This window comes from Culex pipiens, chromosome 2, assembly GCF_016801865.2.
Source record: "Culex pipiens pallens isolate TS chromosome 2, TS_CPP_V2, whole genome shotgun sequence".
NCBI lineage: Eukaryota > Metazoa > Arthropoda > Insecta > Diptera > Culicidae > Culex > Culex pipiens.
The window spans coordinates 205,561,439-205,632,948 of NC_068938.1; the positions used below are offsets into that span (position 1 = coordinate 205,561,439).

A 71,510-nucleotide genomic window follows, 5' to 3' on the forward strand; every position below is an offset into this window, starting at 1 on the left:
GCATTCTGATTAAACTTTTGCATAAAAATAGAACACATTTTTGTACGGACGACTTGATAAACAAACAGTATTTTAGAATAAATATAAAAAATTTCAAGAATTCCAAGATATTTTGAAAAAACTAATTGTTTTCACATGAAACGCAACAAGTTGCCACAGAACAAAACTAAGTAAATGACCATGCGTCTCCACAAAAAAAGTAAGTTGAAATTTAGTTTTGATGGAGACGTGTGGTTATTTTAGTGTTGTGTTGTGTTGTTGAAAAGACCAACATTTCGATGCCCATGTGCTCTTTTGTTCTATCTATATAGGAATTTCAGCAAGTTTAGTACAAAAGATCACACCGGCAACGATTTTTTGAATGTTGTGTTTTGGAAACGTTTGGTATTTTTAAATTTAATTATTTTAGCCAACTTAACACAAAATTAAACAATAAATCGAAAAACACTATCATCCTCAAAAAACCATTCCAAACATTGTGTCCCTGCATCGCGTATCTCTTTCTCCCCGAAGGTTCATCCATTCCACTCACGAGTCGTTCTGAACGTCGCGACCCAACCTCGCACCGTTCTGCGGGCCAGTCAGTCGCGTTTAAGCACCGATTGTGGTGGTGCAAGTTGGTGCTCCTCCTCCTCGCAGTCCCTTTCGGTTGAGTTCAGTGATAGTGCCTACTGAGATTCACAAAGGTTACTCAGACTGCGTTAGTGATTGTGGTGGCCGGTTCTGGAGTGTCGTCGGGACACAATGTACACCGTATCGAAAGGTCCCAGCAAGCTGGTCGCGAAAACAAGGAGAGGTACGTCCAGGGACTGTACTGAACTGCACTGCTCTACGGTCAAATCATATGACGAGCACGGGCCAAATGTTGTGCAATCGATTTTTATTTTGGATGATTTTTGGTCCTGATTGTGAAGCTGCTACTGCTGCTGTTTTTTGGCAACTCAGTGATTGATTCTTCGAACTTTGTGTTTCGTCCTTAGGTATTCCGCAAAACTATGAAAAGTTTGAACTGATGCGGGACTTGGGCAAGAAGAACGGTGGCGGTGACTGTGATATTAGCAATGAGTTTAGGTGAGTAGTACTAGCTGCGTAGCGGTAGAGCAGTTTACATAACATAAGTGAACCTAACCTCAACACGTGCAGTGTTTAGGGTGAAAGGAGGGGGGAGACAAGTGGGGTGGAATGCAGGTCAAACACAGTGCGCTCTAAAGGATTTCCCAAGGAGTCGAGTCTCGTGTGTAAGGACGTTGAATGGCAAAGGTCCTGTCCGTCAGATACGCACTAACCAGTAGGCGGTGACACTTTGTTTGGGGTTCGGCTTGTGTTAGTGTTATGTAACATGACTTGCTTTGGTTTTATGGGAGAACGAGTCGGAGATGAACCGCTGCCAATCGAGACTCTTGCTGGCGGCTGGGTTCAACAGTCTGACAGTCGCCGGTATGTTTCGTAATCGGCGCGCGGAGGAGAAGAAGGTGTTCATTCGAGCATGCTTCCCGGTTCCTCGGTCGGGCGACATTGAACTGACAAACTGAGAGGAAAGCGAGGGAAGTGGAATTGGTGTAAGAAATAGAACATAGATCAACTTCAACAGATGGATGGGTTTTAACGTGGAGGTGCTAACTTAATTAACGGATGCAGGTTACTTTTCTGGATTCGGTAAGGGATAGGATCTCGTGTTTGATTTTACATCTTTGGATGTTTGCTTAGAAAGCTACCTTACTGGTCCAGATAATTTGAGAAGTGAAAATTTTGTATAGAAAATAATCATAGAATTTCCTTATAAATGTAAAATTATTTAAGCGAGTTTTTTCAGGATTCAAATTTATTAATTATTTAGTTCTAACAATGTTGTAACGGAATTTTATAGAGTTTCGATTCTTCAATTTTGGGATATTTTTCAGGCCCTTTCAAAAAAGTATGTTAGAGATAATATCTCGTTTTTAATCAGCTTAATTTAAGCACAACTTACTTTAAAAAATAAATTAGGCCGTTGCAAATATTTTTTAAAGTTTATGTCCTCCATCAAAATCGGCTCGAAAATTAAAGGAAAAAATTCGAAAAACTTTGATCTGATTAAAAAAAAAACTTCAAAATATGAATGAAATAGAAGTCTAATCAACTGAAAACAATATAAATTGCATTTTCCTGCGTGAATATTTAGCATGTTTGGGCTGGTTTAAACAATATTTTGAACATTTGTGAAATTTCGATGTACAGTACAATACAGTTTTTTTTCGTAAAAAAAAGTTTCGTCATTACTGAGATATTCTCAAAACTAATTATTGCAAAAAAACAGGACTGTTGTATAATGCATTTTACAACCCATTTTTCATTGAAATGTTGAATTGCTTGTAATTATAATTCAACTTTTTGCGATCTTTTATAATTTTTTTGTAAAAAATGTCTGAAATAGCTGAGGAAGAAAAGATCAAAACAAACAAAAAAAAGTCTTAGCTAAAATCTACTTCCTATGATATTTTACTGATAAAATTAAAACTTTTATTATTACTTTTTAAGTCTAGAATCCCAATCATTGCAATTTTTATATAGTTTTTAATGTTTTGACAGCAATCGTAGGTTTGACATTTTGTTTTGCAAAATGAAAAATACGAATTCAATACTAACGTGCGTCGGGAAGTGGTTTTCAACAAATCAAAAGATTGTTAACTATAATTCAGAAAAAATTCTAAAATCAAATAAGAACTTATAATTCAGAAAAAGGGTTAAAAGGATAAGAACAGTTTACATTAATTTCTAAGTTACAATTTTTATGTGATATTGAAACAGAATTCATAAATATGTTCAGATTTATAGCATTTTCAGTAGAACACATTTCTAAGTAAACTAGAAATTTTGTATGCTTCTAGCTTCAACATTTTTTGGCGACAACTTGGGTGACAAAATTTTTGTATATAATTGAGGAAATCAATTTCTGATGAATTTGATCATACTTGGAACTTTATTAAAACAAAATTATTAAACTCAGTGAAACAAACATTTAATTGGAAATTTTCTAAATGATACATGAAAAAGTATCCTTACGAATGGTCAACATAAAGAAATCAATTAAATTTGCACACTTTTAGGCTATAAAAATAACTGTTTTTAATTATACTTTGAGGACAAATAAAAAAAATTAGGCAAAAATTATGCTACTACCGAAAATTTGCAAAATATTAATGAACTTATGGAAATACTTTTTTTCCTTAGTTTTTGTTAACAGATTCAAATTTAGAATTTAGTTTTAATTGAAATACAAAAAAAACAGAAAAATAAACCTAATACATTGAAATTAAATAGTTTACAATTGATTGCACATGTTTTTTCAATGAAAAATTCAATTTTCAACAGTTTTTTTAACCTCTGATTTTTGAGGAATTTTTGAAGGTTTTTTTTTTTATTTTTGACAAAAACTTGTAATCTAATTTTCAATATGAATAAAAAAGGATTAGAAATAAAAAAGTAGTTTATGCAACAAGTTGCGAAAAGAGGATTTTTTCAGCACGAGTCGTACATTTATCCAACGAGGTTCACCGAGTTGGATAAATACGACGAGTGATGAAAAAATCAAGTTTTGCAACGAGTTCCATACAACATTTTTTGCAATTCCGAAAACACCCTTTGAACAGAATTATAGGACAATTGTCCATGCATTGAGTCAATGAATCGTCTTATTCAAAAAAAATGTTGAAAAGTATAACTTTTCGAAACAAGTGCTGAAAAGGTCAACTTTTCAGCATCCAAAAGGGTTACTATTCGATTCTGTTATTTTTGGTACAGAAAAGTAGACTGTTTCGTCGTTCAAGAATTACAGGAAAAGTAATAAGTTTCACGACGGCATTGCAAAAAAAAATATTTTCGGCCTGCTCTTTTTTGATAACCAAATTTTTTTAACCTCTGTTTGTGATACTACTTACTTTTCTTGTAAGGTGAAACGTGTCGCTAGTTTTTGGACAACTTCTGATCAACTTAAATCAATTTCTGAACTCGACAAGTTGTTTGCAAACTATTTAGCATCTGCAAAATCAGAATTTCGTAAGTTACTTCATTTTCCGTAAAGGTGCTTCTAAATACTCGAGTTGTAGGAAGACAGTTTGTTCGGAAGACAGTTTGTATAAAACTCCTGTTCAACTTGAATCAGTATCTGAACTCGACAGATTGCTTGCTATCTTTTTATTTATCTTCCGCAACAAATAGAACTTACTTTTTACTTTATGGCGCCTCTTTCCCGATTCTCCTTAAAAAAAACAAATAAGGTTTTAAGGATTGCTTCCAGAAGTCCCTGCTACCATTTAACACAGGGGTGACCATACGTGGCCCGCGAGGTGTTTTTTTGTGGCCCGCGGACCCATTTTGAATGATCATGTAAAATGACCCGTTTGACACTTGTAAACTGCCCCTGATCGCATAAATGTCCCATATGCATTTTCATCACTTTTAAGGTAATGATGCAGTTTCGTTTAAAATCGTGTGCTCTTTCCGAAAAGCCTATAACATCCAGTACTTTGATCTATAAATCAGGAGGAAATCCAGTTTTTCCGTGAAAACTTAACACGTAGCCTTATGTGTGGGACAAACTTCAAATGCGTTTTTCACAGCTTGCTGTTTTTGCATATGGGACATTTATGCGAACATGGGCAGTAAAGCGATTTTATACTTTTTCAAAATTAGAATTATTACATTTTTATGCTGATCTTTTTTTGTTTATAATAATAAGATTAATATTTTGATCCCCATTTTACGACACAAATATTTTGTCCAAACATAATAATTAAAAACAATTTCACACGTTTCAATTTGAGCAAACTAGCAAACTTTCATCAAACTTTTTTGGAAATATTTATAACACGTTCGAATTTGACTTTGGTAGAAATCTGTGCTAATTGCAAAAGTATTTATTTCATTATTAAAACCTAAACTCACAAGCTCGAGAAAAAGGGGGAATTTGTATGGAAATTCCCCCTTCTTCTCGAGCTAGGGAGTTTAGGTGTTAATGAGCAGTCATAATGACCCTTTTCATGAAATGACCATCAAATTTGCTTTGCACTTAGAAACCTTCCCTCGGGATTCAAACTCTCGACAGGTGGATAACGAATCTAATTGACTACCATTTGGTTCAGTCAGACAAAATGTTGAAATCGGACTGATAGTAAAATATTTACAAAGCTTTTAATAAGCTTTTAATAATTGGATTTTTTTTTCAAAAACTTCAAAATATCCAGGAAATTTACGTACAACTTGCTGAAATCCATTAAAAATGCATTCCTCTGCGTTCAGAGTCATTTTGATCACTAGTCGGGTTTATTCAAAAATAATTTGAATATTAGTTTGTTTTCGATGAATGCGTGTTATTCGCCAAAATGATTTTTTTCATCGAGAATACCATTTTTTGAAAATAATGATTAAAATTAAAATGAAATTACATGTCACAATTTTCGAAATAAAAAAAATGAAATTTTAATGAAAATACAAGTTGAATTTTGTTTAAACCTAAAACAATTAAATCAACATTACTGATAAAAAAGTGACATTTTGTCTTTTTCTTTGTTTTAAAAATAATAGAAAATTTCAGAAAACTTCAACGTATTTTTTTTAAATGGCCTATTTTGTTAATTTGGCCCGCAAGCTCATTTGAGCTTCAAATTTGGTCCGGCCTTCAAAAACTTTGAGCACCCCTGTTCTACTTAAAGCAGTGCAGGTCAGATCAGGTTGAAAAAATGTCTTCGAGACATTTTTTTTAATGGGGGTGCTCTGGAGTAACTATGGACTCAACAGGGTCAAAAGTAGTTTTTCATTTCATTTACATACTGTCCAGATTTAATTATCCCTTCTCAAAATTTCTCCACACTTGGGGTGCCTCACATGTGTGATAAGATAACAAAAAGTTAATGTTTGTCCTTCAAGATTTTTCTTCTTTTGACCTGTCTTTCTTTGCAAGAGGTCCCACGGACTATTTGGTAACTTGAGCCCACTTTTTCCAGATAATTTCTCCATGGACTCATCCAAACACGTGTTTCTGTGCCGTTTGCTTCTTTATTTTGGATCACTTCTTCCTTTTCCGCGCCGAGAATTGTTTGACTGTTTCGCTCTGTCAAACAGGAAATTATGTGTGTTGTTTTCCCCTCTCTCGAAACACGCTGCCTTCAATCACGTGTAAACCAGAGAGGTTTGTCTAATCGCGAGTGTTTGTGTTTGTAAGTTAGTATGAGATAAGAGATAATCTAGACCTTTTTTTAAGTATAGGTATTATTTTTTCCTTTCTGTTTGTCATGTTGTGGCGAAGGCTTGACCGTGGGTTACCAGGCCAAAACGCCGCACCTCGGGAGAGAGCGGAACCTGTCGAACTTGACACTGTGCTCCGCGTTGGCCAGCGAATGTCGAGGAGCTGAAGATTTTGATTGATGGGTTTATTTTAGAACAAGCTACCGTTGTTTTGTGCTGTTACAAGTACTGATTACGAGATGAGATTTACTGAGACTACACTCAGTTACGAAAAAACAGTCCTTTTTTACATATTCATAGAAAGTACACACAGATTTTTTTTTTAAATTAATTTGAGGAAAGACCAGGGTTTGAAGAGAGTTTAGTATTGTTTTAGCTTTAACAATAAAATGTTTTCCCCGGTTGCAATTTTACAAGTAACAGAGTGTAACTACTTTCTTTGCAGCGTACCCCGGCCGGTGTTTCAGACAGCAAAGAAATCGGCATCACATCACCTGCGGGCACAGCAACAGCAATCGGAATCAGAACATCTGAGTCCCCAGCATGAGGAGCTGATAAAGTACATCAACGACTGTAAGTGTTTCACCTTCAGATGTACTATACATACTCTACTAGCTGCATGTAATGGATGCGTTGATCTCTTTTTTCTTTTGTGATTATTTTTATTTGCCGGTTAGTTTGTTGCCAGCTTTGGACTTGCAGTCTTGTGTGATTTGAAACAAAAAGAAGAGACATTTTCCAATTATTGGAAAAATGCATCATTATTTAAATTTTCTTAAGAAAAATTAGACTTTCACAAAAATATTAGCTTAAATATTGAAAAATAAAATACGTTGTACAATTAATGCAAATTAACCCCATTTCATCATCTCTCAACCAACGTTTATTGCTTCTGATTGAATGTCTGAGGTTCTGTTTTGCTTCTTTTGCGTCGTACAAAATTGAAACATTTCGCTTGTTTAATTTATTATTTCAGAACTCATATCAAAACTGCTGCCTTCGTCGCTTTTTATTTCCATTTTACTGTTTTGCCACCTTATTTTGTCTTTCGTCGCAATATCAAAACAAATAAATTCAAGTTTCATTTTTATTCGTGACGCAATTGCTCGCGAAACGATCTTCTTCTTGGTCCCATCACGTGAAAAAGATCGTCGCTTTGCGTGCGTCACGAAATTCACTCTCTCTCGCTCACTGTTATGCTCTCCACTCGATGGTGTTCATTCTCAAGCTAGTGCGTTGAGTTGTGAAATGGTTTGTTTGGTGACAATTTTTTATTTACTCTTCTTCTTGTTTTTGTTTTTCAGCGTGGAACATGGTTGTCGCGTCAAACCCCTACGACGTCCCCGGCTCGCCGGATAGTAGTGCAAGTAAGTGAAAACTATTAAATTATGATATTTTTTCCTAGTTGAACTTATCATATTGGAATGGGAATGCATTTTAAATTGATTTCAGCTGATTGCACTTAAATTTCCATTGATTTTTTTAAGTTTTTTGAAAAAGTATTGTTTTCCCCCCCTGATTTTTCGGGCCTACTTTGAAGGGTGGGAGACATAAACTTTAAATAAAATTTGTACCAGTCTAATATTATTTTATAGAAAAAATATATGAAAAATAGATAAAAATTTAAAATTTTACATCAAGTTTTTTAGGAAAAAAAACTTCATTATTTCTTTAAAAATTTCAGTATACTTTTATGTTATACTTGATTACATTTTTAATTGCGAATATGTAAATGGAATAAGGGTTGTAAATATAAATAAAATAATTTTTAAAGTTCAAATCAAATCCTTGAAAACTGTTGCGTTCTATCTGGATTGCATCCAATCAGAACAATATTGAAAATAGAAGCTTTATACATCTAAGATATTTTTTGAACTAGTAATTTCTAGAGTTTTTCCAAACGCCGGAACTTTTTTAATGAAGTATTAAATCAATGTTTCCTTTGAAACTTTCCCTAATTCAAATTTATTATTTAAATTTATTAACCTATAAAAAAATCATGGAATATTGATAGAAATTTGAAATTTTGGGAAAAAGAACTTCATTTATCCTTAAATTATTTTAGTATACTTCTTGTTACACTTGATTACATTTTAATTGCAAATATGGAGTGACTTAAGGTTTGTAAATATAAAAATAGTTTTTCAAGTTGAAATCTAATCCTTGGAAAATGCTGCGTTTATTTTGGATTGCGTCCAATCAAAACAATAGTAATAAATGCATGATATTTACATCCATTATATTTTTCTAGGGTTTTTTTAAGGTTGGAACTTTTTTTAATAAATTTTATTTCATTTTTTCCTTTGAAAATTTCCCTAAAAATCATCGGGTAAAAATCAAAATTATTGCTGAAAATTGAAATTTAATAAAATACTTGTACAAGTAATTGTAAAAAAATTAAAATATATTGTATAGCGTTTAGTTCCCGATTTTTAATCAAATAGGGCACTTTTAGACCATTTTTTCTCAAATTTTGAAATTTGGAACTACAGATCGGTAAATACATTAAACTTAAGGAAAAATGTTATGGACTTTAAACTTTAAATAAAAACTTTAAATAAATTGGTTCAAGTCTAAACTATTTTTTTTGCTTGTTGAGTGATTTTGAAATTGCTGTCGAAAAAACATATAAGATAAAAATGGTTTTTCTTACCCTTAAAACTCTAAAAATATGAAAAACATGTTTTGGTAAAAAAATAATACAAAACTAAAAACAAATGAACTTGTATTGATTTGAAAAAAAAAATTGCATTCGGAAAGTAATCTTTGAGATAGAACAACCATTCTGACGATCTTCAACGGTTATTTTTCAAATACAATAAAATTATAAATTTTTAATTTTTTAAATAATTCTATCTTTTTTATGTTAATTGGGTACTAAAGCCCTATGTAAATTTTTATGTACAACGGTAAAAAACACGATCAAAAATCATTTCTGATCACTTTTTTTCATTTTAATGCAAAATTTTTTTTTGACAATACAACATTTTTTCGATGGATCAACTATGGTCCCCTTGAAACGAGCTGTCAAGTAGGAGCTTTTCTGTCAAGAAGGTCCACGAGGTTAATTTTTCAAAATTGATTTAAAAATCCATTTTAAACGCTTTGTGGTCGTACAAAGGGTCATTGTACTCAGAAAAATAAGCTTTATCGCTGTAAACAATAATATCAGCAATCTAAGCTTCATTTTAGGACCCAATTGTGCTTTTATATTAAAATGAATTAGCATAAAATTTTGAAACAGTTTTTTTCTCCTCCAAGACCAGCCTGTTAGCCTATTTTAAAAGTCAAAGAAAGTTTGAGCATTGATATTTTCCCCCCTTACCCTATCCCCTGAAATGTTCACGTGGGTTATGTATGGCCCCATATCGGAACTTCACAAAAAATCACATATTTTTAGATTGGTTCAATCATACTTTAAATGGAATCTGGTACATTTCGCCGAATGGGACGTTCTACCGATCGGCGACATCAACATTTTTTGATTTTTGAACTGCACATTGACTCGACAGATATAAGTTTTGAAAAACAAATTTATTTCATAACATAGATTTCATGTGATAACATAGATTTCTTATTTAACAATTGGTTTTATAAACCTGGCTCATGTTTGATAAAGTTTAAAGCTCATGGAAATATTTTTTCAAAGCCAATTTATGTTTTAAGAACTGCTCATGGATTCAGAAACCAACAGACTTTTTTGATCGATTAATTTTCAAAGAACTGTTTTTTTTAAATAATAAAAAAAACCCCCGAATTTATAAAATCATTTTTCAAATTGTCCAAAGAACTGGTAATGTTTTAAAGAATGCAAAAACTACAGAAATTATTTTGTTTTGTTGAGAAACCAATTCATTTTCAAAGAATCGGTCATGTTGAAAAGAATGCAAGAACTAGCACAAATTGATAAAATCGTCTTTTTTAAAATCCAAAGAACTTTCCATGATTGAAAGAATACAAAAAGGATAGAAATTAGTTTTGTAAACCCAATTTATTTTCAAAACACTGAGCATGTTGAAAAGAACGCGAAAACTCATAATTTGTTTTAACAATTGCATTTTTTAACCTGGCTCATGTTTGAAAGGATATTAAAGATAAAGAAATATTTTTTCACAATTATTTTTTTAAAGAACTGGAAAACCAAGAGATTTTTTAAAACGAAATATTTCCAAAGAATATTTATTATAAAAAAAAACAGAAACTAACAATCTCATCTGTTCAAAGAACTGGTAATGTTTGAAAGAATTGAAAAATTACAGAAATATTTTTTTTTGTTTAGATACCATTTTTTTATTCAAATTCATTTTGAAAGATATGGTCCTGTTAAAATTAATGCATAAACATTTGAATGAAAAAACTGTTTTAAAATGCATTTTACACTTGCCCAATTGTTTCGCAATAATAAGTTTTCAAAATTTCTAAGTATCGAAGAAAATTTGTTTTTCGCAAGAAAAAATCTTTTTGCAGTACTGTACATCGGAATTTCACAAAAAGTCAAATTATTTTAATCGATCCCAAACACGCTGAATATGATTTTAAACACAAGAAAATGCATTCCAAATTGTTTTTTAGTTAATTTGACTTCATTTTCCATTAAAATTTTGAAGTTGATGTTTTTTGCCCCTCGATTTTTCGGGCTGATCTTGAAGGGCGACATAAACTATGAAAAATATTTGCAACGGACTATATTGTTTTCAGTTATTTGCAGTTGCAGTTATTTCCATAACTACCTACTGAGGAATAAAAGGTGTATCAATGGAAGGAGTTTTGTATTGCCCTAATTAGATTCTATTGTAGTTTTAAACAAGGAGAAAACATCCCTTGAATAGTTTTTTACTAAATTATTTTTGTTCTGTTAATTTAAAAAATTATTTAACCATTTCTATCGATCCATTAAAAAATTGTCATTTGTATTTATATGAAATCAAATGTTTTATTTGGATAATTGTGAATTATTTTAATCTGTAACTTTCATTGATTTCTTCCAGGTTACGACGTCTCCCTCTCGTCGTCCTGCAGCACCAGCTCGATGTCCTCCACCTGCTCCAACAGTAGTACCGGCACGCTGTACTACAACGACCCGCCCAGCCCGGTGCTGGTGGACTTTAAGCCGTTCGACCTGGAGTCCTGGTGGGGGAGGAGAATATTCAACAATATTACCAAAAACCTGTGAAAGTCTGAGAATATCAACTGAGTGAAAAAAAAACAAACAAATCACACAAAAAAAACACAGAAAACACAAGACACAACTGCAAATACTTACCCAGTGCAGGCTTAGGGCAGCTAGGACGAATAAAACAAACAAAAAAAATCTGTGAATTATTCGAAGACGAAGCGCAAAATTGTAAAAAGTAGTAGTACCTATTTCGAAAGTTTGGTTGGAACGACAAATATGCAATTATCACACACACACACCCACACACAGTTCGATATCAGTATGGCCAGGGCGCGCAAACGAGGATGTTTGAGGTTCTGTGATGCGATTTAGAGCATTTAGGAATGATTGGCTTGAGGGGAAAAAAATGCAGGAATCATTTTTGTTTGTTAGCTTGTGTAGTAGATGACTTAGGAATTATCATTTTTGTTATACTAGTAAGTTTTGTTCCTAAAAAGAAGGCGGTTCTTGCCACTGAAAATTGTGTTGAACGCGTAGCTTTGATCCAAATTGTGTCCTTATGTGGATTGTACGCGGTTCAGAAAGGTCATATGAAACTAGAAGAAAAAGAAGGGGAAAATTATCAGTTTATCCTTGTTTTCAGTAGTGCCCACAAACACGAAATTCATTTTTCCTGTGATAACGTCAACTGTTTCTTAAATTGATGCGGAGAATGAATCCTAGACTGTGCGAACTCGGTGTTTTACGGAGGCTGCTTCCGCGGGGATGATTTTGCTAAGCTAAGGATTTGCCGGAAAAGTTGAAAGACATGAGCTCGTTCTAACTGTGTGCGCGTGAGTGCAAGGTATGTACGAGTGTGTATTGAGATGAGTCAGAGCTGATTGTGTGCGAAAGTAATATTACTGAGATAGTTTTACCAATTAGATATGTTATGGAACTGAGATAAGCAAACTAAAATAAAAAAAAATGCTAGTGAGAAAAATCATACAACATTGTTTTTCACATTTTCCCCAAATGAAAGAAATCCCTTTCTCCCTTGCCTTCAACAATGTTCGCATAAATGTCCCTTAAAAGAAGTTTTTTTTTACAATACAATTAGACAGCCACCGGTAAGGTCGATAAATGTCGGCAACGGGCAAAATTGGCATACCCGAGCAGACGGAAATAACTTGGGAATAACATTTTTTGATATTTGAAAATACTAGGCCAATAACATTTTCTGTTATTCATAACAAGATTTGTTATTCTTCATTATGATTTTTTTGTTATTGGATTTTTATTGTGATAACAGACTTATTACATTTTTAGTTACTCTTCGAACAAATCATTGTTTTTATTTTTTGTTATTTTAACAACTAATCCGATCATCCCAATAACAATTGGAGGTATTCTCCCATTACAAAAAATGTTATTCCAAAGTTGTTTTGGATTTCAACCAATATCAGACCAATAACAAATTTTGTAATGATAACATAAACTGTTATTTAACCCTTATGCAAACATTGATTTTTCAAGAAGATTCCATAACACTTTCTGTTATTTTAACAGTATTTGTTATGAGAGAGATCGATCGTAGCAACAGGTGCTGACGGTTGGAAAACTTTTTCACTCCGCGTCATTTTTACCAAATTTTGTTTTTTTCCTTTATATACATTCTTTTATAAGGATTTTTTGTGCTAAAAGGGAATATTGTTTCTAATTGTCGCTGTCGAAGTGCATTTCGTTGAAAATTCAATAAATCGTTCGGAACTGCCAAGGATTAGGAACATGAAAAGTAAGTGGAAGGGCTTAACCAAGCTGGAGGAGGCCGTCACCTGAGCGGAACTGATCGCCATCTAATCCATTTACGGAGGACATGGCGGAAGCCTTTTCAAGAGACTGTGGTAGAGTCTATTCAACCATCCTGGATGTGCAATTTAAACCAGTGAAACATCCGAAAATATTTGTTGGGAGTTGACATATTCGGTACTAAAGGAACGCTTCCACTTCATCCGACCGGCCCGTGTCCTGTCCCCTGTGTCCCCTGGAGTCAGACTATGGGGACACCACCACCAGCTGGCTGTGTTTTTGAAGATTTGCTGTTTCTTGGTGAGAGCTTTCCATCATTATTTGATATTTGATTATATTCCCCTATATTATAATATTATAAATTAAATAAACCCTGCTCCCCTATTCCCACTTTTCCATTCCCCAATCCCGATTTTCCAAAACCAATTTTCTCATTTCCCCTTCCCCCTGAAATAAAATAATTTGCCAATTTACACTTACACACCACACCACAACTGATTCGGAGCGTTTGGTACGGTATGTCCACGCATCCTTCCTACCCTGATGATTCTGTGAAATGTGATCCGTTCACAGAATCTGTCTCTGCGGTTAATGCAATGCAGTAGGCCTGGCCGCTTTAATTTTTGCTATACATTTTCGGGGTAACTCGGATGTACTGCAATTATTAATATTGACAAGAAAGGACTTGGGGCGTAATCTAACCGCAAGTTCTTCCAGGATGCTTTCTTCGGACTGGCTGCGCTTGTGTTCGATTAGATTAGATTAGATTAGATTTGTTATTGAAATGGCATGAATTTTGTCATTACCGTCTGCCCGGGTACTCCTTTATCACAAAATTTACGTGAAAACTAGGGTGTCCCGAAAAAAAATGACCGCCTGCTTCTCAGACGGAAAACTGTTTTTTTTTGGTTATTTGAGGCATTTGTGCCAATTTTCAGCGATATTGGTTAAGATTAAGCTATTGATACCTGAGCCTAAATATGGTGAATACATTTTTTTTGAACAAAACTTTAGAGCAAGTCCTCGAGCAAAGCATACCCATCTTGCATCGACCTCACCAATCTGCCTGAAATTTTCAGGGGTTGTTTGTACATATGAAACTAGCATCTGGCCAAAATATGAGCATTCTAGGTCAAAGGGAAGTGGGGCAAATCGGGACACAATGTTTAAAGGTTCAAAAACGTCAGAAATCTTAAAAAGGCTATAACTTGGGCAAAATTCAATTTAATTTCAAAATTCAAAATGCATCTGAAAGGGCTTTAAAAATGCAACAAAATGCAGGATAGAACATCCCAATTGGTTAAATCTAAAGGTAGTTATTGGCATTTTAGTGAAAAAATAGCATAATTTTCAAACTCAAATAAAAAAGTGTTCCATCCAGATATCAACTCGGTTCGACCTGCAGCTTGTAGGGGACATCTGGGACTACCATCTGAGACTGAGAACGCTTTGGGTAAGGCAGTTTAACATATTAAATAGACACTTTTACTTTTAGTGAATTTTTTGGTTGTAAATTTTTGCTCGGGGGACCCCTTAGATCAAATTTTCCGGTGATAATTTTATCATATTCGTGTTCCTGAGACAATTTCACAATAGAAACATGCACACAAATGTTTATTTTCATCCATTTTAACCCTTTAAAAAATAAAAGTTAAAAAAATCTTCGGTTCACATTTATTGAAAATCAAGTTCGTTTCCAAGGATACTAGTTAGATGACTCCAGAAAAAAAAGCAGCTTCTTAATTTTTTTTCGACTTTCATTTTTTAAAGGGTTAAAATGGATGAAAATAAACATTTTTGCGCATGTTTCTATTGTGAAATTGTCTCAGAAACACGAATATGATAAAATCATCACCGGAAAATTTGATCTAAGGGGTCCCCCGAGCAAAAATTTACAACCAAAAATTCACTAAAAGTAAAAGTGTCTATTTTATGTGTTAAAATGCCTTACCCAAAGCGTTATCAGTCTCAGATGGTAGTCCCAGATGTCCCCGACAAGCTGCAGGTCGAACCGAGTTGATATCTGGATGGAACACTTTTTTATTTGAGTTTGAAAATCATGCTATTTTTTCACTAAAATGCCAATAACTCCCTTTAGAATTAACCAATTGGGATGCTTCTCCCTGCATTTTGTTGCATTTTTAAAGCCCTTTCAGATGCATTTTGAATTTTGAAATTAAATTGAATTTTGCCCAAGTTATAGCCTTTTTAAGATTTCTGACGTTTTTGAACCTTTAAACATTGTGTCCCGATTTGCCCCACTTCCCGTTGACCTAGAATGCTCATATTTTGGCCAGATGCTAGTTTTATATGTACAAACAACCCCTGAAAGTTTCAGGCAGATTGGTGAGGTCCAAACGACGTCCCATACAAAGGGGTATGCCCTGTTCGTGGACTCGCTCTTAAATTTTTAAATCACTAATAACTTTTCGGGATCAAATTTTACAGATGAGTAATTTTCTACTAAATCTACTAAAAAACTTGGTGATTTTTAATATCACTTTTTGTCACTAAAACTTGATTTGCAAAAAAACACTATTTTTATTTTTTTTATTTCTGCTATGTTTAAGGAGACATCAAATGCCATCTTTTCAGAAATTTCCAGAATGGGCAAAAAATCTTTGACCGGGTTATGATTTTTTGAATCAATACAATTTTTTTCAAAAAATCGAAATATTGGTCCCAAAAAATTTTCAACTTCATTTTGTGATGTAAAATCCAATTTGCAATCAAAAAGAAATTTGGATAAAGTTTACCGTTTTCAAGTTAATGCCATTTTAAGGTAACTTTTTTGAAAATAGTCGCAGTTTTTCATATTTTTAAATTAGTGCCCATGTTTGTTCACTTTTGAAAAAAATATTTTTCAAAAGCTGAGAAAATTCTCTATATTTTGCATTTTTGAACTTTGTTGATACGACTCTTAGTTGCTGAGATATTGCCATGCAAAGGTTTTAAAACAGGAAAATTGATGTTTTCTAAGTCTCACCCAAACAACCCACCATTTTCTAATGTCGATATGTCAGCAACTAATGGTCCGATTTACAATGTTAAAATATGAAACATTCGTGAAATGTTCTGATCTTTTCGAAAACAATACTCTCAAAAATGTTAAATCAAGACTAACATTTCAAATGAACGTAATATTGAATGTTTAGTCCTTTTGAAATGTTTGTCCTGATTTTAGATTTTTGAAAATATTGTTTTCGAAAAGATCGGAAAATTTCACAAATATTTCATATTTTAACATTGTAAATCGGACTGTTATTTTAACAGTATTCATTTAATCGATTATCCCAAATATTTTTTTAAACCTTCGAATAATCGAGTGTTAGAAAAAAAAATAAAATAAAAATAACATATAAAATAATACATTTTATTAAAAAACATTGTAATTACTAAACAAAACCAATATCTTATCCTACTTAGCAATCTAATCAGGTCCACAGCTCCAGTCCTACTCGTTCTCGAACGATATCGAGGTCATCTTCTGCTCTTCGTCCAGCACCTTTCCCATGCGCTGAATTTCGGCCACCACTTCCTCGACGATCAGGTGAGCTTCCTCCTCGGACGAAACGATCGTCCGATCGGCGAGGATTCCCACGTGCACCTTGTTGCCGAAGGTCAGCACCGCGAGGCATATCGAAATGTTTCCGGTGTTGGGGAGTAGAAGCACTGGATCGACCATCCGGAGACCCTGGAAGGAGACTTGCTCGATTTCCGGCAGGATGGAGAAGACTACGTTCACCCGGAAGCTGTGCACGACTAGTCGAAGCATGGGCACCGGGAGCATTCCGGTCAGGGTTGAGATGAACCAGGATGTGACCTAGAGAGGGAGGGAAGGTTGGTTTGAGATTATTTTTGAGATATTGAAGGTCACTCACAGTGTGTGATGCGTTCGATCGGGTACAGGTTGAACCTTGCGCAATGATCGATAGCTGCTGTCGAAGCTTTGACAGCTTGTCCGGACTGTCCAGTTGAACTCCTCTGCCAATCTTCAGTTGCTGGTGGCGAGTCGTGAAGCGATTCTTGATTTTCAGAGATTTTGCTAAAACGAAATGCATAGTTCAAACTTTTCTTGAAGAATTTCACCTACCATCAACTTACCTTCACTTCCGGCGCGTCCCGGAACGATCACGGAGATACCCTGCTCCGGCGCCGGTTCCCCCTTGGCATCGAAGAACTTCTGGAAGCTACTGGCCAACGCGAGCAGAAACACGTCGGAAAAGCGACCTCCCTCGACCAACTGCTTGGTGCGTTTCACGATCGAAATCACGGCCTGTTCCGGAACATCCACCGGGGGTTCATGGTGCCAGTTGGCAACTTTGTAGTCGGTGACCTTGGTCGTACTGAGGTAGCTCTTTTCCGTTTTTCGGAAGATCATCCGCAGCACAATAGCTGGCCCGTTGAGGGCCAGCTTGAGCAGTTGGGTTAGTTTAAGACCGCCACATTTTTTAGGCTCCTCTGCTGGTTTCGCTGGGGTGCATATACGAGCGGCCAACGCAGCGTGGTTACCGGTGATGGTGTCCAAAATCAACTTTACGATGGCCATTCCGTCGCCGGCGGTGTGGTGCAAGCGGAGCATCATCTGCGGGAAAAGAAAAAAAATAGATAGCGTTTTTAAATTTGTCTGAATTGCAAAATTAGCACTAGTGAAAAAAGTTGGCAGAGTGCAAAATTTGGCTGGGTATTTAGTACCTATTGTAGTTCAAGTGGTTTTCAAGGTTGTCTGGCAAGTAATTAAATGCAGTCTTACGTTGGGCTTTAAGAAATTGAAGCCATTAGTTGTGGAGCTTATTTTTTCCAGATGTTATTCAAATCTTGACTTGGGTGAAGATTTCTTGGAGTAGCTTTGTGGAGTAGCTTTGTTGTTTTTGCAGTAACCAAATCAAATCTATGATCAAACCGAGCATAGTGAGTTATATAAATTAACAGTTTTCTTCAAATGGAATATTGTATTAAAAAATGATTAAAGTTTATTATCTTGATTTATTACTCCTGTTTGAACTACTCATTATAGAATTTATCATTCAATTTTAATCTATTGTTTGGCACATTGCTTCATAGCCATGTCATCGGGGATTAATTTAGGTGTCGATAAATTTAGGTGTTAAATAAAGCTCTACGCGCCACATTGCATTTTTAGGTAATCATCGGGTTATTGGAGAAACACGTGCCGTCTAAAATGTGCCATTTGTGCAAGTGCAATGCTCGAGTGAAAATTAGGAGGACGTTAATGCCATCGAGTAACAAACAATGGGATCGGTGCAACAAGCAGATAAACTACTTTGAATTTTTTTATTTGTTTAAAATTTTTATTAAGACATTTTAAATGTTGTAAAAATTACATCTTCTTTTCGAACAGGATTGAAGTGTGTAATTTTTTTTTAAATTTTTGTTTTATACAACTTACAATAAATGATACAAAAATTGCAAAAGTCTCATTCTACCATGTATAACCACTATTCTTTAACAAAAATCACGACTAAAATTTGAAAAAGGGTTATTTTATCTAAAAAATATTATGTCCATGTGAAAAAACAGCATAGATTTTGTTTTAAGTAAAAATCAAACGAATTTGTTATTATTGATGATCGTCGATCTAAGGCTAACAGTAGAAGACTTTTAAAAACTGTTTTTGATTTGTAACTAGTCGTATAAAATGATCCCTTGAACTATTTCAAAAATGAGTTTCTTGAACTCTTTTTGACCTATGCACACTGCACAGTGGTCCAGATCGCAAAATTAAGTGGAAAACGGATTTTCCGACAAATGGTGAAGTTTTGGAGCTTCAGAAGAGTTGTTGCAAATGGAAAGGGGCAACCTTTGGTTTTGTTGAAGATCAGAGTGGTTTTGAAAATCTTACTTTTCAGGAATATTTTTGGGAATATTTTTGTCTTCTAAAAAGTTGTTGGGCTTGCCAATCCAAGCAACTTTGTCCAAGACACCAAAGTGTTATCTCGTAATCTACGCCTTCTACGACCAAATTTATAGAAAGCATCTGAGCACCTTCAAAAATCAGTTTTTTTAACGTGGCAATTCAGGGTTAAGTTTTAGAGAAAAGTGATATACGAGGCTTTAAAAAACAAACAATTTTATTTTTTGACAGGTCAATTTGCACTTAAGGGTCAAAAGTTACAGCCATTTTAAGGTAAAAAAGATGCAAATTTAACTCAAATATCTCGAAAAGGCGCAAGCCAAATTTTAAGCACTAGGTTGCATTTGAAAGAGGAGATACAGCACTACAAACGCTGAAATAATCTCAGGGGGTTCTTTTTTAAACTCGAGATATCTTCATTTGAAAAAGTCTTATTTTCAAGGGAAAACCATATGGGACCACCCTAACGAAATTCGAAAATTTTCCAACTATTTGTTTTTCCAAATAATTTTGCCCGCTGAGTCTGAATCTGCCCTCAGAATTGAGCCAATGGGTCGAAAAATCGATTTTGGGTCATATTTTGGGTTTCCATGTAAAATTATCATTTAAACCCAAAATATGACCAAAAATCGTTTTTTTTTGTCAATTTGGGTCAATTCTGAGGGCAGATTCAGATTCAGCGGGCAAAATTACATGGAAAAACATATATTTGGAAAATTTTCCAATTTCGATAGGGTGTTCCCACATGGTTTTCCCTTGAAAATTAAAACTTTTTCAAATGAAGATATCTCGAGTTTAAAGAAAAACACCCCTGAGATTTTTGGATCTCCTCTTTCAAATGCAACCTAGTGCTAAAAAGTTGGCTTGCGCCTTTCCGAGATATTTAAGTTTTAAATTTGCATCTTTTTAACCTTAAAATGGCTGTAACTTTTGACCCTTAAGTCCAAATTGACCTATCAAAAAATAAAATGGTTTGTTTTTTAGAGCTCTAAAAGTGCCCACTTTTCTCTAAAACTTAACCCTGAATTGCCACGTTCAAAAAACATAATTTTTAGGGTGCTCAGATGCTTTCTATAAATTTGGTCGTAGAAGGCGTAGATTACGAGATAAAAATTTGGTGTCTTTAACAAAGTTGCTTGGATTGGCCAGCCCAACATTTTTTTAGAAGACAACAAAATTCCCAACAATATTCCTGAAAAGTTAGATTTTCAAAATCACCCTAATAGTGAACCACCCTAATTTTCAACCAAAGCAAAAGTTGCACCTTTCCATTTGCAACAACTCTTCTGAAGACACCAAAGCTCCAAAACTTCACAATTTTTCGGAAAATCCGTTTTCCACTTAATTTTGCGATTTTGCGGACCACTGCGGACCAGTGCACTGTGCAATGTTGCAACATCAAACTTTTATTAGCTAAGAATAATTTATTAATAAATAAATGTTACAAGCCTTACCCGACAAACTTCGTTCAGCCATTTTTTTCGTTTGCTGACGTTTTTAACTTTTTTGCTTATTCAGCCTCCTGTGATCAAAATTTGATTTTATGTAACTTTCTCCATACATTTTGCCGATGCTCCGGAATCGGTTTCAGGGTGGCCAAAGTGTCAAATAGTTAGCGTATAAACCTTCCTTGGACTAATACTTATAAACCTTCCTTGGACCTTGAAAAATCAGGAGGAAATTTGTTGGAAATAAACCTGCAATCAACTGAAAACAATTTCAAATTCATTTTCTTACCCTGAAATTTAGATATTTTAGCATGTTTGAACCAGTTAAAATATACCAATTTTGTTTTGTAAAATTTTGATGTTCAATATTTGGTTTTTTTGCGAAAAAAAATGTTTTCGTCAAAATTCAGCTTTATTTAAATAAAGGTTGCACAACAACTTTACTGGTGTATAATGCAGTCAACAACACTTTTTTAAACCGAAATGGTAAAGTCTCGGCTTGTATTTTTTTGCTCTCTACCTGGACTTAGGCTAGAGTTAAGAAACATAAACTTTATAACATTTTATAGGGATGGAAAGATTAAACAGTCATATTTACATTGTAAAAGTATTGCACTTTTTTTTACGGTGCCTTCATATTGTAAAGTATGTTTTTATCCTGATTTTAATGTAACAAACATTTCGAGCAAAACTATGTAAATCGGACAATGTGGACTTATACACAAATAGTGCATCTGTTGCACTCCAGTGAATGTTTCCATTAGGAATAAGCAGGATGGACTTTTTTATTTACAGATCCACCTTGGCTATTTTACAATGTTTTGCTTTATTTTAGTAAAATATATTCATACAGTCAGAGCTCGATAAAAAATAATAAAAAAGTCTATTTTCGTGAACAATTGATTGATTTTTGAAGGAAAACAATGTTTCAAATCAGTTTATAATTTGTTTTTGCTTTTTTATTTATAATCATGGGAAAGAGACATAACTTGATTCTCATCGATTTATCGTTAGTTTATTATTTAATAGGATTACAAAAACTCAGTAGATATTGTTGAACGTATTAAAAAGTTAAAAAAAAATCTTTATGCAAGCTGATTTACCTAAAGATTGTATCCATTAGTTTCCATAAAGTCCTAATTGTAAATCAACACTTTAGCAAAACCAACATTTGGCACAGGTTTTTTTGCCCAGATATCAAAGAAGATTGTTGATTAAAGAATAAAAAAGTGTACCTTGAAAGTTCAATTCAAATCGAATTTAGCTTCGATTTGAATTTATTTTCATTGATTGTTATTTAAATTCACACAACTGGCATTCGCCTAATTGAACTAGATTTTCACTCATATCAACGGTTGAACAAAGAATGTTGCAAAATTGCATTTCGCACCGCAAAAACCAATCAGAACAAAACCACGCGTGTTGAACTCTATGCTCAAAGAACCGCAACATTTCAACATCCCCCCTCGAACTCACCGGGTACTTGACGGTCGCAGCCGTGTCTGATTTTCCCTGCCGGACCGGCTCGGTACCGATCAGCAACTCCCAGCACGCCGCATGACCGTTGGGAAGGTGCCGATTGCTGACCTTGCCAGCGAACTCGTGCAGCTGGGCCTCGTCGAGGAACTTTCGCTCCGACCCGCCGTCCTTTCCGATGGGTTCCATGAACCTCACGTAGTCCTCGATGGTCAGCTTGGAGTCGTCCGTCCAGAAGCAATAGCCGAAGCGTTGCCTCCGGGTCCAGAAGATTCGTGGGTACGGCTGGCGGGGGGTGTCTTTGAGCTTTTCGAGGATCGTTTTCCGGATGTCCCGGAGGAACCGCTCCGGGATGTCGGAGTGACCTTCGAGGGGGGACTCGACGAAGAACAGCAGGTTGAGCATCGAACGCGAGCTTCCCGTCTCAACGTTCCAGATGGCGTCCAGGCCTTCGAGGAATCCTTTGAAGGTGGCGCCATAGTACAACCGGATGAGGCGTTTCGCGAGGGCACCGTAACTTAGCAGGGTCAGGAAGAACAGCCCCACAAAGGGGTAGATTGGGATGAACAGTATAAAGGCACATAGGTTGAACAATTTTAGCAGCATTTTTGAAATTTAGCAATGAATCACTTTTTTATGATGCTTGGTTTAAATAATTTCTTTAAATCCACATTTCACAAAGTTCACCCAACAAAGTCCAGTCGATCTTGTCCGCGCGATGGTTCAACACTGACTGGCGCGGAAAAATATTCAAAGTTCTCTTGAGAGGTTGCATGATATCGCCCCAACTAAGGGTGGTAAGTGATGGGTGCATTTACTACCACCACCCAGTAGTGAGGTGGTGGCGTTTGGGGTGAATACAAGTTCGAAGCGGTTTGCCATTTTTCACACGTACCGGATTGTTTTTTTTGTTGTTGTTTACAATGGAAATTGAGGTGATAGTGCCCCTGCCCGCGTGTTGGGTCTGTTTTCACAATCAACAGGTGGGATGATCTCGTATTTTGAGGATGACAAAGCAGATTTTGGAGCGAAAAATATTCGTTATTTGTGTGTTTTGATATGTTGAAATTTAATTATATTTTTTAGAGTAAGTAAAAAAACCATCCCAAAAGACATAAAAAAATCAAAATAATGTATAATTTTAATGGAAATAGATCATTAATCAACAGAAGACATTTTAAAATGCATTAATCATAATTATATTTAAAATGTTTAGAATCGTTTAAAAATATTAAGATTTTTTTTAGAAGTTTTGACGTACAGTGCTGCAAAAAGGCAGTCATTAACAAGAAAAAAAATTCGTCAATATTTAAATATGTTGGAAACAAATGATTGAAAAAGAATGGGACTGAAGTAAAATACATTTTAAAACACTGTTTTCATCCAAATTTTAAAACCATGATGTTTTTGCCGAACAGAAACAAAAAAAATGTACTGTCATCACTGTTTTTATTTTTTTGGCCTTTGCAATTTTTTTTATCAAGTATTTACCTTCCCTTTAAAGTTTACCCAAAACATGACTGGGAAAAAATACATTATGGACTAATATTATAGTTTTTTAAATATTCAACAAATATTCAATTTTGAGTCTATAGATTTTTAAAAGAAGTAAAAGCTCAGGAAAAACTATTTTTATTTATATTTTTTTTTTTTATTCTGAATTCTCGATTAAATTTTCAAAAGGTTCTATCTGCATAGGAAACCCATGAGGGATAGGTTGTTTTGAAAATTTAATCTAGATTTTATTAAATAGGAGCATAACTGTTATGAGATTTGCTTTGGATGAGTTTTTTTTTAAATTCCAATAACCAGGTATAAAATTCGGATCAAGTTTTTTTTTGCCCTAACTCCCCCCCCCCTCCCTCAAGCCTGACCAGAGCCGAGGAACAAAAACTTAAAACACAATTTGTTCTAGCCTTTATTGTGGTTTCAAATAATAGGAAATGAGCTGCTAGGAAAAAAATGAGCTCATTTCCAAAATTTAAGTAGATTTTTTTTTTATTTAAGACCAGATATTTTACACAGCAGCTCCCTTTTTCGATATATCGTGACGGAGGGGTGGTGCGACCCTTTTTTAACATTAGAAAAAAGAGGTGTTTTTCAATAATTTGCAGCCTGAAAAAGTGATGGTTTGAAAATTTGTTGTCAAAGATACTTTTAGGTAAAAATGGATGCCTGATTTGATGTCGTACTCTGAATTTAGAATAACGTTATTCGTTACTCAACTTTAAAAGTTTCGAGACATTTCATTTTATGGGAAACTCAGATTGATAATTTTTTCATACAGAAAAAAAATCAATTTATACTTTTTATAAAAACGTCGTAGACCTTCATGTATACATATCGACTCAGAATCGAAAACTGAACAAATGTCTGTGTGTGTATGTGTGTGTGTGTGTATGTATGTATGTGACCAACAAACTAGCTCATGTTGCTCGGCACTGGCTGAACTGATTTGACCCGAACCTGTTGCTTTCGACTTGGTTTAGGGTCCCATAGATCGAGTTTTATACAGATTGAAGTTTCGATAAGTAGTTCAAAAGTTATATATAAAAATGTGTTTTCACATATATACGGATCTCACTTAAATGTATGTAAACTATGTCCGGATCCACCATCCGACCCATCGTTGGTTATGTTATCAAAAGACCTTTCCAACGAGTCTAAAACATTGAAGATCTGACTCGAGATATGGCCGCTTAAGGGATATTTATTTACTTTTTTATTCCAGATCTAAAAAAATATATAAAATTTGTGTACAGCCATTGTTGGTAATGAGTGAGGAATGTTCCAACCACATAGGTGGATTAAGTTAGTTTTTTTTTTGAAGAGTTGGTCGTCGTTGAACATGGCCGTTGAAGATAACTCGCGACAGACACGAACGACGAAACAAAGAGAAACAAAAAAAGTAGCTTTTTCAAAACTTCGTGGAAATCGCAATTACCTACTTGTGGTTATAACCGATTTAACGAGTCTTTTTTATCTTAAATTTAATTGTTTGAAATAAAAAAAAGTCAGATTTCAGATCTTAAAAAAATACAAAAAATGGGGGATTGGAGGTATGAGGCAAAAAACTTCATAAAACAAAATGTTTGACCAGAACACGAAATACTTAAAAAAAATTGAAATTATTTTATAATTCTTTTGGTTAGAATTTCATCAAGCATCTTACATTTAAAATTGTTTGTAAACCAAAAAGTTTATTCCAAAAATATAATACGTCGTTGCAATACTTTATATTAAATTTTGTGTCCCAATTTGAAACGCATAAAAAAGTATTTAATTGAATTAACAAAGTCATGGTTTAATTGTCTGATTAAAAAAAATGCATTACTTTCCAGTCTAATTATTCAACAATCATTAGTTTCTGAATTTCAAATATTCAAAAAAAAAAATATTTTGCGGCGTACGTCGGATTATTACAAAGATTCAAAATCTTTACAAACGAGCTCAAACATGTCTATATAATTATCAACGCAGAAATTAAACATTACAGTTAATTAAACATATTTCCATGCAAATGTTAAGGTTTTTGGAAAATAAATTCCCCCCTTTTGATTTTCAAAATCGTTTTTAAGCGGGAGCGGTAAAGAGTTGATAATATTTGTAACGACCTTAAATAACGAAAAAACGAAAAAAATGTACTGCACTCAAGTGCGGAAATCACTGGCAACTGCATTTTCAGAATTCTATACTTTGAGAAAAACCTTTAAATCTGTTATCGATTGTACAAAAACTCTCTTCCTTTCTTGAACGTGACGTATTTCATGTATACTTCCTATAATAGGGGAACCGCATCTAATTCCAGCGTGCCTCTAATGTTGCCATATCAGCACTTTGACGTTCAATTACAGCTCATTAAACGCGTCTTCAATTCAAATCGGGTGATAAATAGTTTAATAGGAAGTGAGCAAGCAAGTTTCTTTAAACAGTTAACCAAAATATGTTGTATAAATAGTGAAAATCAGCTATTTGGATGAAGTTAGGAGCGAGTGCTTAACCTGCCAAACATACGAGAATTTCCCCTAGTTCTTGTAACGACATGCTAAAAAGCCTATTTGACCAAGAAAATCACACACGTGAACGTGTTCAACTTCAATTTCAAGTATGAATTACTTTCATGGCTTACACCACGGTCAAGCTCAAGAGAAAGGTTCTTCGGCTTCAGCAGTTCCTGTTCTTGTAGTACAGAGATGATTGACTGGTGCAGTTCGAGTCCCACAACGAAAAGCCGGTTTGGGTGCGTTTAATGAGACCCGGAACATAAAAAGTTGTTTTGAATGTCATTTTTTGAGTCATTGCTGTTATGATTGAAGAATATGTTAAGAATAATGAAATCATTTGTTTGTTTGTTAAAACTTTTATATGCAGTGTTTGTTATTACAATGGAATTTGAATGTGGAACAAACATTTAGTACACATAATGAGCAGTTTTTAGCTGGCAGATGTAGGCTAAATCATCTCTCGTGTATGTTAACACAGGTCATTGCATATGAAAACATCAATTTAATGTTGAGCCCAACCTCAGTTTACCGGTACTAATGATCATGCATGCAACACCGGTCAAATAAGTGAGGTTATGAGATGAATTCACACGATCGCATCCAACCTGCCGTAAACGGTAAACTCTAACATAAGTTCATTGTTAGTTTGCAGTTCTTCAAGTTAGCATCGTTCAATTGATCGCGATGACTTCAATAAATTTAAAGCTTTCCGAGAAACTAGTCCGGTTCTTAACCTTTATTGCCACAATACCGTTGACCCCGGTTCTGTTCCTGATTGTGGCCAGTTTGGGACTTTATCGATTGGTGGTTTTGTGCATACTAAAGTGCCGATTTGGAAGTCGATTCGCCGGAATGGTAACCGGTACCGATGCCATGTGGGGTCTGGATGGGGAAGGACGGTGCAGTGGAGTGGTCAACGTACTGACGTTCGTTCATGAAGCTAAACTGAATCAAGCTGGGTCAACTCCCGAGGAAATCATTGAGATATTTAGGCAACGATTGAAGAAAATGTTTGAGTTGAAACGACATCAAATTCGTAAAGCGTTTTACAAAAGAAATCAAATGTTGGGATACTTCTGTTGGACCAAGGAGAAGGAAATTGATTTGGATTCGTTTATTCAACCATTGAATTTTGAATATGTTGGAAATATTAGTGATAAGGAGTTTCACAACTTGTTTTCAGAAATATGTAATAAAAAACTATCTAATGATATGACGTGGGAATTACTCGTTGGAATGCAGTCTGTAACAAGTATTGGAAAGAATTTGGCAAGATATCCGGTAGGTAACTGTTATGAGTTAAAAAGTGAGTGAATTAAATGTGGTTTATACTTTTAGATTATATTCCGGTTTCATCATTCAATTGGAGATGGGATCTCATTACTTAGATTTTTCTTGGAGGAGATCGAGGATTTAAAACTGGAACCGGAAAGATTAAAAAACATAGCAACTAAAGCAGCAGTCCTCAAAAAATCAAGTTTTGTTACAACTCTAAAAGCAATTTACAGTGTTCCTTATTTCATATTTCAAGAATTTTTCTCTAGAAACGAATCCAACTCTCTTCAGAGAAGCTCTAGACAATCTGAAAAGGTTATTTGTTGGCAGAACGAGAAAAACGTTCTGCCAGAAAATTGTTGGACTCAACTAACGAGAAAAGCAAATGATAACTGCCCCAAAATGCAGTATTCAACAGTTCTACTAGCAGCACTGTCCAGAACTCTTGGTCGTTTCTTCGAAGCTAAAGGAGAGCGTCCCACGTCGGTAACGATTTCAATGCCAACTCGAATTAAACGTGAAGGTAGGCGAGTTTTTTGTAAGTTTATGCAGAAAGTTGCTACGAGATTTTTTAATTTCAGGAAGCACAGCAAAGCTAGCAAATAAGTACACGGCTCATGTTCAAAAGCTTCCGATAACTTACATAAATGAAACTAAAAAGATGAATCAGCTTGTGGAAAAGCTCAATACTTTAAATCAAGCTTCAAAAGCCGTTAGATCTTCGTCGGATCTTCTTGTGAGTTACAATTTAAAATAGCCACATTTATCCTTCTAACCTCAAATTTCAGATCAACTATTGGGCCCTCACCATTTTACCCTCGATTTGTCCAATTCCAATTCTGCGAATCCTCTCCGATCAATTCCGGATTACAACGGACGTTTCGATAATGCCAGAGCTGAAGCACCGATTCCGAGTGGGACGTCACGAGTTTGGGGAGCTATACTTTTGGTCACCACTGTTTGGCAACACTGGCGTGAACATCTCAGCCCTTTGCTACGACGGAGAATTAAGGTTGGCACTGCTAGCTGATCGAAGTGTAATTAGATCTGCTGAGGAAGGACAGAATCTGTTAGATGATCTATTTCAAGAAATTCAGAAGATGAACAATTTTCTAAATTAATACAGTAAACTAAAAGTATCACATTGCAGAGTCACGGATGCATTTGATGTCGATTGACCCAACTAATTTACACTTTTGGCTGGTGAGGTGAGAACCGTGTCAGTAATTTTAAGCCTTGCGCGCCGGGCAAATAATTTTGTTTGACCATTAACCGTCTGAAAAAATGTCACATAAACACGCGCGCGCTCATTCAGGTGTGGTCCAGTGGAGTATGGTAACATGTAACAAAGCGTACACCATCGTGCAAATATGTTTGAACTTTTGAGCATCGCAATTGCTTGTGTCAACGGCGAAATTTCGGGCAGGTCGGCTGGTTGCATAAGATTTAATGTAGAAATGGCTTCGTGAAAAGGTCAAGGTTATCATATAAACAGATTCAACAATTATTTCGTCTATCCATGTAAATAAAATTAGTTTCAATTGGAAAGCGAATAATAAACTAATTAAATACTTAAATATATTCATAAGAAGAATTGAAAGGAAAGAAATAAATAAAATAAAATTGTAACAACGTATAGTATTAGTAAGTATTATTGTTAGTAAAAAAAATCATTAAAACTAGTTAAAAATTTAATTATCAAGCTATTTAAAAGTTATATTCAGAAAATGCTGTCGACTTTCTCTGAGTCAATATTACAGGGAATCAGTAGTCAAGGTTGTAGGAAGTCATCAGGATAAATAATGAATAATTGGAATAAGCCGTTAGAAGAAACTTAAAATTTCTTTCCATGAGGAAAATTTAAAAATTAAAAATTACTGTTTTGACTATTAATAGTAATTTAACAGTTTTTCTTTTAAACTTACTAAATTAAATTATATTTTCATACCATGCTATATCAATTTGACTAGAATTTAATTTTGAAGTTAGAATTCTAAGAGATACTACAAGATTCAAGATCAAATGAATAATGTTTCATTTTATTATTTTTGATTTAAAATGTCAGACCTCTTCCGATTATTTTATATTTTTTCAAGTTTCTCAAAATTAGATGATTTGGTTTGATGGATTCCAATAAACCTTATAGTTTCTGGTGTGTTTCTGCCTAAAGATAACGAAGTTTTTATGACTTAGTTTTTCAATATTCTTTCTAATTTTTTTTTGTTTTCTGCTTCGTTTTTAGCTTTGTGAACATCATTTGGAAGATGGGTTACAGATTGTATTTTTGCATCATGATTATTCTAAGACGGCGATGAAAACTTTTAATAATTATTTTCATTAATCATTTAAGTTTAAATCAAGTTTAATTATTCATTTTGGCAGGCCTAGTCGACTGTAAAATTTCTGTTTTCTGATTTCAAATTCAATAATTAAAAAAAAGAATTAAAATTGAAGCGAATCAGAGAAAATAACTAAGCTCCTTAGGCTTCTGAAAAAAAACCAAGAAATTTAAACATGATTTTCTATTTGTATTACATTGAAAATTGGTGAACAAAATTTAAAGTTAATCGAAGAATAATATAAAATAAAGTATTTCTTTAATTTTAAGGTTAGTTTACACGTTTCGTGACATTTTGTGTTTGACCCTCTACAGACTAAATTTTTTTTACGAGGATTTTTATTTTTGCTTGTTTTTCACATGTTTTACTCTGAATGAAACCAATATTATTTAAATTGTTTAAAAATACTTAGTGGCATAGTCTGGAACAATACAAAAATTACTACATACTTATTTTTACATTTAATAAAAAATGTAATTTTTTAAAACAATGACAAAGTCATATAAAACAAGTCACACTCCCAACCCAAAATTTTACTTTAATTTTAAGAGTTCTTTTTCCCAATGCTTTTCAAAGATCAAAAATTGGTTGAATTGTTTTTTGGCCAATTTTTAGATCGAAGTCCGCCTAGAAGCGGGGTTGGGTTGTAGAGAGTTAAAATAATGGTTCCCGTGAAAATTGAAATTAATAAGCTTTAAAAATCACTAATCCATGATAAATTTATTTATAATAAAACAAAATTCTCCCTCCGTGTAAGCACGAGAGCAAGCAGCAGTCAAGTGCTCAGTGCTCCATCGTTTTTTCGATTTTGTTTCGCCGTAAATTACCGTGATTACCCGCGAGTTTGCTCCTGCAGCATGCCAAAGGCCGGCCGTGGCCGTGGCAGTTCGAGTGCGGCCTCGAAAAACCCGCGAAGTTCGTCTACCGGCCGTGTGCAAAAAGGTAAACAAACCAACGCCGTGTCGACCGCCATCGCGCAGGGGAGCGTGAGCGCAGAAGGAATCGACAAAAAGTTACTACACCCCGGATATGTTCCAAGATCACCAGTGCGAACCCGTTCGGGTACCTCCGGTGCCACGACCAGCGGCTCATCAACATCCGCCAACATTCCCATCAGGAACGAGTTCCAGATGCTGAGCGACGACGAAGAAAACAACAACAACACCGACGGTAGCACCACTACCGACGACGACGACGACGATGATCGTGCACGGAAAAAAGTGCCGACGCCAAAAAAGAATAATTCTCCAACGGAACGAAGACCACCTCCAATTTTTGTTTTGGACACGTTGGCGGACGATGTTGACGAGTTGCTGGAAGGCCTCGGATATTGTCTGAAAATCGGTAAGTCGGCAGTGCAAGTGATCACACTGAATAAAAAGAGCTTCGACCTGGTGTTTGAAGAATTGAAGCGTAGCAACTTCAACTTCTACACATTCAACCCCGAGAAGCCCCCTGTTAAGGTCGTCTTACAGGGTTATCAAGACCGTCCGATCTCCGACCTGAAGGGTCACCTTTCGGACGCCGGAATAAAACCGCGGGAGATTAAAGTGCTCTCGCGCAAGACAACGGTAACAGGTACACACACACTGTACCTGTTGTACTTCGACCGCGGCACCGTCAAGATCCAAGACCTGCGGCGGACTAAGACGTTGGACGGTTTTTGGGTAAACTGGCGGTTTTACACCAAGAACCCGACGGACGTAGCGCAATGTCACCGTTGCCAGAAATTCAGCCACGGCTCGCGGAACTGCAACCTCCAGCCCCGCTGCGTGAAGTGCGGTGAGTCACACCTCTCGGAGGCGTGCGCACTGCCACGAAAGGCGGACTTGGGGGACAAGGCAGAACAAACCAAGCCGCGCGTAAAATGCGCGAACTGTGACGGCAACCATACCGGCAATTACCGCGGATGCGTCGCGCGCAAGGCCTACCTCGAGGAGCAGGAAAAGAGGAAGAAGAAAGCGTCCCACCCTCCTCAGCGAAGTACGAGCGCAGCCGTTCCTGCAGCTGGACAGCGTACGGTTCCAGCGGAAAACTCAGCGTTCCCTCCTGGTTGGGGGCGTTCGTTCGCCAGCGTGGTCGCTGCCGGTAGCGGCAGTACGGCCCAGCAAGAAGTCACCGGGGAAGATCTCTTCACCCTGCCGGAGTTCTTTGCTCTCGCGGGGGAGATGATGACGCGGTTTCGGAGCTGCCGGAACAAGGCAGAACAATTCCTGGCCCTTGGGGAACTGATGATCAAACACATCTACAAAGGATAAATTACCTGTGATCTAGATATAAGCTTTCTCTTCCTCTATCCCCTTTCCTTTGCAATTTCTGTAAGTTTTTTTTTTATAGTTTTTTCTTACTCTTGCTAGTGCCTTATTTAAAGAAATAATTGTTCCTAAATGGATTATGATGCAACACACAGCTGTAAGGAACTCCAAAACTCTGTTATGCACTTCAAAATAACTCATTGTATCTTGATTATTCACCAATAAAACCGAATTGAATTGAATAATAAAACAAAAATCAGTTTGTATTTATATCTTTTGGATGATCCAATATGCCATCATTTGCGCAATAGCATTGTTGTTTTTAAAAATAAAAACATATTTTTTGTCGCTGAAAAAAACATATAAAATACAAAATACAAAATAAAAAACATGTATCAAAAACCAAAAAAGTATGATTAATTTTTTTTTGCATTAAAGTTGTTGCAAAAGTTCCAATTGGTAAAGAAGTATTTTTAAAAAGTGCACTTTATAATAGAATTAGGCAGTGACTTTTTTTTTGTAGATTTCATTTTCAACATTTATTTTTAATAAATATGAGTTTTTTTTAAAGTCCGTTTTAAATATTTTTCAAAGTTTTTGTCCCTCTGCTCTGTCCGGGGTCGAGAGGAAAAATAAAAAAATATAAAAATTTAAATAACAAGCCACAGTCTCAACACTTTGATGAAAAAAATGTTTTAAAATGCAGTTCTCATTCTAGTTCAAAAACTTGACAAAAACTTTTAAAAATATTTGTACCAGCCTAATTGATAACATTTTAAAATAAATGTTGACATTGTTGGAATTATTATATAAAATTGGACGCTAGTTTTGATGGCGTACTTAAAAACTCTGAAAAACGTATTTTTCATAAAAGACGTCACTCAGTTGTATAACATTCTGGTACTTGTTTTGTTCAGCCATTTCACATTTTATGGCCTTTTGAAAAGTACACCATTCAAAAAAAAACATCCTTTTGATTTTCAGCATTTGGAGATTTGGCCTTCAAAATTTAGCCTAAAAACGTATTCAGTATCGTGTAAAATTACCCTCCTTCCACTAACACTTACACACAAGATCCTTTGTAATTACTCTTAGCTTTAAGAAAAATGTTATTACAAAAGTCGACTCAGTCCTAACCAGGTCCCAGTACTGAAAAGGACCTAATAAAAATAATTTTATGAATAAAAAAAAATCGTGCCCTCTATGATTTCAAGCACAACAAAGTAAATGGGCTAAAGAAGGTATGTAAACAAGCAGTATATCCTGCTAATGTTTACATTGGGAAGGAGCAGGATAGACTGATTCTTTACATTTCACTTTTGAACGATTTTTGTTAGCAAAGCTAGCTGTTGAAACATTTCAACCATCATTCATCAACCATTGATGAAAGGAAAACGACGTTGCCATGGATGCTTTTAACGTGAAATGTTTCAAGCTTCACTCGGTTTAGTGTGACTACTCGCCGCATGGCGTCACTACCATGCGTTGAAATCATTTCCACTTGTTCATAAAATGATTTGTTTTAAGAATTATTTTTATTAATTGATCTGTTTTTTTAACTTATAATAAAATTAATTAACATTCACTCAACACTCGCTCCATGCGTCCCATCTCGCTGAAAAACTCATTCAACAATGTCTGCCCCTCCTCACTCGTGCGGAAAAGGGTCCGATCCGCTAGCAGCGTCAGCCGTAACTGTCCACCGTAGGAAAACGCCGTCAGGTTAACTCCCACGCTTCCGAAGGCCGGTGGCCAAAAGTACACATCGCTGAGTTCGTAGGGCCCCAGGCGGAGGCGATGCTTCAGCGGTGGCATGATCGAAACCGATGCCGTAATGCGGAACAGGTTCGAAAGGAGTCGCAGGACTGGTAGTGGACAGATTGAGGGCAGGGTGGACATCATTTGGTGGGTTAGCATGGTGTCTGAAGAGGATCGGAGGCGGTTTGTGGTTTGTTGTAGATGGGAGAGTTTTTTCAGTAGACGCTGTAGGCGGTTGGGGTCTTGTAGGTCGATTTGGGGTGAGATTTTGAGCTGTTGCATAGGCGTTGCAAATGTATTTTTGAGATTGACTTGGTGAGCTGAGGATAACAAGTGGATGAGAAAAACAAATTTGAATTAATTTTAGTTAACCTACCTTCTTGTTGAACTCTAGTTGGCATAGCAATTGTCAAAGAATTCGGATATTGCTCTGTGGATGCAAAGTATCCAAAAAATGTTCCGGATAGTACTGCTAGCAGGGTGTTAGAATATGAAGGCTTTGGTGAAATTTGACCTACATTTTCTAAAATATGGTTCCAGCAATCTCTAGTTAAGGTAAAATTCTCGTTTTGCCAACAAATAATCTTCTCGGGAGTTGGAACCATAACATGAAGGCTATTTGGTTCCTCAGATGAAAATAAAACTCTAAGCACAAATGAAGGAGCATTGTAAAATGCTTTCAAGTTACTCCAGAATGTCGTGTTGTGTCGCTTTCCAACTGTTGATAATGTTTTAGTCAGGTCTATAGAATCCTGTCTCTGATCTACTACTTCATCCAATATGAATCGCATGATCGATATACCATCTCCAAGTGAGTGATGAAATCGAAAAAGTACCTGGTGAGAATGTACTAATTAATATCGCTTATTTAGTGGTTACTGTTTCAACTTACTGGATACTTAGCCAAGTTCGTTTGTGAATCTTCAATGTATTGCGTTCCAACTAGTAGTTCCCATGCATTATTGTTAGTCCGAAATAACTTTCTGTTACAGATTTTCGTAACATAATCACAAATCTCCTTTTCAGTCACTGTTGCATTCTCGTTGATTCTCACAAGTCGTATATAGTCACTTAGTTTAACTTCCTTAGCCCGAGTCCAGAAGTAGAACCCAAGTGAGCGATTACGCTGGAGAAAAAGCTTCCTGAAAGCTTCATTATTTCGATTCTTCAATATCACTTCGAAACGTTCTGTTAGGAACGCTACAATCTGTTGTGGCGTCCTGCCAGCTTGTTCCGATAACGAGCCTTCGGCAAATCCCAGCACATTGACCACGCCACTGTTTCGATCCTCGTCCAGGCCCCAGATTACGTCCGATCCGGCGAGCATGCCGGCGTATCGTCCTTTGAACTTGTGCCCGATGATCCATGCAACTAGCGCCCGGTACAGACTTAAACCTACCATGACTATGCTAATCACTGGCACTAGTGGAAGTGCTGCGGCGAACGCCAAAAATCGAATCATTTTCGAGAGTTTTTAGCGAAGGATTATGTGATAACACAGGGTTTGTTGGACCGATATTGGCACGGTTTGTACTGGTCGGAAGTGCAAACACGACTGACGCTGATGCAAGCAGCTTTGAACTCGTACATGAGAGAGCTGATTGTAGCTTGCAAATTGATTTGTTAGACTGTAAAAAAAGTTATTTTTTTACAATAAACTTTATTTATTGAAACCACAGCACTTATGCAAATCACAAACAATGAACAAGAACAATGTCCTTAATGAATACACCAAAGGAAAACAATAAATATTAAAAAAAAAGACAAATTAACAAATAGACATCACTTTTTAACCGTAAATCCGCGATTCCGACAAAATCACTAAACATAAATTGAAAACAAGACAAACAAATTCAAAAAAAAAAATCACACCTCACTCTTCTCAGTCTTGCATGCTCCCTCTACGCCCTACCCCCTTCTCTACTCCCCCTTCAGCACCACGTCCATGCGTTCAATCTCAGCAATAGTTTCCGCCAGAATCGAGTGCGCGTCGTCCTCGGTCGCGATGACCGCCCGATCCGCCAGGATGCCCAGCTGCAGCTTTCCGCCGTACGTGAGCAGCGTCAGCCCGACCGCCGTCTGGCCAATGTTCGGGATCCAGAAGCTCAGGTTCTTCAGCTCGCGCCCGTTGATCTGGGGCTTCTGCTGGGGCCCCGGCAGGTTCGAGATGGCCATCGTGCTGTGGGCACTGTTGAGGATCTTCCGCAGCAGGTTGTCCGGGAAGAGGCACGCCACCGTGTTCATGATCCAGTAGTTGATCTGTGCGGGGATTTGTTGTAGTTTGGTGGTTGGGTGCGGGGTTGAGTTACGTACCATGTAGTCCGGGGACGATCGCAGCGCATCCGAGTGCTGCTTGACGTCGTTCAGGCGGGACATTAGGGTCTGCATGCGGTTTGGATCGCTGAGGTCGATGCCGGAGGTGATCGGTAAGGTTTGGAGTGCAACCGAGAATTTGTTGTGGAGTTTCAGTTGGGGAGCTGTAATGAAGATTCGTGGGATTAGTTGGCGATTGATACCTGACATTAGCGATCGTACATTCCCGCTCGACTCTAGTTGGAAGGACGACGGTGATGTCTTCGGGAACTTGATCCGTCTTCCGGCTGAGGTACTTTTGCAGACTGCTTGAAAGGGCCGTTAGGAATGCGTCGGAGAATCGTGCACCGGGGAGTTGCTGCTTGGTTCGCTTGATGACTTCAACCCAGTGGGTATCGCTGTGTTCTTCCTCGTGGATCCAGCTGACGACCTTCTGGTTTGAGAGCTCGCTGGCATGGATGCAGTTGTGGTCGACGGCACGAGCGGACACGTCGTGGAAGAAGGCCGGAGCGGTGAAGATGGTCCAAAGTAGTTGAAGCTGTTGACGCTTCCAGGTGTAGATCTGTCGAGCGGTAGGGATCCGCTGGTAGAGCTTCTCGATCAGACTGCGCTGCTGGAGGAAGCGATTGGCGTTCTGCTGGATTCGGTACTCGAGGTTCATCGCCTTAAAGTTGGAAAGTCGCTTCCAACGGGATGGTACCTCCTTGTCGACGATGCTCTCCAGCAGAAGACGGAGCAGTGCAACGCCATCTCCAAGGGAGTGGTGCACACGGAATATGACGGGGAAGCGTAACACGTTGCGTTTCTCGTCCAGCAGTGGTTGTCGGCCGACCAGAATCTCCCAGGAAGCGGTATGGCTTCGCAACAAATATCGATTATTGATTTCACTCATTAGACTGCGCAGTTTCCGCTCGTCGATGTAGCGTTCGTCCGCCTCGAGTGGAATGTACTCCAGGTAGCGAATGTAATCCTCAATTGTCAGGTCAGACAGGTCGCTCCAGTAGTAGTACCCGAGCTCCAGCTTGCGAAGCCAAAACATTTTCGGATGGGATCGTATGGCTCCCATCAACCTCGAGGAAATTCGCTTCCTCAGGACCAACAGCATTTCAGCACTAGTCGAGCTGTCCTGACCATCAGCGGACTCTTCAATATAAGCCATAATGTTGATCATACCACGTGAGTTATCCCGCTCAATAGCCCACACCACATCCGCTCCGTCCAAGAGACCCATAAAGTGCGCTCCATGGCGCCAGCTAAGGATGATCCCTATCACCCCTCGGTATAAACGGAAGGCAAAGAAAACCAACAGCAAAATCGGAGATAAGATGCAAAACTGCAAAAAAGTCACCAAAACGAACAGGAATCGTCGGACTTCTGCCATGTTGAGCTGCTTCAAGAAGTTGTACGCCTTGGATTCGGCAGATTCCTCTCGCAATCGGGTCAATTTGTGGCGTATAAACAGAATCATCAGCACTCCCGTCAGCAGTCCCAGCTGGGCCGACGAAAGCATCGTTCCAACAGATCTGCAACCCCCCAAAAATAACAAAACTCATCACTCAAAAAATCCACATCATCAAAAACCACAAAAATATTACACTAATTCACTTCCTGCGACAGCGGCACCAGGACGATCCTTCAGGGTCACTAGTGGGTCGATTGTGGGGCCCGCGTGGCTGCAATTACTACGAGATATCACCTCCCAAAGGGAGCGCTGATCCGAGGCCCACTGGAACCAGGTCGGTGCTGAGTCGTTCGTGGATATCATGGTAACGTTGATGGGGGTGGGGTTTACTTTAGGTTGCGAGATGTTGGAGAACTTTTGAACTATTGAAGGTACTGTCTCTAATAGAATGAACCGTGGCAAGGTAGGGAAATGGCTTTTATAGCTCCAAGAAATGAACATCATATGTAGCAGTTTTGGTCTTAGGATTTGCTAGGGGTGTCACAAATTTAACTTTTTTCTTAACATCAAATGTTTGCAATTTCGAAACTTTTCGATGAAGTTTCTTAAAATAATAGGTTTTAAAAAATATATAAATTTGACCACCCTTAATCGCACCAAGTTATTATCCGATGTAGTGCAGTCTATTGCTATATCTACAAGTGGACAATTCTTGTGTGTTTTGCTTTCTTTTGTATTTGCAGGAGTTGGTGCCGCCACACCGTCGTTCTTTTGTTGTATTGGCTACTTATAATTCATATTTTCGTTTCTGATGGTCCAGACGAAAACGTAGCTCTGGAAGCCTTATCAGTGCGTGTGTTGTCTATCGGCAGGCGATTCCATGCCATAATATGACGATTTTTTAAATAAATTTTATTGATATTTTATTTTATGTTTTAACTGACATTGGACATTGGTGACATTTGATCAAATGAAATTAAAATTATGCTCAAATACTAATTAATTGTCAAAACAAGTCACCCAACAGTGTTTCTTGTTAAAGGGAATCGTATTGACGTGCATAGTATTTAATTTTGTAAATTTGGAAGGTCTAATTTTGGAAAGTTTAATATTACCTCTTTTATGATGTAATTTAACCTCAATCTAGACTAACAAAGTTACATTACTCCAGAAAAGTGGTAAAATTACACATTTTCAGATGTAAAATTACACCTTTTTCTGACATAAAAGATGTACCACTTCCTAGATGTAATATTACCATGACTTTTTTTTATTGTGTGGTTACAATGTTTTAGCAATTCCAACAAAAATATTAAAAAGTAGTTTTTTCGAGAGATATTTTTTGGCCAAAAACGTAACTCACCTTTAGACAGTTGCCAAAATAATAGGATTGTTTCTGGGAACGTAATGTTTTCAGAAAAGGTTTCCAAAGATGTCCCCTATCAAACCATTTGAACATAACAATGTTTGATTGTAAAGCACTTAAGAAATTGCAAAACCCATAAAAATCACGTTGACCCAATCCCCACTAACGGTATTGCCAATAAAAAACGGTTTTAAAATACTCCATTAAGCAAAAGCACCTCTGCAAAAAATATTTTTGAGAAGATGAGACAATTTAATACAATTTGCTTTTTGGACACTGTTGATCAGACTGCTGATTGCTAGGATATAGAATTTTAAATTCTAAATTTCGATAAAAATGAGCCTTTTTGTCAGTTTCATTTAATTAGCCCCGCCATAAATCAGACACCATCGGTTCAATTTTTAATATTATAAAATGAAACTTTCGTGATATGTTTTGCTCTTTTTTAGAAAAAAATATTTCGAAATTCTTGGACATATTTTTGTTGTATTAGTGCTTTTCTATCGTGAAGTATTTTTAAATTGCAAAAAACTAAACATCTTTCGACAAATTTTATCCTGAAATGCCTAGGACTTTCTAACGGTGCAATTAATTCAAAAATGTGTAAAGCTGACATAAAAACGTACTTAAATTATTGAATTTTCCAACTGCGGCCGTGATATTTGATTCAAAAATGACATATTTAAAAATAATTTATACGAAGGATCACCATTATTATATTCAAGTATGTTAAACAAATTACAAAATTATGATTTGAAATTGAATTTTAGTGTTTATTGTGCCTAGAGGTAAGTGACAAAAAATATTTAATAATATGTTTGGTGTGCAGAAATAAAATTTTGCAAAGTGAGGTTTATGATTTTTCATTTTAAATAAACGTATTTTTTTAAAATAAATTTCTATGATAAATTTTACAGTTGACTCAAGATGAGAATTTACATAAAATTCTTACAATTAAGGGATTTTTTTAATGCTTGTTTGTAACTGAAACTGAAATAAACCAATTCAATTTTGAAATGTGCTCGTGTAAAAATCTCAAATTTTCTATTTCCAATAAATGTAACGATCAAAATTTATCTTTTGATCAATTTTTTTAAATATTTATTTTTTAACAGCTAGCAACAAATGTTTAAAAGCATTTCGGATTCTGGGGAAAATAATTTGTTTCATGTTTTGTGGCAATTTACATATCTTTTCCGAAACAAATCACCAATTGATCAAAACTGTGTCATATTATCTTACCTTGTTGGATGAATACATATCATATCATATTAATTGAGAAAAAAATGGAAGATTTCAAAAGTTGCAAAAAGGTAAAAAATTTCTCAAACCAGATTTGTTAGTGTTTATGTTGGCATGGAATAAGCCTTTGCTGCATTATAATTTGAGGGTGGTAAACTTCGGTTGCATCAAAGTGCTTCCGCTGAGTTGGCTGCGGAAGATGGTATTGGTACATTGAAAGAGGAAATCCTACCATTTGTTGACAAGTTAGCATTTTGTGTCGTGCGTTAATTAGTAGGTCGTTGGCTTAGAATACCTATCGAAAAAATATGCAGAAAGCAACTGAAGGCTTTGAATTTTAACTGATGCAATTTTTTACTATGTTTCTTTAGCGATTTATTGTCCTTGAAAAATAAAAATTGGCTTTCAGAAATTCAGAAATGGTATATGCACGGGTCCCCCACAGACCGTTATTATGCAGAAAAAATGTCCACCCAAACCAATGATTGGACATGGTTTCTGGGACCATTCTGCATCTCTGGGCCAAGTTTCAAAATATTTGCCGGCAGAAATTTCGAGTACGGTCAGTTTTAGTATTTTTAGTTGAAATTAAGGGGAAATCACATGTAAAATGCGTAGGAAAAGATCAAAGTTTCAATGTTTTAACTCTAACACGTTACTGGTCATTGTACTTACATGTAGTAGAATGATATAAAACGATTTACGGAACTGACTTAGCCGGATTAAGCCTTACACAGCTAAAAAAGCAGTAATCCAGCTGCGTGTAAAAGGCCGGGGTGTAAAATAAATATTGCATTATTCTATGCAATTTTATGTGATTTTACACCCTGAAATATATAGCCCATCAGTATGGGAAACCTTCTTGACCGAAATGTCAAGCTCATATATGCGTTTATCCTTACAGCTTTTCATCGGTCTGATGGCTGAGCGGGCTAAGGCGCCAGTCCTTAACGATGGTGCTGAGTTTGAATCCCGTAGGTTGCAACTTTTTTTTGTGTTTGCAAAAACTGTACATGCAGTGTGTAATTTTAAGTGTTTATTTTGACGAAGGTGATGTGCATGCTTTTGCATGCGATTTTACCATCGGATTTTTTGCTGTGTAGTTAAGTGACTTAAGTGCATTATTTACAAGTTTATATCTAAATATTTTTTTAAAAATCCTTCATTAGGTAATTTTAAGTCTAGGAAGACTAGATTGCATAAAAATAATTAAAGTGGGGTAACTTTGAGCCAAGGGGCGACAATGTACAAAAGATTGTTTTGATAAGCATTAAGTTTATGTCAATATTTGTTTGTAGACTGCTTAATTTGGTCTATTTATGTTCCCAAACCCAAAAATAATTTGATGATATTGCTTCGCAGATCGCAAATTAATATGTTTAAAAAGGCCTATTGATTTTTAATCACCTATAAGTGACAAATTTAAAAATGATGCGCAAATAAATGAAAAACAATTATGTGACGTGGCAAGTTTGTAGCATTGCATTAATAATAAAATTGTTTTTTTTTTTTTTTTTTTTTTGTTATAAAACGTTTAGAAACTTGAACCATACGAATGAAATTTAGTGAGTATTTCAGCTATCATTTATGCTCAAACATTTTTGTTGCCCTGTGTAATGATTATAATTAGCAAAAGTTTAATGGCACAACTTCCCACAGGATTAATATTTCAAACCAATTATAATTTTGCAAAATTGCAGACAACATGTAAGTACAATTTAAAACCATGACCAGTAACGTGTTAGAGTTAAAACATTGAAACTTTGATCTTTTCCTACGCATTTTACATGTGATTTCCCCTTAATTTCAACTAAAAATACTAAAACTGACCGTATTCGAAATTTCTGCCGGCAAATATTTTGAAACTTGGCCCAGAGGTGCAGAATGGTCCCAGAAACCATGTCCAATCATTGGTTTGGGTGGAAATTTTTTCTGCATAATAACGGTCTGTGGGGGACCCGTGATATGGGGATAATTACTTTATTGTCACTTGATTTTTTTTACAAGTTCAAACAAATCAACGATACAAATATTATCTAATAGGATTGTCAAGTTATGATACAGTCTTTCTCGAACGTTACGCAGGTCAGCTATTGCGTCAATTCTCACTTCAGGTTACACCTCATGGAAAATCAATGCCCATTCTGTAACAAATATTTTTAGATTGCGTTTCCATAACCTGGATATCGTGTGCTGTCCGTCTTCCATCATTCGTCAACACCTGACTACCTCGAATGTGCAAAAATGCCAAGCTTCTTCATAGTCCCACCTCCCCTTCAGGTGTCTCTTCTACGCACAACATCCTAATAACTATAACTTGCACGCAGGAAGAACCGTTTACGGAGTGAATTTATTTCCCGCACATTGTTGGCTGGTAGGGCCATTAACGCGCGCGCCGGACTCGGGGACTGGGACATTTGGTTCATTTCCAGCCGCGTTGCTCTTTCACCAGCCCATCGATTTGTGCTCGGAAAATGTATGTCCGTTCGTACGTCTTGCTGGAATGACGGAGGGGTTAGGGGAGTTGTTGTTGACTTGTTGAATTTTTTAAAGTCTTTTGTTTTAAAGTTTTTAAGAAACCACTAAAAATGACAAATTAACTAATTTTTTATCAAGTCCAACAAATGCCACCTCACCCTACCTGAGTAGTATATTAAAATGCGATGCGTTTACCGGTTGTTGCAGAATCAAGACAGGGGAGTAAAGAGTAAAGAGCGAGGCGTTGTAATAAGAAACACGTGCTGTTGTTGTGTGTGGGGCGCATATGGAAATTGACCACAACCGGGTTGAGGTGCTGCCACCCACAATGGGGAGGAAGGGTGGTAGGGAGGTGGTTGGTGAAAAACCATAATGTTTATGTTGTGTGAGAAAGGTTTTTTTTCGCTTCGTTCTCGACGTGGGGCTGGATTTATGTCCATCTTCACAATTAGAATGTACAGTTGGGAGGTGAATTTGTGACACTTGGCTTTTTCATGATTTGAAATTGTATAGTTTATTAAAACAGCTGCTCTATACTATACTCAGAAGTCCATTCAACTTTTGAAAAAGAAATTTCAAGTTCAAAAAAAATCAAACAATAAAATGCAAAAGAGAAGATATTTCAAGTTCATCCCAAATGTCAGCCAAATGTTTAAATTTACTCATTTCATATGTTTGAGGTATGGTGATTTAGGCGATACACTTCAACATTTTAGATATTAAGTAAAAAGCTCTTGTAAAAATCAAACTTGACTCTTTTTTTTCTTAGGCCGCTGCAAATATTTTTTTAAGTTTATGTCCCTCGACTCTGACAAAATGTCGAAACGGGAAATAAAATACAAACATTTGAAAGTACAAGCCAGCCTATTAACATTTAAATAAAAAAAAACCTTTTAATTGAAGATTTTTTTCTGGAAAAAATAGCCTTATGCAGTACTGTACATCTGAATTTAACAAAAATTCGAAATATTTTTAATCGCTCTAAAAATGCTAAATATGATTTCGAATGCTGGAAAATGCATTTCGATTTTTTTTTTCAGTTGATTTAACTTTTATTTCATCAACATTTTGAAGTTTTTTGAAGAAATATGTGGGTGGGGGCTAAAGCATTTGCATCAGCCGTACATTTTTTACAAATTTTAAGTGATTATTCCTTATGAATTATGCAACACCTTTGACATTTTTTTTGAAAATTAAGATTAAATATTGAAATTGTACATAGCTCACATCGAAAACTGGTATAATGACTTTTACGCCAGGTGGATATTTTTTCAAAAGTATTTTTAAAAGTTTTTTTGACTTTGTTTTTAGTTTATTTTTCAGTCCTTTTTAAACTGTTTTGTAATCCGTAATTTAATTTGAACTATCGAAAATATGATTTTTAATTTTGGAAATCTGGTATTTTCTTAGATTTATAATTTAATTGAATAATTAATTGTATAATGCAATATAAGGTGAAAGGCATGTATTCCCATTCAATTTATGCCTTAGAAAGACGTTTTCGACCATGTACACCAGTGGTTCTTAACCTTTTTCGATCCATTCCCCCCTTGATTGATTTTCATGAACCTCATTCCCCATTTATTTTTAACTTATTTGTATCGTTGAATAAATGGCACAATTTTGGCTTTAATTTTAATAGAATGATTTCATTTTTTACAGCATATTTATTTTGCTATGCTTGCAACAATACAAAACCTTAAAGCATTTTGTTCATAATTTTTGCATTAGTACACTGCCCATGTTCGCATAAATGTCCCATATGCAAAAACAGCAAGCTGAGAAAAACGTATTTGAAGTTTGTCCCACAAATAAGGTTACGTGTTAAGTTTTCGCGAAAAAACTGGATTTTCTCCTGATTTCTAGAACAAAGTACTGGATGTTATAGGCTTTTCTGAAAGAGCACACGATTTTGAACCAAACTGCATAATTAACTCAAAAACGATGAAAATGCATATGGGACATTTATGCGATCATGGGAAGTACACCGCAAAAAAAAAAAAATATTGCGCCTTGCAGCAATTTCTAGAGTTTTGTGTTAATCGTGCTAGGCCTAGATTTTTTCATCACACTGCCTTGCATGACTGAGAACTGTCAACTTTGCGCACTTTGCACCTCAGTAGAGTGCTGCGGGATTATTTTCATCACAGTTGGCAAACTAAATTTCTATCACACCATCAAAACAAAACAAGTGCAATGCATCGACTTCTGACCCCAATCTAGTCACCAAGCTGTGGTGACCGAGGCAGTTAAGTCATTGAGATGGTCTGTTAAAGGTTCCTGGCTCGATTCTAGAAGTTGAAACTTTTGAGATTACTTTTTATTTTTATTTTTTATTTTTTTTTCTAGAAAGGCTCAATTGATGCCATATTCCACCTTTGGCCTGAACATTCAATTACCGGAAGTTATTACAATTTGAGTTCTGATCGTTTCGTAAATTGTCTAAATGAATTTAATGACTTAGACAGTTTTAAATCTATATATATAAAAAATTTCGACGGTTTTGTTCGAACGCGAATCAGTTCAATACGGAGCATCGGATCGAGGTGCTTTTTGTTGCGTTGGGTTCGTACAAGTACAAGGAAGGTTCTTACGTCAAAAAGTTACAACTTTGGCCACTCTGGAACCGATTCCGGAAAATCTGCAGATTGTATGGGAAAAGTTACGCAAAATCAAATTTTGATCACAGGAGGCTGAATAAGCAAAAAAGTTGAAAACGTCAACAAACGAAAAAAAGGCAGAACGAAGTTTGCCGGGAAGAGCTTGTGTTTTATAAAGATCATATAATGTACTGAAGAAGAACCGTTTATATTTTAATGTCCAATTTTGTGCCAATCTATGGAATACTTTCAGTAGACTTTATGATTTTGCTAACAGGAATTTATTCATTCTCCTTTTATTTTTTCCGATTTAAATACATATTTTCCTGTAACCGTTGGTCATAATCCATGACGAACTACATTTAACTCTTCACATCAGTAGTGAGGGGACTTCTCCAACCTGGTATCATAATGGATAAGACGTGATCCTCGGTGTGTTGATCATCAATGACCCGGAACCCGGAGATTTCGCGAGCTCGCGTCCGTTTCGGTTTTATCGGCCTGGACAGTGTAAGTCCTGTATGGCATTTGCCTACATCCAACCGTTATAAGAGCACCTCATCGCGCCGTCAACGCCAAGGACGAATACCCAGAAGCCACTCGCCTCCAACGCCAAGGAGGGCACGCCCGCCCTCTCAGCACGCTCGGATCAGACGCTGGGGCTGCCGATTCAACAAGGAAGGAAGATTTCTGCGTGAAACGAATCCAACAGCTGGTCGTCCATCCACATCCGGCACGGAAGTCTAAGCCGAAGACAGCCTCAAGGCCGCAGTTTAGAAGCTACATCCGGCAACAAAGACTGGAGATCGCAGCTGGGAAAACCCGCCATCGCCAAAGCTAAAAAGCCAAGAAAGTGAAGTTTTTTGAGTGTTCAACTATTCCACACACTTAAGTCCCACAAAACTGTCTTGCACTTCCAATGAATCTGTTCCGTTCCTCTTCAGATTGGGTCCTGAAACACAATGGATGAGTAGAATTTTCGTAACATGGCCCGACATTCCAAAAATAGAAATCAAAACATAAACAGTTTACATACCTTGACAACCCTTGGAAACGACACAACTGTGATGAAAAATCACTGTAATAAAAAAGTTACTGTGATGAAAATAACTGAGCAAGACTCTAGTAAAGTGCAAAATGCGCAATAACATAAAAAAATAAAAATAAATCAAGCAATAATAATTATAACATTTTTTCACTAATCTTTTCAAACTTTTCGTGCATGTAGCATATGCATAATACAACAATATAAAAATGAATTAAAGAAGGAATACTCTTGATTAGCAATAAGAAAAAAAATCAGTTCTATTAATGCATAAAATCATGCAAAAATTCATGTAGAATATTTTCTCATAAAAACGAATGAATGCAAATGCAAATATATTTTGTTCAAGTGCTGCTCCAGTTTTAACGAATTCAAATTAGATTTAATTGTAAAACAATTGTTAATAACTAAAGTAACGAACACATAAATAAAAAAAAAAATAAAAAAATAGAACTGCTCAACCCAAAAATGCGGGTAAATTGTTGAATTTGAATGTATTGAAATTTTTACAAAATCGAAAAAAGATTCCAATTTTGAAATAGTAGTTTATGCAACAAGTTGCAAAAAGAAGATTTTTTCAGCACGAGTCGTTCATTTATCCAACGAGGTTTACCCAAATGGAAAAAATACGACGAGTGCTGACAAAATCCCCTTTTGCAACATTTTTTTTTTGAAATTTCCAAAAACGTTTTTGAATGGAATTTTATGTCAAACATTCATTTGTTAAATGAATTCACCGTTAAAAAAACATATTGAAAATTGTATATTTTCGATACTAGTGCTAAAAAGTGCAACTTTTCAGCGCCCATTTCAGTGCTGAAAAGTAGAACTTTTCAGTACTGGTAGCACATTCTGTCATTTTTGGTACAAAAAGCAGTCTGTTTGGTCGCTCGAGAACGACAGGTAAAATAAGTAGTTTCACCATGGAATTGCAAAAACAATATTTTCGATTTTGAAAACATTTGCAACGAATTTGATTAAAAACTGTTGCCGAGTTTTAAACATTTCATAGTATACAAATTCAACAACATAGTGTTATCGGAATTGCTTACAGGATTTCTATCCGTGCTGATAAGATTTTTGTTTTTTTTTTTTGCAAAAACGTTCAAAACCATTGGATTTTTATTGCGCCTTCATTGTCCCCTTAGAATGACCAAATTCCTTCCCAGGGGGAATTCCTCACCGGTTGAGAAACATTGATTTACATGAAAAAACAAGTTTTCTAGAAGTTATGAAATTCAATTTATTGGACTTGATTCGTAAAATATTTCAATCGAAGGTTTTTTTTGGAAATTTGGAATGTTTTTTTCCTTGCAATAAATAGCCTGATAAGATGTTAGCAAGCGAGTTGCTTTTTAAAAATATTGTCAGAAATTAGGTTTATTTTGAAAAAAGCAAAAACAAAAAATTAGAAATAAAAAAAAGAAATGTTAATGTTCTACTTTCAAATAAAATTTTATATTGGAAAATGTAGTTATGGATTATAATTAGCAGGCTTTTTCATTGCTTCGATTTTTGCTGAAAAACTATTAAATGTGTTTGTTAAAAAAAAGTTAATAATAAATACTGTATTATAAAACAGGGCTGCCTGCAGTAACACCAGTAGCAGTGGGGGTGGCCAGGCCGTGGCCGAGTGGCGCGCTGGCCAGTGACGATTTATGCGTGTGAGTTCCCCTCAAACCTCCGGACCCTTCCCCTCCAAATCATCATCGTGCGGAATTCATAATCTTGGACTTCCCCTCTGGGGCCCGACCAGGGAGGAGCAGAGCCCCGAGTTGATTTGTCTGGTGGCCATATAAATTTCTTCATTTCCTCTTGGCTCATTGTTTTTATTTTTGTTTTAATTTTATTATATACAACAGTTTCGGATTTCGTAGCCGGGCCGGGCCGGGACGTGGTGCTGGCTGGAAGTGATTTGTTTACAATCAATTTTTATTTTGTATACAATCGAGGGGTCCACCCAAGTCCGGGTTTTACCGCTCGCTGTAACATATGGCAAGGTGTGAAGATTTTTTCCCGCATTCATTTGGGTACGGAAAATACGTTACGGTTTGGAGATTATTTTGAGATCGCCGTGGTGTTCCGAGGGGGGATTTTCTTGGCGTTGTTGTTGTTTTTTCGTGCATGGTAGACTGAAATAATTACTATTTACAATTTGCTAGCTGATATACTAAACCCCCTTTCGACGATGGGGTGGGATTTCGAAGACGCGAGAGAGGAAGTTGTGTTGATTTTATAGAGATTCATTTTTTATTCGGGAAGAAAAATATGCAGCTTTTTTATTATTCTCTCTTGTTTTTCTGCGAACAGCTATAATAAATGACGGTAACATTTCAATCGACGGCGAAATATGTGAAAACCCATTTAATTCTCTTGTTTTAGCTACAGCTTAGTTAAAAAACGACCTATCTAAAGATGTACACAATACGCTTCGAAAAAAACCACGTGGATTACGGAGTTCCGGCGGACTTGGACACGGCGATGGCAGTCGTACTGCCACCACTGCCACTAGAGGGGGAGGAGGTCTTTCCGGTGAGCTTCTGCCGCTTGACCCAGCACAGGATGTTGACCCAGGCGAAGGCACACGAGCCGACGTACACGACGCGGAACTTGGGAGGCACCAGCAGGAAGTTGACGGTCTGCGCCGGCAGCCAGAACAGACAGGACCGGGCGAAGGTAGGCACGAATTTTTGCTTGCACTCCTCGACGATGCTGGGCTGGCGCTCCATCAGGGCCATTCCTGGGAAGAGAGGGAGGATGTTAATATTAGATTTTATGTTGCCTGTTGAAAGGCCAAAAAAGATGTGCGAAATCATTTTTCACGAAAGTTTTCAAGATCTATAGCATCCTTATCTTGATTTAATATAATATTTTTCTCTATATCGGATTATATTAAAAAACAATCCAATCCAAACACTTAGAAAAACAGTTACTCTCATTCTTATAATAATAGCATTTGTTTTTGTTTTTCAATAAATCTTTCTTATTCCCAATTCATTAGAGTTTCCACCCAAAATTTTATCTAATTTGGTCCAGCCAGTCATGAGATATCGCGACACCGTAAGGCTGGTACAAATTTTATTTAAAGTTTTTGTCTCGCCCCCCTTCAAAGTTGGCCCGTTACATCAGAGGGCAAAAATTTTTTTTTCAAAAAACTTCATAATTTCAATGGAAATTTCAGTACAATCAGCTGAAATCAATTTAAATTGCATTTCTATGCGTTTAGATGTTATTTAAGCATGTTTGGGTTGATTTAAAAATCTTTTGAATTTTTGAAAATTTTCGATGTTTAAGTTCTTTTTTTCGCTAAAATTTTTGTTTTCGTCAAATCTTTAATCTTTCGAAAATTAATGATTGCAAAACAACTGAACTAGTGTTAAATGCATTTTTTTTTCACTTTTTGCATGCAAATGCTGAAACAATGGCTTATTAATTCTATATTTATATTTTTTTATTTTTTTGCTCCACCCCTGGACCCGACCAGAGCCGAGGGACAAAAACATTGAAAAATATTCGCATCGGCTTAATCCAACCTTTAGTGGCTTAATCAAACCTTTAGAAGGGATGTTAATATCAATAATGCATCATAATTAACATTTTAACATTTTAACATTTAAACATTTAAACATTTAAACATTTAAACATTTTAACATTTTAACATTTTAACATTTTAACATTTTAACATTTTAACATTTCAACATTTCAACATTTCAACATTTCAACATTTCAACATTTCAACATTTTAACATTTTAACATTTTAACATTTTAACATTTTAACATTTTAACATTTTAACATTTTAACATTTTAACATTTTAACATTTTAACATTTTAACATTTTAACATTTTAACATTTTAACATTTTAACATTTTAACATTTTAACATTTTAACATTTTAACATTTTAACATTTTAACATTTTAACATTTTAACATTTTAACATTTTAACATTTTAACATTTTAACATTTTAACATTTTAACATTTTAACATTTTAACATTTTAACATTTTAACATTTTAACATTTTAACATTTTAACATTTTAACATTTTAACATTTTAACATTTTAACATTTTAACATTTTAACATTTTAACATTTTAACATTTTAACATTTTAACATTTTAACATTTTAACATTTTAACATTTTAACATTTTAACATTTTAACATTTTAACATTTTAACATTTTAACATTTTAACATTTTAACATTTTAACATTTTAACATTTTAACATTTTAACATTTTAACATTTTAACATTTTAACATTTTAACATTTTAACATTTTAACATTTTAACATTTTAACATTTTAACATTTTAACATTTTAACATTTTACCATTTTAACATTTTAACATTTTAACATTTTAACATTTTAACATTTTAACATTTTAACATTTTAACATTTTAACATTTTAACATTTTAACATTTTAACATTTTAACATTTTAACATTTTAACATTTTAACATTTTAACATTTTAACATTTTAACATTTTAACATTTTAACATTTTAACATTTTAACATTTTAACATTTTAACATTTTAACATTTTAACATTTTAACATTTTAACATTTTAACATTTTAACATTTTAACATTTTAACATTTTAACATTTTAACATTTTAACATTTTAACATTTTAACATTTTAACATTTTAACATTTTAACATTTTAACATTTTAACATTTTAACATTTTAACATTTTAACATTTTAACATTTTAACATTTTAACGTTTTAACATTTTAACATTTTAACATTTTAACATTTTAACATTTTAACATTTTAACATTTTAACATTTTAACATTTTAACATTTTAACATTTTAACATTTTAACATTTTAACATTTTAACATTTTAACATTTTAACATTTTAACATTTTAACATTTTAACATTTTAACATTTTAACATTTTAACATTTTAACATTTTAACATTTTAACATTTTAACATTTTAACATTTTAACATTTTAACATTTTAACATTTTAACATTTTAACATTTTAACATTTTAACATTTTAACATTTTAACATTTTAACATTTTAACATTTTAACATTTTAACATTTTAACATTTTAACATTTTAACATTTTAACATTTTAACATTTTAACATTTTAACATTTTAACATTTTAACATTTTAATATTTTAACATTTTTTTTAGTTTTTAATTGTTAGTTTTTAGTTTTTAGTAGAGGTGGGCAAAACCGCTCTTTTTTAGGAGCCGCTCATTTTCGTTCGCTCTTTAAAAAGAGCCGCTCTTTTGAACGGCTCTTTCGCTCTTTTTCAAAATTTAGATGAAAATCGTTTGATTTTATAAGTTATTTCACATTGGACTTTTATAAATTATTTCATAAAAAAAATTAAAACTAAAAACGAGAAATTGCCCTTGAAAACCATAGGTCTTGGCGGTCTCTATGTCACGAATTCACTCGAACCTAAACATTCGAGTAAATGAATGGCATTCAAATTTATATCTTGGAAAAATTGCTATCAATTTTAAAATTGCGTTTATTCCTGCAAGAATTGAACTAATGCTGATATTTTATTTGGGGAAAATATTCTGTGAACTCTTTTCTACATTCGGTTTACTCGATAATGTCTTTAAACGCTAAAGTTCAATCGGACAAAAGAATTTTTTTCCTAAATTTCTAAACTATTCAGTAATTGTTTGGTAATATTTTACAAATTATGCAATTTGAAATGCTCAAATTTGTATTCCGGTAATATTTTAATGTACATTAGTAGTAAAATGAAAAGTTTTTTACATTTTGTTTAGAAAATCATTAAGGCCGTTGCAAATATTTTTCAAAGTTTATGTCGCCCCCCCCCCCCCCCCTTCAAAATCGGTCTGAAAAATCAGGGGGCAAAAAAAAAATTTTTCCAGAAAACTTCAAAATTTCCATGAAATTAGAAGTCTAATCAATTGAAAACAATCTAAAATGCATTTTTCTGCATTAATAATCATATTTAGCATATTTGGGCTTGTTTAAAAATGTTTTGAATTTTTATGAAATTCCAATGTACAGCACCGCAAAAATTTTATTTTTCGCAAAAAAAAAATTTTCGTCAATACTTAGATATTTTGGAAACTAATGATGGCAAAACAACTGGACAGGTGTATAATGCATTTAAAAACACTTTTTTCATTAAAATGTTGAAACCATGGCTCGTAATTTCAATTTTTATACTTTTTTATTTTTTTGCCCCCCCCCCCCCCTCGACTTTGGTCAGAGTCGAGGGACATAAACTTCAAAAAATATTTGCAACGGCCTTACTTTTGGGATTAATTTTTATAAGCATTTTCAATTCTCATAAACAAATTTAATACTACATTTTTTATTGAAATTCAATAAATTATATTTATAACAAACATCATGGCATCTTGAAACGGTTCTTTCAAAAGACCGGAGTTTAAAAAAGAACCGCGGTTCTTTTTTTGTGAGCCACGGTTCGTTCGCTCTTTTCAGTGAACCGGCTCTTTGAGCGGCTCGCTCTTTTTTTGCCCACCTCTAGTTTTTAGTTTTTAGTTTTTAGTTTTTAGTTTTTAGTTTTTAGTTTTTAGTTTTTAGTTTTTAGTTTTTAGTTTTTAGTTTTTAGTTTTTTCAGAAACTCACCAGTGAAGAAGATCACCAGTAGCGGTGGCGTCAGGATGAACTGGTCCAGCAGCAGCTTCCGAAGCACGATTCGTTTGGCAGTACCGGGAAAAGTCTTATCGAGCCATTTGTACCTGTTGATTGTGGAGGGTTTGGAGGAATTCAAGTAAGAAGGGGTTTGGTTAGGTTTTGATCGCTACAAATTTCTCAGGTGTATCCACGTAATTTCAATCGGTGCCAGTGTAATTTAACCAATCTGACGTGAGACCAACATTGTGCCATTTACCTTTCCGCAAGAAGCATTCCTGAGCAAATGTGAGAATGATTGCAACATGGTTATGGATTTTGGGTTAGAAGCTTGACTCATGAAAATTTCAGTGAAGCTCTGCTAGGTTTTGGGGGGAGGAAACTTGTTAGCGCTATTCGAAAATGGGGTTTAGTTTTCATGGAAGAAACAAAGAAGAAAATAAATATTGGCATGCAGATACCAGGGGAGAAGAAAAATATTTTTCCGAGAAAAGAAAAGAATTTTTCCATTAGATGCATTCCGGTTTTGCGTGCTTGTCTTCTCAAGCTAGAAAACCCACCAATTGTAGAGGATCGGTGAGTAGACGAACGTTCCCATGATGGCGTATCGTCCCAGCGTTGGCTTGTCGATGTCTTGCGGGGGATCAGTCTAGGAAAAAAAGATGCAGGACAAGATTTACAAGGTTGTGTTTGCACACCAAACAGAAGACCACCTACCAGGAATTTCCTCGTGATTGTTTGCTGAGAAAATTCTGCCCCCACGTACAGCGTCCCGTACACGAGACCATTTCCCGCCAACGGGTGTTTGTTGAAAAAGCTTCCGAAAGCTCTCAACAGTGTTGCCATCTCTTTCTGGACAAGCAACCCACTCTTGCACACTCTGAGGAAGGGAATTTCAATTTAATGCCAATGAAATCTTGGAACTCAGTCAAGAATTAGGTAACTTACCTTCAAAATAGAATAATTTGAGCACTTTTGAAGAGGCTTCGAGCTTTTGACGACGGTCTCGTGTACTAATCAGACTTAGCAAAAAGAGCTGAAATCTGACCCGGGACGACTTCGACTTCACAACCTGAGACTTTTCCTGAGCTTGTTAACACACATGTGTTGTGCGGTTGATTGATTGCCAAAGTTGCTTAGTGCCTTCCGGGTAACAAATTGCAGTACAAAACCGATATCAAAACATCTAAAATCACAACGAAACGTGCATCATTTCACAACACAAAACACACTTTTGACGCTCTCCGGCTGTGAGTTAGAAATCAATTTTACGTCCAGGTCAACGAGACGACACTCTGGCACTTCAATACGGGTGTGGATCATGCGCACTGGGGGTTGAACTCGAGGGAAAGCTTCCTCTCGTGTTTAAAGTATCACAACGTGGTCGGTGGTGCACGTGTTCTGTTTTGGGGCTCAACTTTAGCGGCTGGTTTGTTTTGCTCGGCGAGTTTAGGTGGAGCGAGAGGACGCACAGTTGGAGTAGGTGTGTTTGGTGAACTATTGTTATTTTATTTTTAAATATTTGTAAAAATTGCTATTTAATGATGTGAAATTGAATTACTTTGCAACAAAATACTTTGAGGAATTGTTGCTTTTTGTAAATTTTTATGTGTGTATTTTTTATGATGATTTAAAAAAAAAATAAAACAGGATGAACAGATTTCCTGTTTTATTCAATTTTTTCGAACCTTAAAATAATTTTAAGAGAATATGTTAAATTATTGTACAATTTATTTATGGATTTTGAATATATTAACACGAGCTTGTGCTACATAATTCTTAAAAAAGACTCTTAGAATATGAAGAAGATTCGAATCACTAATTCACTAATAAAATCACTAATTCGCACCACATAACTTTAAAAACAACAATTTTAAAAGATCTTAAAACACTTTAAATTATTTACGCAACGTTACGTTATTTAAAAAGAGTTTCTTTTCCGAGTTTTCCCTCTCGGTTTTTTACGACTTAGACAAACATAAAACATAGAACAAAATTATTTATATAATTTTCAGAATTGATTATCCATTGTACTTGGTAATGCTTGATGTATCAAATCATACATGAATTTTGATTTATAAAAATCCACTTAGGCCAACTTAAATTTTTGTCTCTTAACCGTCAAGACTTTTACAAAAAATCAGGCGGCAACAAAAAAAATGCCATTGGAAAAACTTAAGAATGATTGTTAACTACTTGGAGTATAATGTCAGACGTTTATTCATGCCTTGTTTCTCAAATGAATAAATTAATTAAAATTTGCAAATTTGTGATAACTGAAACAATTTGATAAGCATTTTGTGATACTTTTCGCTCTATATGTTTGTCAATAGTGGTAAAAAAACGTTGTTTTAACCCCCTCGACCTTAAGCAGAGTTGGACTGGAAAAAAATAAAAAAATAATTGAATAGAATATGTTGAATTTCAAGCTTTCTATCCAACTAATGTAATTTAAATGAAAAAGTTATGTTTGCAAAAAATCTGAATTTTTATAGCTTTTTTTAAAGTATGGAAATAAAAAGCTGTTCAATCGTTGTACTGATATATTAATATATTATTTAATGTTTTTTCTAAACCATTTTTCATAAATCTCATGAAAAATGTTGTCACTCGACATTCTCATTGAAAATAATTGATAAGTCAATGATAAAAATGTTTTTTGCGATAATTATTCCTTAAATTTATTCATTTTTCAGCATTTTGAAACTTTAGAAAATTTAGTCTAGGACAGATTGACATGAACATGAACATGAGTCTAGGACAGATTGACATGAAAAACTATATTTCCATGAATGCTTGCATATATTTCAACACAATAATAACGTTTTGGAACAGCAAAACGGAAATGTTATTTTAAGAAGTTATTGATACCTTAAACTTTGAGGGTTCCTTAGATTCCTAGCTTTTGACCTACCGTAAACCGGGGTGACATTGATAGGATTTTAATTTATTTTTGGAATATTTTCCAACTGGTAAGGGTTTTCTCAAGACTATTATTTTTTAAACATGTACTAGGGTAGGCCACACAAGATCCATGCACTATTTTAAAAAAAAAAGTTTTTTCAATAGTGTTTAAAAAAAATCAAAGATTTTGTTGTTAAAATCAGGTTAAAGGTGTTCAAATTCTATTTTTACGTCGAATGTACCATCGCTAAGGTTGCAGATAGTTTTTTTTAACAAAAAAAAATCAATGTTTAAATTTAGTTAACTTAGTTTATAAGCTTTTTAACAAACATATAAATTTCAGGTGAAATTGCTAAAAAGTCAGAATTTTGCCTGAAATTTGGCAAAATTAGTTTTGGTTATAAAATTATCGTTTAATATTGCATTTTAAACTGAATTCGAAGCACGAATCAAAAGTTTTCGCATTTTGTATAAAATTTGTTCTACTGAAAATGCCTTCAAATTTGGAAATTTTATTTAATTATGTTTCAAAAACACACAATTTTTATTATTTACTAACTTCGTTTACCTTCTCCTAGTTGAAAATTTTCCGAAGAATCCGAAAATGCATTCCATTTTCCAATTTGAAATCATGTTCATTGAGAAAATCATGATACTTTGAGAATATGAAAAAAATGCTGTTCATCAACGTTTTTTTTTATTTAGAAAACTTACAAAAAAAAATTAAAGAAATATAATTTTTGAAATAATAAGCTATAGTTTCAACAATTGCATGGAAAAAGTTTTTTTAAAATGCGTTTTACGCAAGTTCAGTTGTTTTGCAATCATTAGTTTTCAAAAAAAGTAAGATTTGATGAAAACAAAAATGTTAGCGTAAAAAACATTTAAATCAACCCAAACATCCTAAAAATGATTCTAAACGCAGGGGAAAGCATTTTAAATTGATTTCAGCTGATTGCATTTAAATTTCCATTGAAATTATGAAGTTTTTTGAAAAAAATATTGCCTACATTGAAGGGGGTGGGAGACAAAAATTTTAATAAAATGTGTACCAGCCTAAGCTTTTCCTGTTTTTTTGTTGTGATTTCGAGATTTTTTTCCATTGGATAATTGCCAATAACCGAAACAATTTCATGTTATGATTTCGATCGAATAATAATTTTTGTTGTCCTTCAGCATAAATTTTTGTTCTGGTTTTTTCCCAAGATAAATCATAAAGCCGAAAAAAGTATAGTTTCTAATTCCTTAAATTATCCAATTTCACGAGAGTTCATGGAAATTAAATTGTGATAATTAGTCCATTTGTTATCAACAAGTGACACCGTAATCTTTAAAAGTTGACCAAATATTTGAACTTTTAAATCTTTTTATTTTGTTTCAAAATTATGACATAATAAATCGTAAAATATATTTATTTTTTAATTTGAGTTTCAAATTTATTCCATCGATTTCGTTATTTCAGCACTATATTTGTCCAGTAATTATTCTTTACTGATATCTGAACAAACTTTCAACAGCTGTGTTATCCAAATTGGAGAAAGCGTGTACCTATTTATATTACCAGATGCAGACGTGCATTGGCACGCTCTGCACTGCACCTTAAAATTTAGCACTCACCTTAAGTGCAACGCACACAGCGCTTGCCCAGTGCTAGTGCTATTATTTAGCACTCCCGAATAGCACGCCTAATAAATTTCAGTTTAATTTGGTGTGGGAATTTAAGTGGTGGCCAAAAGAGACATTTTAGGGTCCCAAAAGACTACAATCCTCGATCTGTTTCCTTTATGTTTCCATTTTCACTGATTTTCAGGCTCTCTCGCCATTTTTCCCGATGATCTAAAAGAAAAAAAATTGCTTGTGATTTGCATAAGGTATAAAATACGTCTCACAAAGAACAGAACCATGGACCTTTCACATCCAAGTCTTGAACGCTAGCACTGCACTGAATTTTCCGATAAAAACTAGTGGAAAAATTTGCACCACATTCTAGAGATCGTGACAGAAGTTTTCGAATAAACAAAGGGCAACACCATCTTAGTTACCGTTTTGGTTAGAGTGCCAGGGCGAGTGCTATGATCAGAAGCGCAGTGCTATCCGTTAAAATAGCACGCGTGCTAGCCAAGTGCAGTGCCAGTGCATGTCTGACCAGATGTCAATAGAAGTTAGCGGAATATACTTCTACAAAGTCTAATCTTGTTCATAGGTTATACACGCAACCGAGATCGGCGGAAATTCGTGCGGAATCCCTCTCAAATCGAATGGGAAATCCTACCGCACACAGACAGGTGAAAAATCCCGCAAAAAGCTTGTGAGGGAATTCCGCAAGAATTATTTCAAGCCTGAAAAACCGAAAATACTCACACAACGAAACCATTTCTTATTTGTATTGGTGTTCACCCAGTTGCGGTTAACGTGGAAGTATTGGTGAACGATGTTTTAAAAACGTTTGTATGTGTGTGTTACAAGAAGGTATTCCTTCTTATTCTTGTTCTTTTTAAAAGAAAAAAGCCGTTTAATTTCGCAATTTACTTTTTATTCATGACTCATATCAAAACTTCACCAGACAATTTAATTTCACACTAAATGTCACTGCTCCGCAAGCTGCTCCATTCATTTGCAGATCGTTGGGTGCACTTTCCTGATGATGCCGGAAACAGATCGTCGATCATTGCTGCCGCGATACCAGCCTCTGCATTCCACGACCCCGTTCAAGTTCAGAAACCGGCGTTCCTCGGTAGCCTGTTTCGACACGAACAGAATTCCGAAGAAGGTTTCCGGACCAGCAACTGTTTGTGCAACCTGCAAGCAAAAGAAAAACAAGAACCCACCATCAATTTTCTGACTTCGATTTTCAATTTCCAGAAATCGAACTCTTCAAATCTCAAGCGATAATCCTTCTTACCTGCTTGGCAGTACATATTTACACCATTTTACAAAAGCTTTTTAAAAATTAGCTGGTTTTTGGTCTAAAGACCGCCAAGAAAAATCACACGAGCTAAACGACTGAATTGATGAACAGTTGACAGTTACTGTCAGGTCCGTCAGCGTCGGCGGCGGCTGCTGCGAGTGTGTGTAAGTATTAGTGAGTTTCGAGAAGTTTTGAAAACGGGCAGTCCCTAAACCACGTTAACTGTTATGTTTAATATGGGTCAGCTCCAAACTACGATGAAACGTTTTTTATTGTTGAAGGTTTTTTTTATTTTTTTATTGTTATTCACAAAATTAATTGAAACATTAAAAAGGAAAAAAACTCTTGGAACTACAAACAAAAAAGGATTGGTTTTATGAATAAGTTGGTCGATCGAATGGTCTCGAAATTTGGTTGTAAACATTTCAGTTGTTGTAGAATGTAAATTTTGCAAATTGGCAAGGCAAAATTGTCAATTTGTCAAATTGTCAAACCGTCAAATTGTCAAATTGCCAAATTGTCACATTTTGACATTTTGATATTTTGACATTTTGACATTTTGACATTTTGACATTTTGACATTTTGACATTTTGACATTTTGACATATTGACATTTTGACAATTTGACAATTTGTCAATTTGACAATTTGTCAAATTGTCAAATTGTCAAAATGTCAAATTGTCAACATATAAAATTTTCGAATTGACATTTTGACATTTTGACAATTTGACAATTTGACAATTTGACAATTTGACAATTTGACAATTTGACAATTTGACAATTTGACAATTTGACAATTTGACAATTTGACAATTTGACAATTTGACAATTTGACAATTTGACAATTTGACAATTTGACAATTTGACAATTTGACAATTGACAATTTGACAATTTGACAATTTGACAATTTGACAATTTGACAATTTGACAATTTGACAATTTGACAATTTGACAATTTGACAATTTGACAATTTGACAATTTGACAATTTGACAATTTGACAATTTGACAATTTGACAATTTGACAATTTGACAATTTGACAATTTGACAATTTGACAATTTGACAATTTGACAATTTGACAATTTGACAATTTGACAATTTGACAATTTGACAATTTGACAATTTGACAATTTGACAATTTGACAATTTGACAATTTGACAATTTGACAATTTGACAATTTGACAATTTGACAATTTGACAATTTGACAATTTGACAATTTGACAATTTGACAATTTGACATTTTGACAATTTGACATTTTGACATTTTGACATTTTGACATTTTGACATTTTGACATTTTGACATTTTGACATTTTGACAATTTGACATTTTGACATTTTGACATTTTGACATTTTGACATTTTGACATTTTGACATTTTGACATTTTGACATTTTGACATTTTGACATTTTGACATTTTGACATTTTGACATTTTGACATTTTGACATTTTGACATTTTGACATTTTGACATTTTGACATTTTGACATTTTGACATTTTGACATTTTGACATTTTGACATTTTGACATTTTGACATTTTGACATTTTGACATTTTGACATTTTGACATTTTGACATTTTGACATTTTGACATTTTGACATTTTGACATTTTGACATTTTGACATTTTGACATTTTGACATTTTGACATTTTGACATTTTGATAATTTGACAATTTGACAATTTGACAATTTGACAATTGGACAATTTGACATTTTGACATTTTGACAATTTGATAATTTGACATTTTGACATTTTGACATTTTGACATTTTGACATTTTGACATTTTGACATTTTGACATTTTGACATTTTGACATTTTGACATTTTGACATTTTGACATTTTGACATTTTGACATTTTGACATTTTGACATTTTGACATTTTGACATTTTGACATTTTGACATTTTGACATTTTGACATTTTGACATTTTGACATTTTGACATTTTGACATTTTGACATTTTGACATTTTGACATTTTGACATTTTGACATTTTGACATTTTGACATTTTGACATTTTGACATTTTGACATTTTGACATTTTGACATTTTGACATTTTGACATTTTGACATTTTGACATTTTGACATTTTGACATTTTGACATTTTGACATTTTGACATTTTGACATTTTGACAATTTGACAATTTGACAATTTGACAATTTGACAATTTGACAATTTGACAATTTGACAATTTGACAATTTGACAATTTGACAATTTGACAATTTGACAATTTGACAATTTGACAATTTGACAATTTGACAATTTGACAATTTGACAATTTGACAATTTGACAATTTGACAATTTGACAATTTGACAATTTGACAATTTGACAATTTGACAATTTGACAATTTGACAATTTGACAATTTGACAATTTGACAATTTGACAATTTGACAATTTGACAATTTGACAATTTGACAATTTGACAATTTGACAATTTGACAATTTGACAATTTGACAATTTGACAATTTGACAATTTGACAATTTGACAATTTGACAATTTGACAATTTGACAATTTGACAATTTGACATTTTGACATTTTGACATTTTGACATTTTGACATTTTGACATTTTGACATTTTGACATTTTGACATTTTGACATTTTGACATTTTGACATTTTGACATTTTGACATTTGGACATTTTGACATTTTGACATTTTGACATTTTGACATTTTGACATTTTGACATTTTGACATTTTGACATTTTGACAATTTGACAATTTGACAATTTGACAATTTGACATTTTGACAATTTGACAATTTGATAATTTGACAATTTGACATTTAGACATTTTGACATTTTGACATTTTGACATTTTGACATTTTGACATTTTGACATTTTGACATTTTGACATTTTGACATTTTGACATTTTGACATTTTGACATTTTGACATTTTGACATTTTGACATTTTGACATTTTGACATTTTGACATTTTGACATTTTGACATTTTGACATATTGACATTTTGACATTTTGACATTTTGACATTTTGACATATTGACATTTTGACATTTTGACATTTTGACATTTTGACATTTTGACATTTTGACATTTTGACATTTTGACATTTTGACATTTTGACATTTTGACATTTTGACATTTTGACATTTTGTCATTTTGACATTTTGACATTTTGACATTTTGACATTTTGACAAAACAATTAAAGAAAACATTAAATTCTTCAATTCTTCAATCCGTTTGAGTCATGTCACTCCTGCACCACACTGCTAAGTGAATTTGTGCTGATCGGCGGTACAAATGAAGCACGCATACTTGTGCACAGCACTGACGTGTGAGATACAACTGCCCTCCGAGTGTTTACGTTCTTGGTCAATGAAATTGAAACATTTCGACATTTTCCTGTGATGGTGTGTGTGAATTTTCGAGACCGTTCAAGTCGGGAGGGATTTCCGCGCGATTTCAGCGTTGCTCCACACAGCTCAAATTGGGAGGGCCGCCCTCACGGATTCCTCGTTTGCGTGTAACATGATTCCTCTCACTTAAAAATATAAAATATTTTTTTGTTAAAAATATCTGTGAAAAACTTTTTGAACGTGTTTTTTTCAGATTTCTGGAAACTAATTATTTGCACTTTTCTACTCGACGTTATGAATATTAGGGGTTTTAAAATTTAAATTTGTCATGTGATTTTCAATTACACTTTTCCACTGTGCGTCATTTGTCGCTGTCGTCACATTTAAAATTGATTATGTTTTTCCTCATTCACCGCCGGCAAACTCACCGAAAAAAAAAACACAAGATCTCCCAAGGTCTGGGCGCCGCCGTTAGAAAAAAAAATGTTTTCCGAAGAATTTTTCCGACGTTTTCGTCGAATCTACGTCACTGTCGGTTCTGCCGCCGCCACCTCGGTTCAGATGAAAGTGGCGGAAAATTTACGATTGTTGCGGGAATCTTGACCTTGACAAATGCGGTCCACGTTGGGGAAGATTCCCGTTGTTGTTCAAACAGGTTGCGCTCGAGTAGGTGCCGCCGGCGATACTGTTTTGACGAGCGACTTAGTCCGATCTGCTATGTTGATGTGGTCTCGATTTGTTAGATTGTGGTGTTGTTGTGGTGCGACACTCTGAGAGCGAGTGAGTGATCACACCGATATCGGGGACGACAGTGATGGTCGGAATGGTTGGGACAATTTATCAATTTGCGACTCAAAAAGTAGATTAATGGAGTACAACGTAAAGCACTCAGTTTTTGCATTAAATATTTCGAAATAATAAAACAACACTGAAATGTTCGAAACATCACGTCTGGCAATGTTTTACAGCTTGTGTGGCGGCTGTGTTCATAAAACATATCAGAATAGAACAGCCGCCACCGCCGGGGAGAGCCGCCGCTATCAATTGATATTAATCAACTGGGTCGTTTTGATTATAAAGATTGTAGTAAATTGTTTGCACTTCAAGCGCATCGGTGGAGGAGTGGTGTGACGTAAATATATTGTACACAGTAAGAAAAATTATGATAAAATTTTATAAAATTAAATAATATTTCTTATTGGACTTTTGTTCAAAACTTCTCTCTATTATTTGAATAATGTTCTTTGGGCTATTTTAAGCCTATGAGTGAAATATGTGCAAAATTGGTCCATTGATGCATTGATACTCTAGGGTGAAGTAAGTCTGGAAAAAATCGAAAAAAAAAAAAACTATGGAGAAACTAGTTATTCTACGGATTCATCGGAGGGCGACGCTATTTCCATTAAATCACACTCGGGTATAAATGGGTCAATCTCTACAATAATCGACAATGTATAAAACATAAAAATTTTGTGAAATTCTATTTACCTTTTTTTTTATAAAAAATCATTTTCCCAATTTGGGCGTAACATTGAATATTTGGTAATGTTAGTCTTGATTCCTAAATTTTCAGAACATTTTTTTCGAAAAAATCATGAGATTTCACAAATGAGCAATTCTCTACCAAAACCGGAAATGGATTTTATTTGTATTTTTTGATTTGGCTCAAACTTTGTGGGTGCCTTCCCTATGACCAAATAAGCTATTTTGTGTCATTGGTTCACCCATACAAGTCTCCATACAATTTTGGCTGCTGTCCATACAAAAATGGTATGTCAATATTCAATCAGCTGTAACTTCTGAGTGAATGTTCTGATCAATTTGGTGTCTTCGGCAAAGTTGTAGGTATTGTTGAGGACTATTGAGAAAAAAATAGGTACACGGAAAAAAATAGGTAGGGGACAAAAATCCGCAACTTTTGAGCCATAGAGAAACATGGTCAAAAAATCTGCCGCCGAGTTATGATTTTTTGAAAAATAGTGATTTCTGGAAAAAAAATCGAAATTTTATGCAAAAACAAATTTGATGTTATTTTTTAATGCAAAATTTAATTTGCAATCGTAAAGTACTGATTTAAAAATTTTCAAAATATTTTTTTCGATAAGATCGGAAATTTTCACGAATGTTTCATGTTTTAACATTGAAAATCGAACCATTAGTTGCTGAGATATCGACATTAGAAAATGGTGGGTTGTTTTGGTGAGATTTAGAAAACTTAAATTTTCGTGTTTCTTTTTCTTAAAGCGGCTCTATCTCAGCAATCCGAGGTCAAATCTTCAATGTCTCTTAGACAATTTTATATCAAATTTTCTGAACTTTTCAGAAAAAATATTTTTAGAGATGGTCACTCATGGTCACTATTTTTGAAAATCGAAAAACTGCAAAATTTTCGCTCAAATCAAATTTTCGGTGGCTATATCTTGAAAACGGTCCCCTTTATCAAAAAATCTGTAAAGTACTTTACGATTGCAAATTCAATTTTGCATTAAAAAATAACATCAAATTTGAAAATATTTTTTTTCAAAAATTTATAGCTTGCTGGCAAAATTTTTATCCAAACTTCTTTATAGCTGAAAAGCTGCGGTTTTTGTTATGATATAAAAAAAAATAAATAAATACACAAAAAAGCATATTTTGTCTTACAGATGGCCCCACAAAGTTTGAGCCAAATCAGAAAAATACAAAAAATATAAATGTTCGGAATCGGCCGATGTTGTAGAGAATTGATCATATTATTTTTGTTTGTTTTTTTTAAGGCTCTGAAAGGCATCATTCCCGATCGGCAATTTGGCGGCCATGTTTGTTTTAGAAAAAAAAATCAAATCTTGATTCAGACTGTTTTAATTAAAAAAAGGTTTTCTTTGTGTTGATTGTAGAAGCATTTTACATAAAGTGATTATTTTTTCATTTCAATTTACTATTTCTGGACCCTGAATTCAAAACCATCATTGACAGTTATTGCCACAAAAGTCTACAACCTTAAACTCGAGAATTACCTTGCAATAATGAAAATTGTCACCTTAAGCACATGTTTTATAACAAGAAGTTTTACCAAACCATAACAATCACAAACTGGAATGCGCTCTATATTTTATGTTCCCCAGGTCAACCGCGCTCATTCTTCTTCAGCGCCGCCAAAGTCATCTCCAGATCGTTTACCTCCACGGTTCAACAAATGCCACTTCTTACCGTCTTCGTCCGTCTTAGTCCGTACCCCCCTCTCCCCGGAGCACCAAGTTCTTGTTTAGTGCTCGCGCGCGCTCTTTGATAACATCACACAATGCGCGGGGGGCTGTCTGTCTATGAAGGTATTCATGCAAAGCATGATCGGTGCCTCCAATTTGTCATTCTTGTGCTCCTAACAAGCCAACAACGGAAAGCTTCTCTCTCGCTCATGTTTTTGCCTTTTCTCTCTTTTCGAGAACTTCGTAGCAACGTTTGACGGAGAAGAGGTGTGCTACCTTGAAGAGAGCAAAAGAATCGCTCTCGATCGAGTTGCTCTCGGCAAGTTCAACATCGTTATCGTGATCATCGTCATCGTCACGATCATCATCATTGAGGTGCATCGCGACGATGATGATGATGACGATGATGGTTGCTAAGCTGCGCAAAAGCTTCCGTCCCGCAGGGTAATGGGTTTCGCGGGAAATAAAGTGTAAAAATGAGAAAATGTCATGCTTACTTATCGGGCGCGTACCTTCTCATTTTGGATTCTCCCTCCTGTTTATGCGCGTAAGTGTGTGGGATTTGCACTGTCGTGGTGATGTGCATATGGTTGGATGAAGTGTTGAGATGTTTACTATTGGAAAGGTTTAAATTCTTCTAAGAAAAATTATATATCTTGACAAATAAAAACAAAACTACCAATCGATAAACTAGCAACTTTCCTACACGGAGAAAAAAGAGTTCCCGATTTTTTTTCTTCAAAATCGTACCATGGGATTTGAACACTTTGTTCGAGGTTCCCATTTTCAATGAACGGGAACTCTTTTTTCTCCGTGTACCTACTTTAAAAAAAACTAAGGTGAAATCATAAAAAATATCAAATAGAAAAACAAACTTTATCATTCATCAATCTTTTGCTTCGTATGTATTCTCATTTGAAATTATTTAAACTTTACTGAAAAAATGTTGTAATACTGACCAATTTAGTAAAAACAACAAAACAATTTTGAAAAAGCATGTAAGTTAATCAAAACAATATGAGTTATACCAAGTCTATTGAGCATCACCGATTATTACCAAACTTGAATGGAACGTTCATTTTTAAAATAGTATATATTCCAAAGTTTGGTGTAACTTAATTACCAATGATTATTATGTTAAATTGTTGCAATGGGGATAATAAAAAAGATGGGGTACAGTCCCGACTTGACTATCCGAAGCCTCGATTATGAGAAGTTTCGATTATCCGAAGTTCGATTATCCGAAGGTTTGTATGAGACTTCGGATAATCAAATCGAGAAAAAAAATTTTTTTTGCGTTTTTTTAATTTTTTACTTTAAACATTAAACTCGAGATCTGCGACCTCATTTGAGTCAAATTTGAATGGTTGATTGGCTGTTATAATTCAAAATGCATTTTTTCAATATTTCATCATCGCCATTTTGGCCGCCATCTTGGATTTAAAATTTATAAATCACTTTAGAGTAGTTTAAGGGTTATACTAAAGCTCAACAATCAAAAATATGACAACGGGGCACCTCAAAAAAGTGCTTTTAACATTTAGTTTGTCCATATTTTCGATATTTTTGAAATATCATAACTCCACAATCAGATTTTGCATCATTCTGAGCTATAGCAAAAAAAAAAAAAAAAATACATTTGTATGCCCCTAAACTGTTTCTGTTCGCATAAATGTCCCAAAATCATGTGCACATTCAGAAAAATGAAGAAACTACATTGATCCACAAAATCGGAACAAATCCAGTTTTTTTTTTGCAAAAACTTAACTAAGCAACTCTCTAAGAAATCGGCCGATTTCGACCATTTTTATTTTTTGTATTTTTTTATTTGACTCAAACTTTGTGGGGGCCTTCCCTATGACCAAATAAGCTATTTTGCGTCATTGGTTCACCCATACAAGTCTCCATACAATTTTGGCTGCTGTCCATACAAAAATTGTATGTAAATATTCAAACAACTGTAACTTTTGAGTGAATTTTCTGATCAATTTGGTGTCTTCGGCAAAGTTGTAGGTATTGTTGAGGACTTTTGAGAAAAAAATAGGTACACGGAAAAAAAATGCAGATTTTTTAATCAACTTTTTTTTTCACTAAAACTCAATTTCCCAAAATACGTATTTTTTGATTTTCGAGATTTTTTGATATGTTTTAGGGGACAAAAATCCGCAACTTTTGAGCCATAGAGAAACATGGTCAAAAAATCTGCCGCCGAGTTATGATTTTTTGAAAAAATAGTGATTTTTGGAAAAAATCGAAGTTTTATGCAAAAACAAGTTTGACATTATTTTTTAATGCAAAATTGAATTTGCAATCGAAAAGTACTTTACAGATTTTTTGATAAAAAGCTCCGTTTTCAAGATATAGCCACCGAAAGTTTGATTTTAGCGAAATATTTGCAGTTTTTCGATTTTAAAAAATAGTGACCATGAGTGACCATTTCTAAAAATATTTTTTTTAAAAAGTTCAGAAAATTTGCTATAAAATTGTCTAAGAGACATTGAAGATTGGACATCGGGTTGCTGAGATAGAGCCGCTTTAAGAAAAAGAAACACGAAAATTTAAGTTTTCTAAATCTCATCAAAACAACCCACCATTTTCTAATGACGATATCTCAGCAACTAATGGTCCGATTTTCAATGTTAAAATATGAAACATTCGTGAAATTTTCCGATCTTTTCGAAAAAAATATTTTGAAATTTTTTAAATCAAGACTAACATTTTAAAAGGGCCAAACATTGAATATTACGCCCATTTAAAATGCTAGTCTTGATTTAAAAAAATTCAAAATATTTTTTTCGAAAAGATCGGAAAATTTTACGAATATTTTATATTTCTAAATTGAAAATCGGACCATAAGTTGCTGAGATATCGTCATTAGAAAATGGTGGGTTGTTTTGATGAGATTTAGAAAACTTCAATTTTCGTGTTTCTTTTTCTTAAAGCGGCTCTATCTCAGCAACCCGATGTTCAATCTTCAATGTCAATTTTATAGCAAATTTACTGAACTTTTTAAAAAAAATGTTTTTAGAAATGGTCACTCATGGTCACTATTTTTAAAAATCGAAAAACTGCAAATATTTTGCTAAAATCAAACTTTCGGTGGCTATATCTTGAAAACGGAGCTTTAAATCAAAAAATCTTTAGAGTACTTTTCGATTGCAAATTCAATTTTGCATTAAAAAATAATGTCAAACTTGTTTTTGCATAAAACTTCGATTTTTTCCAAAAATCGCTATTTTTTCAAAAAATCCTAATTCGGCGGCAGATTTTTTGACCATGTTTCTCTATGGCTCAAAAGTTGCGGATTTTTGTCCCCTACCTATTTTTTTCCGTGTACCTATTTTTTTCTCAATAGTCCTCAACAATACCTACAACTTTGCCGAAGACACCAAATTGATCAGAACATTCACTCAGAAGTTACAGCTGATTGAATATTGACATACCATTTTTGTATGGACAGCAGCCAAAATTGTATGGAGACTTGTATGGGTGAACCAATGACGCAAAATAGCTTATTTGGTCATAGGAGGGGCCCCCACAAAGTTTGAGCCAAATAAAAAAATACAAATAAAATCCATTTCCGGTTTTGGTAGAGAATTGCTCAACTACCATTTTTTGCAAAAATGCAAAAATCGTGTACCTTTTTAGAAAAACTTAAAATATCCAGTACTTTACTATGGAAATCTGGAGGAAATCGAGTTTTTTTTCGTAAAAACTTAACACGTAGTCGCTATTTCTCAGCATTTCAGCACCTTATTATTTTTCATTTAAAAGAGTTTTATTATTTTTAAAGCCATTGCAAATTTTCGTTACATAACTACAAACAAACCAGAGCATGTCAATTTAAAGGAAATTTATTTTTTATGAGAACTAAAATTTATCGTGCAAAAAATGATATTAAAAAGTAGCTGATTTTCATGTCTTATTAATCACATTACTAGAACTTCTTTGCTAATATTTTGTATCACTTTTTGTCAGAAAAAAATATTTTCAATAGAACACTATTTAATTTGTTTTTAGTGGATATATAATTTCATCCTTCCAGAATATTAATGAAAGGGCAAAAATCTTCAACCATGTTATGGATTTTTTGAAAAAAAGTGATACAAAATAATTAGCATTGCAAAATTGCAATAAATTTTGAAATTTTGATAGAGTGCACCGTTTACAAGTAATATGTATATTCAGTTTTTTTAAAGACATAGCTTTTATTTGTTTAAAAAAATCAAAAGCTTCATTTTGCTTTAGAGCAGTTCTCTAGGATTTCGGTCATTCGATTTTTTTTGTATTTTTTAATCCGACTGAAACTTTTTTGGTGCCTTCGGTATGCCCAAAGAAGCCATTTTGCATCATTAGTTTGTCCATATAATTTTCCATACAAATTTTTCAGTTGAGTGCATAATTGACAAAGGGAGCGCGTGGTCGTAAAAATATTCGAAGTGAAAAGTGATTTCTTTTTGTGTGCCTTTTGTTTCGCATTTTTGTCGTGTATTGTGTGCTGCGAGGAGAAGATTGCCCTCTGAAAATGCAGCGTCATCAGTGCATAATTGGCAAAGGGAGCGCGTGGTCGTAAAAAATATTCGGAGTGAAAAGTGATTTCTTTTGTGATTTTCAAAGCCCTTCCTATATCATCGTTGATCGGAAGGCACGGCGTCGGGTGAATTGTGTTTAAATTTTTCGAATAAGGTTTTATTTTTTTGCGGTGAAAAAGCCATTTCTATATAATGATCGAAAGACGCACTGACAATTTGGATCGTTGAGTGAATAGTGGAGCAAAATAACTGTGTGTGAGTGATTTTGTGTGTTAACCAGAAAGACCTTCCCATAGCATCGTTGCTCGGAAGGCTCGCCGACGGGTCTGTTATGAAAGTCCTCCCCATAGCGTCGTAGCTCGGGAGGCATCGAAAAGCCAATACCTTATCCTACTAACCCAAAAAAAAATTAATCACGTGATGCTTGAAGGAGATGCTGTGGATTCAACGGTCTCAAGCGGTATCAACAAGTATATAGCGAAAAACTATGTGCTTGATGAGTCTGCAACTTCAACTATCGGACTAACATTCCTCCCTTTCGTTGAACTGCAGGCTTCTTGGGAGGGCGCCGGTATTGACTAATAAAGTAGAGATCTTCAGAGGTTAAACAGTGAACGGATGGTTGGCTCCCACTGATCATTTTTGATTCATTGTTTAACTTCAGCTGATCTGTCAATAACGGAGTAGCAGCTCATTGGCAGTCAACTATGCTCATGCTCATGCTCATGCTCATAATTTTCCATACAAATTTTTCAGCTGTCCATACAAAAATGATGTTTGAAAATTCAAAAATCTTTATCTTTTGAAGGAATTTTTTGATCGATTTGGTGTCTTCGGCAAAGTTGTAGGTATGGATACGGACTATTCTGGAAAAAAATAATACACGGTAAAAAAAATTTGGTGATTTTTTTATTTAACTTTTTAACACTAAAACTTAATTTGCAAAAAAACACTATTTTTAATTTTTTTTTATTTTTTTAATATGTTTTAGAGGACATAAAATGCCAACTTTTCAGAAATTTCCAGGTTGTGCAAAAAATCATTGACCGAGTTATGAATTTTTTAATCAATACTGATTTTTTCAAAAAATCGAAATTTTGGTCGCAAAAATTTTTCAACTTCATTTTTAGATGTAAAATTGAATTTGCAATCAAAAAGTACTGTAGTGAAATTTTGATAAAGTGCACCGTTTTCAAGTTATAGCCATTTTTAGGTAACTTTTTTGAAAATAGTCGCAGTTTTTCATTTTTTTAAATTAGTGCACATGTTTGCCCACTTTTGAAAAAAATATTTTTGAAAAGCTGAGAAAATTCTCTATATTTTGCTTCATCGGACTTTGTTGATACGACCTTTAGTTGCTGAGATATTGCCATGCAAAGGTTTAAAAACAGGAAAATTGATGTTTTCTAAGTCTCACCCAAACAACCCACCATTTTTTAATGTCGATATCTCAGCAACTTATGGTCCGATTTTCAATGTTAAAATATGAAACATTTGTGAAATTTTCCGATCTTTTCGAAAACAATATTTTCAAAATTTTCAAATTAAGACTAACAATTCAAAAAGGCCAAACATTGAATATTACGCCCTTTTAAAATGTTAGTCTTGATTTGAAAATTTCGAAAACATTTTTTTTAAAAGATCGGAAAATTTTACAAATGTTTCATATTTTAACATTGAAAATCGGACCATTAGTTGCTGAGATATCGACATTAAAAAATGGTGGGTTGTTTGGGTGAGACTTAGAAAACATCAATTTTCCTGTTTTTAAACCTTTGCATTGCAATATCTCAGCAACTAAACGTCGTATCAACAAAGTCCGATGAAGCAAAATATAGAGAATTTTCTCAGCTTTTCAAAAATATTTTTTTCAAAAGTGGACAAACATGTGCACTAATTTTAAAAAATGAAAAACTGCGACTATTTCGAAAAAAGTTACATAAAAATGGCTATAACTTGAAAACGGTGCACTTTATCAAAATTTCACTAGAGTACTTTTTGATTGCAAATTCCATTTTACATCATAAAATGAAGTTGA

At 34.5% G+C, this 71,510-nt stretch overlaps 5 protein-coding genes across 9 annotated transcripts; 1 reads left to right on the forward strand and 4 right to left on the reverse strand.

Moving 5' to 3' along the window:
* Nucleotides 1-571: 571 nt before the first annotated feature.
* On the forward strand, nucleotides 572-12,323 carry LOC120422234 (uncharacterized). Of its 2 annotated transcripts, XM_039585618.2 has the most exons (5): nucleotides 572-796; nucleotides 981-1,071; nucleotides 6,668-6,795; nucleotides 7,527-7,589; nucleotides 11,211-12,323. In XM_039585618.2, exons 1-5 carry the CDS (start codon nucleotides 745-747, stop codon nucleotides 11,393-11,395), a joined length of 519 nt encoding a protein of 172 aa, XP_039441552.1. In that variant the 5' UTR covers nucleotides 572-744; the 3' UTR covers nucleotides 11,396-12,323. The 2 variants fall into 2 exon arrangements, with proteins under 2 accessions (XP_039441552.1, XP_052564385.1); XM_052708425.1 differs by lacking the exons at nucleotides 572-796; nucleotides 981-1,071 and adding an exon at nucleotides 1,250-1,437.
* Nucleotides 12,324-16,521: 4,198 nt separating this feature from the next.
* LOC120422231 (uncharacterized) lies at nucleotides 16,522-22,699 on the reverse strand. Its single transcript, XM_052707936.1, has 4 exons — nucleotides 21,926-22,699; nucleotides 17,231-17,711; nucleotides 17,008-17,171; nucleotides 16,522-16,949 (listed from the first exon to the last, which is right to left on the reverse strand). Exons 1-4 carry the CDS (start codon nucleotides 22,529-22,531, stop codon nucleotides 16,581-16,583), a joined length of 1,620 nt encoding a protein of 539 aa, XP_052563896.1. The 5' UTR covers nucleotides 22,532-22,699; the 3' UTR covers nucleotides 16,522-16,580.
* A 10,674-nt stretch (nucleotides 22,700-33,373) lies between these two features.
* LOC120422232 (uncharacterized) lies at nucleotides 33,374-35,098 on the reverse strand. Its single transcript, XM_052707083.1, has 3 exons — nucleotides 34,449-35,098; nucleotides 33,933-34,392; nucleotides 33,374-33,876 (listed from the first exon to the last, which is right to left on the reverse strand). The coding sequence occupies exons 1-3, from the start codon at nucleotides 35,016-35,018 to the stop codon at nucleotides 33,374-33,376; spliced, it is 1,533 nt and encodes a 510-aa protein (XP_052563043.1). The 5' UTR covers nucleotides 35,019-35,098.
* A 101-nt stretch (nucleotides 35,099-35,199) lies between these two features.
* LOC120422219 (uncharacterized) lies at nucleotides 35,200-37,728 on the reverse strand. The gene is made up of 4 exons (XM_039585604.2): nucleotides 37,465-37,728; nucleotides 36,092-37,392; nucleotides 35,870-36,033; nucleotides 35,200-35,815 (listed from the first exon to the last, which is right to left on the reverse strand). The coding sequence occupies exons 1-4, from the start codon at nucleotides 37,632-37,634 to the stop codon at nucleotides 35,477-35,479; spliced, it is 1,974 nt and encodes a 657-aa protein (XP_039441538.1). The 5' UTR covers nucleotides 37,635-37,728; the 3' UTR covers nucleotides 35,200-35,476.
* A 10,496-nt stretch (nucleotides 37,729-48,224) lies between these two features.
* LOC120422235 (mpv17-like protein) lies at nucleotides 48,225-62,502 on the reverse strand. Of its 4 annotated transcripts, none has more exons than XM_039585619.2 (6): nucleotides 62,360-62,502; nucleotides 53,560-53,859; nucleotides 53,329-53,491; nucleotides 53,172-53,260; nucleotides 52,606-52,718; nucleotides 48,225-48,742 (listed from the first exon to the last, which is right to left on the reverse strand). In XM_039585619.2, exons 3-6 carry the CDS (start codon nucleotides 53,455-53,457, stop codon nucleotides 48,453-48,455), a joined length of 621 nt encoding a protein of 206 aa, XP_039441553.1. In that variant the 5' UTR covers nucleotides 53,458-53,491; nucleotides 53,560-53,859; nucleotides 62,360-62,502; the 3' UTR covers nucleotides 48,225-48,452. The 4 variants fall into 4 exon arrangements, with proteins under 4 accessions (XP_039441553.1, XP_039441554.1, XP_039441555.1 ...); XM_039585620.2 differs by having other exon boundaries at nucleotides 53,560-53,797; nucleotides 62,360-62,460; XM_039585621.2 differs by having other exon boundaries at nucleotides 53,560-53,797; nucleotides 62,286-62,451.
* Between the last annotated feature and the right edge of the window lie 9,008 nt (nucleotides 62,503-71,510).

Coding starts and splice junctions, on each gene's coding strand:
- LOC120422232 (XM_052707083.1), bottom strand. CDS start 35,018: ATGATTCGATTTTTGGCGTTCGCCGCAGCACTTCCACTAGTGCCAGTG. Junction 34,393..34,448: donor CGAACTTGGCTAAGTATCCA/GTAAGTTGAAAC, acceptor CATTCTCACCAG/GTACTTTTTCGATTTCATCA. Junction 33,877..33,932: donor AACTAGAGTTCAACAAGAAG/GTAGGTTAACTA, acceptor TGTTATCCTCAG/CTCACCAAGTCAATCTCAAA.
- LOC120422234 (XM_039585618.2), top strand. CDS start 745: ATGTACACCGTATCGAAAGGTCCCAGCAAGCTGGTCGCGAAAACAAGG. Junction 1,072..6,667: donor GATATTAGCAATGAGTTTAG/GTGAGTAGTACT, acceptor CTTTCTTTGCAG/CGTACCCCGGCCGGTGTTTC. Junction 7,590..11,210: donor CTCGCCGGATAGTAGTGCAA/GTAAGTGAAAAC, acceptor GATTTCTTCCAG/GTTACGACGTCTCCCTCTCG.
- LOC120422219 (XM_039585604.2), bottom strand. CDS start 37,634: ATGATATCCACGAACGACTCAGCACCGACCTGGTTCCAGTGGGCCTCG. Junction 37,393..37,464: donor GTCGCAGGAAGTGAATTAGT/GTAATATTTTTG, acceptor GGGGGGTTGCAG/ATCTGTTGGAACGATGCTTT. Junction 35,816..35,869: donor GATCGTCCCCGGACTACATG/GTACGTAACTCA, acceptor ATCCCCGCACAG/ATCAACTACTGGATCATGAA.
- LOC120422231 (XM_052707936.1), bottom strand. CDS start 22,531: ATGCTGCTAAAATTGTTCAACCTATGTGCCTTTATACTGTTCATCCCA. Junction 17,712..21,925: donor CTGCGACCGTCAAGTACCCG/GTGAGTTCGAGG, acceptor CTTTTCCCGCAG/ATGATGCTCCGCTTGCACCA. Junction 16,950..17,007: donor GATCGAACGCATCACACACT/GTGAGTGACCTT, acceptor CTCCCTCTCTAG/GTCACATCCTGGTTCATCTC.
- LOC120422235 (XM_039585619.2), bottom strand. CDS start 53,457: ATGGCAACACTGTTGAGAGCTTTCGGAAGCTTTTTCAACAAACACCCG. Junction 53,261..53,328: donor CAATCACGAGGAAATTCCTG/GTAGGTGGTCTT, acceptor TTTTTTTCCTAG/ACTGATCCCCCGCAAGACAT. Junction 48,743..52,605: donor ACTGGTGATCTTCTTCACTG/GTGAGTTTCTGA, acceptor CTCTCTTCCCAG/GAATGGCCCTGATGGAGCGC.